Consider the following 64,862-nt stretch of genomic DNA (forward strand, 5'->3'; position numbering starts at 1 on the left):
AGGCTCTTTAATCCTACCTTTGGGACTGTTGGCGGGGGGGGGGGGGCAGGAAGCAGAGGATAAGTGTGACTCTTCCACAGTGAGGGAACGGCACTCTGCACAAGCTCAGAGAGTGTTCTTTTTAATTGCCTTGAATATTGGGGAAGACTAATCAGCCCCGAGGTTGAAAATAGATTCTGGGCATGAAGTGGGAGGTTATAATAGCTCTTGAGCATGGGCCCTGCGGTGTGTGTGTGTGTGTGTGTGGAGAGACAGCAAAGTTTCCACACTTAAATGCAGAATGTTTCAATCTGCTGGAGGGTTCTGTATAGCTCAGACACATTTTGCCGGTCCCCTCTTTTCAAAGCCGGGCATCCCATCCTAGAAAATGGAAGTAAAGCCTAGGAAAGGAGGGCCCCTGAGAACGTGCAGAATATGATACCACTCACCACTGAACAGCTGAAGTCTGCCTGTGCAAATTGGAGGGTTGGAGATGCTGATTTGTGGCTCACCAGCTGTGCCTTCTAGGTCGGTTTGAATCCCAAGATCTTTTTCTCCCTCTTAAAATTAAGAACTCATTTATTTATTTATTTATTACATTTTTATTCCGCCCAATAGCCGAAGCTCTCTGGGCGGTTCACAAAAATTAAAACCATAATAAAACAACCAACAGGTTAAAAGCACAAATACAAAATACAGTATAAAAAGCACAACCAGGATGAAGCCACGCAGCGAAATTGATGTAAGATTAAAATACAGAGTTAAAACAGTAAAATTTAAATTTAAGTTAAAATTAAGTGTTAAAATACTGAGAGAATAAAAAGGTCTTCAGCTGGCGACGAAAGGAGTACAGTGTAGGCGCCAGGCGGACCTCTCTGGGGAGCTCATTCCACAACCGGGGTGCCACAGCGGAGAAGGCCCTCCTCCTAGGTAACTCGTTCTTTATCTAGGCTGTCCCCAAACGCTTACTCTAAGCCACAATATTTTAAAATATTACAGCCATGTTAGAGTGGAGGTCGGCAACTTGTAGGCCAAAACATCTGGAACTGCCACAATTCACATAATCTCTCAGCATTGGTTATGCTAGCGAAGGCTGATGGGAGTTGTAGTCCATCTGGCGGGAGGGGGGACATTGCTCACCCACGTGCTAGGGGAACCAGAAAAACCAGAGCCTAAGATAAACCTATGCAGAAGTGCAGAGGAAACCATTAGATTAGAACCTATGGCCTTGATTGGCATCCATCAGGAGAAGAGGCTTTGGTGTGGTGGCCCCTTCTCTGTGGGACTCCCTGCCCCTGGAGGTCAGACAGGTGTCCACACTAGGCTGCTTCCAGCATCTCCTGAAAACAACTCTATTCCGAGAAGCCGTCCCCAACTGACTAGCCACTGTTTTTTCTGGTCCTTTTATTTTAAACTGTACAATTTTAATTTGCTTTTTTAATCTTCTTCCTTTTTACTTTTTATACCTATGTTCACCACTCTGGAATCTATTTTAAATATTGAGTGGTAGTGTAAATAAATAAGTTATAAAGTCACTTAAAATGCTATAGAACCAGATGGTCTACCCAGTCATGAGATCTCAGAGGGCCTGGTCTCCCTTTCTGGCATGTAAGTGAAAATTGGCAGTTTACTCCTCGGTGTAAATGCAAAGTTCTGCACTTGGGGACACTGCCGTCGTGAAAAACCGTGTCTTGTGTAGTGCTTTGCTACGGGCAGAGCTCACAGGAATGCGTGCAAGGTATAACCCGTCCTTCCACACATACACGCATGGCCTGGTCCCTTTTACTTCTTACAGCAAATCAAGAGCACACTGTTGTACAGCTCTGTGTACTTTTACTTTTGCGGCTATTTGCTGACGCTTGCCAAGGCTTTGAATCATGTGTTTTCTGTGCACGCAGCTAACGTTACGTGGGGTAAACGTGGGCGTGTTTTATCGGGATGGACGTGGCCTGTGAAGGGACATGAAGGCTTCCCAGTTAACCCTGAATGCTTTATCTGGAAGCCTAGAAAGGTCGATAGCATTTTCAAATGTAGAAGACACCTACCTTAGCAGAAATCAGAACAATTAACGCTATTTTCTAGGCGCCTTTTGCATTTTCTGCTGTTGTTTTGTGCATGGCACAAGAGTAGGGAATTGGTTTTGTACTACCACTCCCATCTGCCTCAGCCAGCACAGCTGATGGGTAGTCTGGGATAATGGGAACTGTAGTCTAAAAGGTCTGGAGGGCACCCTACTGCCATGCATTTTGTGAGCATGGGCGCCATCTATAAATGTGGACATTGATACATTTGTGCATCATGCCGCATCCCTTCGTGTGCACACACCCCTTTCTATATGGTCCTGTGGGGCTTTGCACTATGAGTGTGCCCCATGGCGTTACGTGATTCTCTGCCTCCCTTTGCGTTTATGGTGCTACACCAGTGTCTCAGTTGTAGGATTTCAGGCTATTGGGGCGGGGGGGGGTTGCTTAATTGAGTGTTCCTTACTGCTAGATTTCTATATGCAGGGAATCCTTGAGTCCCCACCCTGAAGCCAAAGATTACCATCTCAATGAGACTGATGTCTGTCTCCTGCAGTTATGAAGCTCAGGACCAGAATCTCTCCACAGGACTCCCGTCTCCCAATTGAACCTCCCCCCCTTCAACCTTTCCCCCCCCCCCCTTCCACCGTCAGGCTGTCTGGAAAGGAAAGTCCTTTCTGAGTATGTACAGAATGTCTTTCCTATACTGCTGCACGACCACAGATGCCCCCCACCCCGGCACATCTCAGATTAGGGTCCCCAGCCTCCAGGACGTTTTGGAGCGCTTGCCTGAACGCAGTGGCTCTGCTGGTTGGGGGAGTATGGAGTTGTAGTCCAGAGGGCCCCAGCTGGGGGAAAGGCTGGTGTACACTGCTGTATGTTGTGTGCCATGCTCTGTAAAACCTTGTCTCCGCACATGGGCACGGCCGTGTTTTTGCGTGTGCACATGAGGAACTGCTTGTGACCTCGCTAGACCTTTGCTCACCCCCCCTCCCGCCCCAACCTTGGTTCTATTTTCCAAGAAGGAATGCCAAACCTCTCTCTCTCTCTGTGTGTGTGTGTGTGTGTGTGTGTGTGTGTGTCTGCAAGATCCCTTTCAAGGGTGCGAGTACATCATTTGCATGGACACCAGCCTCCTGCTCCCTTCCCCCCCTATAATTGAATTTTCTTCCCCTGCTCCTGGTAAAGACATCAGTCTCCTGCAGACCTGGCATTTGATTTCAGATCAAATGGCAGCCTTGGGCCTAATTAGCAACACAAAGGGGGCATCAAGTACCTGCGGAGAAAGGTGGGGAGAAAGGTTTGCCCACAGAGCCAGGGGCCCTTGTCTGGGGAGCGTCTCTCACATTCCCCACTTTCTGTCTCACGCTGTGCTTTTCTCCCTCCCCCCTAGATGTGAGCTGAGTCCAGGAGAGAAAAAGGAAGACCAGCTGCAGACTGTAGCCCAGGAGAGAGACCTAAAGAGGAGCTCCCATCTCCGTTAGGAACCTTCCGGACCATCCCCCGAAGCAAGACCTTGTTGGAAACTGCAGGGTTCCTTCTGCCTTTTGGCTTTGTTTCGTTTCTTTGGGGAAGGCGCCCTTATCTTGGCCCTTCAGGCCTGGAAATAACTCCTTTCCGTGGCTGGGTCGTGGTTTAGGGCCCAGCCTGTGCCTACAGACATGTACCCGAGTTTACCCATGTCGGCCAACCACGGTGCATCGGGGTACGAAGGGGCCAGCGGTTTTCTACCCGGGGCGACCGGCGGTTCCCCCGTCTACATTCCCACCACGAGGGTCCCCACCATGAACTTGACCTACCTCCAAGGGAGCAGCTCATCCCAACAAGGCAGCCCCATCTCAAGCCACTCCATCTGGACTCAACCCGGGGCCGAGAGCATGGCGTACAACCCGGGGACCGCTCACCCGTCGGTGTCCCCGAGGTTTTCCTTCGCAACCGCCAGCCCCATCCCGGCCACCACCTCCAGAGAGGTGGCCGCGTACAGCAGCTCTCTCAGCATTTCGGCCAATGGCAGGGAACAGTATGCCCGGGGGTTTAACGGGTCCTATTCTGGCCCCTACCCGGCGACCTATATGAGCCCAGAGTTGGGCACGTCCTGGGCTTCGGCTCCCTTCGACAGCTCCATGCTCCACAATCTCCCAAATCGAGGAAACACCGGAGTTGCAAGACACAGCAACCTAGGTAAGGAGATCTGGTTTATCTGTTGAGTTTAAGCCTGTTTAGAAAAAGGTGCATTCTAAGTAGGGCTGGGGCTCCCTCCTTTGCATAACTTGATAAAGAAAAGTCCGACAACTCCCAGCATTCTCTAGCTACACTGGAATGCTGGGAGTTGTAGGACTTCTTTTCTGTCCCAACATGCATAGGATTATATTCTAAATGGATTACATTTTAACTGGCCGACTGCCTGGCGTCTAACCAATCAATGATGAATCAATTGAAGTTGAACTAAACCAACGAAGAGTCCAAATTAACCTTAAAACTACCTGGCATAAGCTTTCGTGGACACTGTCCATTTCACTGGGGGCTGTCCATTTCATTAGGTCATGGACAGTGTCCATGGAAAGTTTATGCCAAAATGAAGGTGTTTGTCTCTTGGTTGTCTTCACCGCAACAGTCTAACTAACGCTGTTTCCCTTCTGGAAATTGAAATAAATGTATCAATCGCTTTGAGCTAGCTTCAGTGAATGTGCCCTTTGGAGGATAGTTTCGAAAGTAAGACAACATAGGTTACAGTTTTGTTCCTTGCTTGAGTTATTTTAACGTTTAAGAATAAGCTAAGGTGGTCACTGGCTGCCATTCAAGGAAAAGCCATTTCTGTGGTTTTCTTTCACATCTGATTTGGTAGCCTGGGACACTGAACATAAACAGAGTTTTAAAAATAAATAAACACGTTCAAGAACCATCAGTATTCCAGCATCCGAGGCAGTAAGCCTGGGTGCACCAGTTGCTGGGGAACATGGGTGAGAGGGTGCTGTTGCACTGTGTCCTGCTTGTGGGTCCCTGGTTGAAAGCTGGTCAGCCACTGTGAGAACTGAGTGCTGCACTAGATGGACCCTGGGTCTGCTCCAGCAGCAGAGCGCGTCTTATGCTCTTATTTGAAGAATCTGCATTTTAAAAAAGCACAACTGATGCTGATTTCAGGAGAATGCTGTATCTTTTGGTTCCATGTGGTTCTTATATTGTTAGAAGAAATGTGATCATAGGGGCTTCTTTATTTGTTTTATTATTAACATTTATATACCACTTAATTTGCTAAAAAGGCAAAATTTATGTTTCAGCACTGGTGTTGGAGGTACCCTTCCTCGGCATCATCCTGCAACAGTGTTGTAAAATGTAGGCAAACTTTCTGCTAAGCTTGAGTTACGGCCGAGAGAGTAAAGCCAAGATTAAGTTTATTATTTCATAAAGCTTGATGCAGGATAGAAGTTGATGGCATATGATCGAAGCCTTTATATTATTAGGCAATTTATAATCTACTACCAAAAGTGTGTTTGTTTATTTATTGCATTTTTATACTGTCCAATAGCCAAAGCTCTCTGGGCGGTTCACAAAAAATAGTTGTTGTTGTTTTAATCTTTAAAGTTTTAGTTGACATGAGATACCGCTCATGGTTCAAATTCCCAAATATTTTTGTTAGTGCTATATGTATCCCAGAAAAAATATTTTATTATTCACTTAATTCTTGATTAAGAACATTTCGATACCATGTTTCATTTTTACAACACATTCCAGTGTGGATTTTTGGGATCTGCTTAGGAACCCGTCACATATAGAAGAATAAGCATCGCCCCCAGGTTGCATGACAGGGATCTCACAAATTAAGATTTGATTAGTTAGCTGCTGTCTGGCTTTTAGGGTGTAATCCTATACAAGTTTAGACAGAAAAGAACTCCTGGAACTCCCAGCATTCCTGGCTCAGGAACACTGGGATTTGTAGGACTTCCCCCCCCATCTGCATAGGATTGTGCTCTAAACAATTTAACCTACCAGCTAAGGAGTAAAACATAGCCATTATGTAGTGCTTTATATATTTTCTCTGTAATCTCTTTTTAAAACTCCCAACCCTTGTAAGATTGGGCTGAATTATGCCGATTTAAGCACAGCGCGTATGATCCGTGAGATAACAGATGTTGACAATATGGTGGTTCCAAATTTTCCCAATCTGGAGAATTAGTTTAGATTTTGAATGTTCCAGTTTGTTACCTTTGGCAAGGTTAGATATGCACGCAGCTTGTCAGCACATTTGCTTGGGGGTGCCCTCCCTAGAATGAATGTGCCCCATGGAAAAAGCACTACCATAGTGAGCTAACCAGAGACACAGTTTTCTTGAGAAACAGGCCTGGTTTTGTTTTTACAACCTGTCCCACGAAAATGGCTCTCTCCTGGTATCCAAATGGTTGGCTCTCCCGTGATCTAGGCACGAGGTGAATCAGTTTGCAAGTTGAGGCTGAGATCTGCACATTCAAATGGCGGTGGTGGTGGGGAATCTGATTGGAAAAAAGCAATAGTAGAGCTCATCCCTGAAAGGTTTTAGATTCAGTCCTCGTTCAGCTGTGGTGTCTGGTTATTCCTGTTTGGTTTCAGTTCAAGCCGTGAGAGGTTCGGTAACCCATTTAAGCACAGCATTCCAACTGGTTTGATTCCGGTTTCTCGGGCAGAAGAAAAAATCCGGGTCAGAAACAAGTCAGCCCACACATACTTTAAAACATGCATAACGTATAAGGATAGCTAGAGTTCTTAAATAGTACATTGGTAACATATTGTGGTTTATTTCTTTTATCTTTCATCTTTCACCACTCTAGAAGGTGAGATGTGGATCCATATATAAATGTTGTAAACAGACAAACAAGCAGCCTGCTGTAGTCTCACACATACACATTTAATAACAAAATAATAAAATAAACCTGCCTTCTGTTTGCATTGTTTAATTAAAGAGAGTGACAGCCATACCTTTTGGGCCTGGCTTTGGGTTGCTGCTTTGCTTTGCAAGGACAGAAACCTAGGTAAATTTGTAAAACAGAATACAAATAAAATCTTCTCGGAAGGATGTTTGTTTTTCACGCTTGTAATTCATGTTCATTGGAGGCCAATGAATGACTGTCATTTTTTAAAAAAATTGACCCAATAATCTGAATTTATTTTAGGATCCAGCTGTGTGGTTCCACAGGGGCCCAAAACTAGCTGTGATGATAAGAACATCGATGTTTGCTTGTCCATGTGTGTCTGTCCTGTTCATGTGTCAACCTGAGGGAGATTGAGATGTTAACATCCTTATGGGCTTAAATTTATTTAAGCCAGACTCCCGGAATATGGGTCCCTCCAGAAGTTTTGGACTTCAGCTCCCATCAGCCCCAGCTAACACAGTGGTCAGGAATGCTGGGGGTTGTAGTCCAAAACATCTGAATGGCCCCAAGTTGGGGAAGGCTGATTTAGGCAGCAATCCTCCTCTACACTCTTACTTAGGAGTAAGCCCCATTGAACTCAGTGGGATTTACTTCTGACTAGACAGGCCTAGGCTTGGGTTGTCGGTTTGATTTGTCTCCTGCCCTTCCTCTGAGGAGTTCAAGATGGCGAACATGGTGTTTGCCCTGCCTTCTATCACTACAACAACCCTGCAAGGTAGTTTATGCTGAGGGAGGGAGAGGGGCAATTGGTCGGTCACCCAATGAGCTTCATGAGGGAATGGGGCTCTGGACTTCAGTCTCCTCAGTCCAGCTCTTATCACTAGACCACACTGCCATTCTCCATTGCTCCAGGCATTTTCTCCCATGGCAGCCAGATTGAGAGGGGCGGCAGAGAAAACGTTTGCTGATGGACTGCAAGAGATACTGAAGAGGAAGGGGGGTGAAGGATGCAGGCTCTTATCCCATGGGCTGTTTTTGATGTTAAAAAAGGACCACTGCCCCCCATCCCCTGCTTTTTACATAAATAAACAACACTCAAACCCATTTCTTTTATTTATTTACTGAAAATATTTTTAGTTCCGTTTGCCCTGCTAAGTTTCAGAAAAACACATCAGGGCAGATGGAAGTTAAGTTAGTTGTGACTTGCTCGACCTGCTGATTACAATGGGCTTACTCGAAACATGACTAAGGCCTGGATCCAGCCCATGGAATTTTACAAGGGATCCAGGAACTCCGAACCCTTGCATTTGTAAACTTCTTGCATTTGCCACCACCCGGGGTGGGGTGGGGTGGGGGAAAATGTGCTATAGATGTGCAATGCTTTTTGACAGGGGGTGCTAGGAGCCCTCTGTTGGGAGACACCCCCAAATAAATTCAGAATACATTGCATCCCAGTTGGTTAAAACTACTTTACTCCCGACATGCTGAAATACCTGGCTAAATTTTATTTTATTTTATTTATTTATTAAAACATTTATATCCCGCCCTATTATCACTGGGATCTCAGGGGAGTGTACAGGTAAAATCAGAACAATATAAACTTAAATAATTTACACAGCTGGGTACCTAACTGACATCACAGCTGGCACCAGGTGAACTGCTGTGTGTGTGTGTGTGTGTGTGTGTGTGTGAGAGAGAGAGAGAGAGAGAGAGAGAGAGAGAGTCATAGCTAGACCTAAGGTTTATCCCAGGATCGTCTCAGGTTCGTCCCTGCCTGAGCACTGGATGCCCTGTGTGGCACTTAGTTGAACAGGTTTGACCCCAGGACAATCCTGGGATAAACCTTAGATCTAGCTACGGCCCTAGAAGAGCTTCTCTCCAATCACTGCCCCCCACCCAGGTAATGGGGTTGGAACCTCTGATTAAGCATACAACGTTCAGAGAGGCCCTTAGGTACTCCAGTGGTTAGTGGTTAGATTGTTGAATTGGGTAGACCTGGGTTCTTGTCCCCACTCAGCCATGGAAGGTCAGCCTGGCCTACCTCACAGGGTGGTTGTTGTGAGGATAAAATGAAGAGGAAGAAAAGCATGGGAGCCGCATGGGTTCCTTGCCAGCAGGTGAAAAAAGTGGGATATAAATGTTGTCGTTATTGTCAAATAATAATAGGAATAATAATAAAAAGAAGAGGAAAAGAGAGAAAAATATACACCACTGGGCATGGAAGTTAAAGAACTATGGCAACAGGAAACTGTCCCAATTATTCTGTTAATCGCATCACGTCAAAAAGCTATACAGAAAACCTTCAGAAACTGCGCCTACCGAAATGCATCCACGCCAACGTCCAGAAAGCAGTCATACTTAAGACATGCTCAATGGTTAGGGAATTCCCGAATCCGTAAAAGTCAAGGTGACCTGGCAAAGCACGTCATGCCCGTCTAGAAAAACCGCCATGAGCGACAAAAGAGGATAATAATAATAATAATAATAATAATAATAATAATAATATCATAGAATTGTGGAGTTGAAAAGGACCATAAGGATTATCTAGTCCAACCCTCTGCAGTGTGCAGGGAAACCCGTTAAACCAGACTTCCTCAACCTGGGGCGCTCCAGATGTGTTAGACTGCATCTCCCAGAATGCCCCAGCCAGCTGGCTGGGGCATTCTGGGAGTTGTAGTCCAACACATCTGAAGCGCCCCAGGTTGAGGAAGGCTGCATTAAACCATCTATGAGAATTGGCTGTCCGGCCTCTTCTTAAAAACCTCCAGAAATGAAGAACCCACAATCTCTGCAGACTGACTGTTCCACTGTTGTACAGATCTTACTGTCAGGAAGTTTTTTCCTTAAATTGAATCGAAATCTAGGTAGCTGTAACTTATACCCATTATTAGTTCGGCTCCTAATATTACGCCCAGTAGAAATGAACGATGAGCCAGAATTTAGCCCAGAGACATTTAAGTAAGATTTTGTTTCTGTTCCCCTACTGATGGGTGTGTGTGTGTGTGTGTGGGTTTAAAATCAATTGGCTTTAACAGGAATTGCTTTTCTCCACCCACCCTGCAATTCCTGTAGCTTTTATGTTGCTGCTGCTTCCTGCCTCTGCTCTTGTCAGTAGGGAATACCTGTGACATTGCACTTTGCTGTCTGACCTGATAGTTCAAACTTTCCAGTCACACCCAGCAGGTCCACTTGCGCGCGTATGTATACCCACCCACACCCACGCACATTGTTCCGTCCTTGGTGTGACATGGGATAGCTTGATGGCTTTCGTTGCAAAGCGCCCATTAGGTTAAACCTTGCCAATGTCACAGGCTTCTGTTTGCTTTTGCAAGCTGAGCAGAAGAAGACCCCCCCCCCCCCCGCTGCTTTCTTCCATAATTAATTTTACATATTTAAATAAAAGCATTGGGAGCCCCTGGGCGATAAGATGGAGGTGTTGATTGCAAGACAATCTTCTTCTTTACCAAAAGGCAAAAAAGGCAGCCCAGTTGACCAAAAGTCTTCTTTAAAGGACTTGAAGGGGATGGGGTGAAAAAAGCTTCTTCTTTTTTGGTTTGGGTTTTTAATTGGGAAGCCACTGATGAAACACAAGGGCCCAGTGTCGTGGTCTGCTTTGAACCAACATGCTATTTTATTTAGAGAGTGTTGCTACCATTCCACAAGTTTTCCACGGGTGTGGATTCTTCACATTTCCAGAGATGTGTCCGACATAACGAGAGAACTTAATTTGGATAAGGCTTGATCATTTTTTTTCCTTTTCTTGAAGGCGGAATTATATGGCTTCATAAACTGGAAATTATCACGTCTTTGGTTTTGAAAAATGTGCATTTCGAGGAGGTAGGGGGAACCTTCTGGAAGAGCAAGAAAAGAAACTAAAATTTAAGCCTTTTGAGATGATTAATCATCTCCTTTTTTGCCTATTTGATCGCTCAATTAATTAAATGTAAATATATTTGCATAGTGCCAAAACATCGTTATAAGGGTATTTTACATTTATTGGAAGTCCTACTGGATAAGTTGCAATTTAATAATTTTATTCTTCTCATTCCATAATGCACCAGATTCCAAGGAGATTTTATTTTTATTTATTTATTACATTTATATACCTCCCCCATAGCTAGAGCTCTCTGGGCGGTTTACAGAAATGCTAAAATTGACTTAAAAATGAGTATACAATATTTAAAATTCTAAAACACAGAACATACATACATAAAGCATTAAAAACCGTTAAAAATAAATGTGTTTTTAACTCTCAGCCACCTCCATTAAAATGGGCTCCCACCAAATAAAATTCTGGTTGATTAAAATATTGAGTACCATATTAAACCCTGCGGTGCTAATTAGAAATTGAAATTGAAATTGCCGTATTGAATACCTAGGGGCTATCATGATCATTGGGAATGGGTAAAATGTTTTACAGCTTCATATTAAGAAATTAGAATAACTACAGCAGCACTTTAATCCTATAACACAGCCAGAAATAAACTCCATTGAATTCAATGGGACTTACCTCTGAGGAGACTCACATAGGATTGCACTGCAAAAGGTGGAAATTATAAATACTGACAAACAGTGACGGACTTGATTCTTAAACTTTCTTAAATGTAGAAGAGTGTCTGAGATCTCCCGGTTTGCTTTCTATAAGAACTCAAAAGTGGAGTAAGTCACCGTTGACGCCCAATGGTTTAGGATTTGTGGCCTTAGTGCTAAATAGTTAACAAATTTAATTTAACGATTTAGGTCGCCTAGTTCTACAACTTCGAATGAACTAGAATTTTAGGATGAAGCTGATAATAATACCATGATCCGAAAACACAACAAATTTTGTGGAATGTTCCCCTGCAGCCGCAGTCTTGATCATAGTGGCTTTTGGGGGCGGGTGTAGTCTTGAACGTGGCTACAATCTTGAACGATTTCAGCTTACCCCTTCATTTCTCTCCCTGAAGCTGTCCTTGTGTACTTGATCACATGGAAAAAATAATGTTGAACCTCCATGGATAGGAGTTTGGTTTATTTTGTTTGTTTTTGCTGGGGATAATTACAAGATGGGATGAATTCCTTGAAGTGAAAAGGAGCTGGGATTTGAACTTGCAAAGCTTGATCCGGTGTATGGGGCTGACTTATCCTTAGGAGGTGCACTCTGCAGCTGCTCAGAGGCACAATCAGTGTTTTTTGTTCTCCTGTTCCTGGCATTCTAAAATAGGTTCAAATAGGGCCTGCTCAAATGAAGTATAACGCATATTTCAGATGAATAATAATAATAATAACAATAACAACAACAACAACAACAAATTATTTCTTACCCACTTCTCCGACTGGATCGAGGCGAGGAACAACAGCAAGCATAAAATACATAAAATACTGATTAAAAACATAGTATACCCTGTTAAAAACATCCTAAAAGCATACTAAAAGTATCCTAAAATTCTACTGAAATGCCTATCCAGATCAATGTAAAATCAAGAATTTTTAAGATGTATTGATTCCTGTTCTAATGTTGTTTCCCGCCTTGATCCAAAGGGAGAGGCAGGTAAGAAATTATAATAATAATAATAATAATAATAATAATAATAATAATAATAATAATAATAATAGGATACCTTAATTTATGTGTATGTGTTAGGAGAGGAAGGACTGTATAGGTTCATCATAATAATAATAATAATAATAATAATAATAATAATAATAATTTTTAAATTGTTGCTAACGCTCACAAAGTTAGAATTAAACTCAGGAGTATATCATTTATTTATGTATTTGTTTGAGTAGTACTCTTGAAATATTTTCAGCTTAAGTTAGAATTGTCTCTGCTTCTTACAAGTATTTCTTTGCCAATTCTGGGTCTTTCTAAATTAGGAAGTGATACCAATGTTCACCCAATAAAAGTGAGTGTGTGAGTGTCCTATCGAAATAAACAGGACTTGTGCAGGAGGCTGATGGTAATCAATACAAAAACAAAACGAAAAATCACTCTAAAAAAACACACACACAATGAAAAACTGCTGATAAAAACAAGAATAAAAGCCGCTGGCTGGTAAGAAGCGTGATAATTCAGTAGGGGAAAACCATAAAGCAATGAAACGTTCATGAGATCCGGATGGGTTTTGTTTTTTTTTGCTAGGCAAGACATTTAAAAGATCGTAATGGCTCTGGAGTTGGGAGTTTATTCCATGGTTTGGGTGGCACTGGAAGGAAAAAAGGGCACCCAGAGAATGACATCCAAAGGAAATCTTAAATCACTGAGCAGGTTAATGCAGGAGGAAGTTGTGAGGCTTCCATCCTTAAAAATAATTTTGAATGAAGGAACGAAATAAAGTTGTGCTGGTGGCAATCACAGTGCACGGGGCAGAGGGATGGAAAAGCTGCCGCAAGCTGAAGTCCCAATGCCCATGCTCTGTTTCTCTGGGCATGCCTTTTCTCCCAATCTGGCTCCGATAGGGAAAGTGAAAGTGAGACGGGCAGCCAGGGAAGTGCCTGAAGCAATGGAGATTGGGAAGGGGAGGTCCCCCCATCTGTGTACCCCTTTCCCCAATCAAATAACACCCCACATACTCGATTTGAGAATGGCGGAGCAGCAGACACATGATGAAAGTTAGTTAAAGTCGGATGCCCTACCACATCTAGTCTGGCTCTTGATGCAGTGGTGGACCTGTATCTGGACTGTACCACTCCAGAAGGGAGGTGTGTGTGTGTGTGTGTGTGTGTGTGTGAGTGAGTGTGAGTGTGTGTGTGTGTGCTCGCTCACATTGCGGAATGCTATTCCATCTTTCTAAAGCTCCATTTTCCTGCGCCTATAAATGCGAGCGTGTTAAAGAAAGGGGTTTGATCCTAGATTTCAGCCGGACATCCTACTCACAGGGAATTATTATTATTTCCTTAAGAGATCATTCAACCAGTTCACTGGATACAAAAAAACTAGCATCTCGAGGTGAAGGGGTGAATCTAGCCATCTCCCTGAAAATTCTGCAGACACCCCGATCTACTAACCAGGAGGGTTTGTAGTTTGTTTTTTAAATTGAGTATGTGCTTAAAAGATGTGGAAGGAAACCAGATCAGGTCAAACATTTTAAGCCATGTCACCTGTGCTCTAATGCATATCTCATCTTTTATAGTTATTACACGTATGCTACAGTGAAGATCCAGAATCTGGATATGGAAAGGTTCCACATTTATAATATGAAAGACGTTATAAAGACGCTCAGAACGTGCTTGCTCATGGGTGTATTCATGGTGTTCGTGGACTTCCACATAATAATAATGGTTTTATATTGCATTATCAATGCACATGCTGCTATACAGAAGACAAAGTCACTGCCCCAAGAAGCTTACAGTCCAAAATTAATTATTCTGATCCAATTTATTTAGAAATACATTATTTGACTGTGAATTTTGGATTTCTTTGAATGACCCTCCTTACATTTGAGATGGATTGCTGCCAAATGTGCTCTGATTTTTTTTTAAAAAAAATCCTGGTGCAGTGATGATATTTTTTATTATTAATTTATTTAAAATATTTCTAGGCCACCTTTAAGGTGATTTATATGATTAAAAATGATTGATACGTGTTGGGGATGGTGTTTGACTGTTTTTTTTTATTAGATGTTTTGATTATTTACATCAAAATGGGAGGGCAGGTAATGAGTAGCAGCACAATCCCAAGTACGTTGACTCCGGAGTAAGTTGCATTGTGTTCAATAGGGCTTCCTCCCTATTATGGAGTTCAGCCTAAATCAGGGGTGTCGGGGCAGACTATAGGTCCAGATGGAACAGTAGAGTGTCTGTGGAGTGTGTGGCCATAGCTAGACCTAAGGTTTATCCCTGGATCATCCAGGGGTCAAACCTGTTCATCTAGGTGACACACAGGGGATCCAGTGCTCAGGCAGGGGTGAACCCTGGATGATCCCAGGATAAACCTTAGGTCTAGCTGTGGCCTGTGTTTAACGCTGGCGGTTCTGCTGGACATCTGGAGTAAAAATCTGGAGGGGTGGGTTTGTTACGGATTTTTTGTTTTTTTGCAAGAGAGCAGAGAAGGAGAAGCGCTCTCTCTCTCTCTCTCTCTCTCTCTCTCTCTCTCTCTCTCTCTCTGGTTGTGTTCGGACAACACAATAGTCAATGTTGGGTTAATAGTCAACTCCACGGTTGATTTTCGAGGGGATACTCTCCACACAACATGATTAGTATCTACCATGGAGTGGATTAAGACCAGTGTCGGGTTGACTATTACTTAGCGGTGTGTTTGATTGACACATTCCCTCCCTCTCAGTCCTCCCGCTGGTATCCCATCAGCCATTGCAAGTTCTGCCGTCTGGACTACAGCACTGGCTGTCGCTTTGGCTACTCTTGTCAGGGGACTTAGGCCGTAGCTAGACCTAAGGATTATCCCAGGATCATCCCGGGTTCGCCCCTGCCTGAGCACTGGATGCCCTGTGTGGCACTTAGATGAACAGGTTTGACCCCAGGACAACCCTGGGATAAACCTTAGGTCTAGCTACGGCCTTAGTAGTCGCCGAAAATAACCAACTGTGTGTGAGAAAATAGTCAACGGTGCCCAACACACGACACAATCACCAATGGTTCTTCAAATAACCAACTCTGCACAGTGTTGGTTATTTGCGTTGGTTATTTTGGCCGAATAACCAACTGTGGTGTGAAAAAGTCCTGACAGATGACACAATAATGCAACATTGATTATTTCACCCACCGTTGACTATTTAACCCACTGTTGGTTAACGTGTTGTCCGAACCCAGCCTCTCTGACTCTTCCCCCTCTCTCCATCCATCCAGGACTGGCATCAAGGGGAGGAATAGTCGGGTACGTCCATGGCCTGCACCCCAGTAGGACCCACTGAAAAGAGCCCCCTGGAGTTGCTTCTCCTCCTACCTTCCATTCTGGCCCAGACAAGGGGGATGAAGCAGCAGATAGAATCATAGAATCATAGAATAGCAGAGTTGGAAGGGGCCTACAAGGCCATCGAGTCCAACCCCCTGCTCAATGCAGGGATCCACCCTAAAGCATCCCTGACAGATGGTTGTCCAGCTGCCTCTTGAAGGCCTCTAGTGTGAGAGAGCCCACCACCTCCCTAGGTCACTGATTCCATTGTCGTACTGCTCTAACAGTCAGGAAGTTTTTCCTGATGTCCAGCTGGAATCTGGCTTCCTTTAACTTGAGCCCGTTATTCCGTGTCCTGCACTCTGGGAGGATCGAGAAGAGATCCTGGCCCTCCTCTCCTTGATCCTCCCAGAGGGCAGGACACGGAATAACGGGCTCAAGTTAAAGGAAGTCAGATTCCAGCTGGATATCAGGAAAAACTTCCTCACTGTTAGAGCAGTACGACAATGGAATCAGTTGCCTGGTGAGCATGCCATGGTCAGCATGGCCTCCTTGCTGAGTGGCTCTCTGGCTGCCATGCAAGCAGGTTGTAGCACTGATGGGAAAAACAGGATCATAGAATCCTAGAAGCATAGAATAGTAGAGTTGGAAGGGGGCCTATAATGCCATTGAGGAGCAAGAGCACTGGGTAAAGGTAGAACTTGCTGAAGGAGGGGCCCCATGGGAGGCGTGTTGCTCAACGGACCTGAGAAACCCAATGGTTTAACAACAGCAACAACAAAAGTGTCTCCCCACCCACCCACCCCTTTTAAATTAGTCTGCTAAAATCAAGAAAACTTCAGGGGGAAATCGGAATAGATTTCTAGAATTCTAGTTCTGGTTCTGGAAGCAAATTCCTAGGCTGGGCACGTGGTTCAGAGGCGCCTTGTTCCACACGCAGTTCCAGGACTAGCTTCTTGGGCTACAGTTTTGCACTTGGGGTCCCGGTGACAAACAAAACAGATCCATGTGTCAGACCCCTGCCCCGGGTTTCTAGAAGTGAAATATAAAAGTGGGGTGGGTGGGTGGACGTTTACTAAGGCCACAGCTAGACCTAAGGTTTATCCTGGGATCATCCAGGGTTCGTCCCTGCCTGAGCACTGGATCCCCTGTGTGTCACCTAGATGAACAGGTTTGACCCCTGGATGATCCAGGGATAAACCTTAGGTCTAGCTATGGCCTAACACAGCCAACTTCCAAAGCTAGCAAAATAATACAGCCCAAAGGAAGTGGAGATGAACCTTCAGCTATGTTTGCAGCGGTTGGGGAGCCGTCTAGGGTCAGTACTTTAATTATGAAAAATGTTGGAGTGTATACAATTCCCAGCTCAAGCCCTGGAAGGATGGGCCATTTAAAAAATGAATCCAGACATTCCTTCCAAAATGGAGAATAACCCATCTCTTGAAACATTAGAATGTCCTTAAGTAATACTTAGGTACTATTTAAATGGCTTTATTTCATTTAGTCATTTCTATTTATTTTATTTACATGTTGTTGTTGTTTTTAAATCTGCTTTGGGATTGGAATCGTAGACGCACCAATGTATCAAGATATTTTAACCGGTGTTGTTTCACCAGGGCGGCCACATCCCCAACCCAGCGCTCTCCAGATGGTTTGGACTACACCTCCCATCAGTCCCAGCCAACATGGGTGATGGGAGTTGTAGTCCAAGCATCTGGAAGGCACCAGGTTGGGGAAGGCTGTTCCAGGGCAGCGATCATATGTCCTTCAGTAATGTTGCCTTGAGGCGTGGCGTTCCGTACGCTTGAAACGGTTACAAGCATCGCTGCAATTTTTGACCCGAAGGAGTTCTATGAATTGACTCTCCAGGTGTTGGAATGAAACAACCCCCCGCCCCGCAAATAAAAGGTGGACGGAAGGGCTAACAATCAGAGAGAGAGAGAGAGAGAGAGAGGGAGGGAGGGAGGGAGGGACAGCTGTTAGGAATGAAGGGTGCCAAAAAATGCTTTCAGAGCACAGGAAACATATGGAGTTTTATGCTTTTCAGTCCTCCTGAGACATTGGGCTGAAGGCATCGATCCATTTGCCAGCGCAAGTGATGGATTTATCGATAGCATATTTAAAAAGGATGCCCAGTAGCTCATTTCTAAATGCACAACATAGGCTGATGTTGTGTATGCTTCCATTCACAGAAAGACAGTTGTGTTCATTGAAGGACCCCCTGTGTAACCATGAATGCTGTGGGAAGGAATGGTACAATTTGCTTCCTTCCTTCCCCATTCCTTTATTCTTTGCTCAGCCTTCTCCAACCCAGGACCCTCTAGGTGCCTTGGACTACATATCCCATCATGCTGGATGTGGCTGATAGGAGTTGTAGTCCAACACATACCTGGCGAGAGCCCCAGGCTGGGAAAGGCAGTTTTAAACTACAAGCGATTATTATGCAAATTCAACAACTTTGCATGCTTGGGTAGAAAATACACTACTAATAACGTTATACTTCTCTTCGGTGTGCTCTGCCATTGGGGGTGGGGTGGGGTGTCTCTGTGTGTGATGGCCTTCTCTGCTGTGGCACCCAGCGCGTTGAACTCATTGCTCCAGGAGGTTCACTTACCTGCCAGCAATTGGAATTTCTTCTTTTTCAACAAGCTTTGGACTTACCTGCTGTTTAGCAATTATCGGCTCTTTCTTAAACTGCTGCTTCTGGTGAATTTATTTTTTTTAAAAAAAATACTGACTATTTTAATTTTTATTGGGGGGTATCCCCCCAAAAGACATGATATAATAATTGGAAAATAATTAATGAATAATACTTCAAATGTATAGAATGCTAAATTGCGTCACTTAAACTAGCTCAATAATCCTGAGACAACCTGGCGAGGTAGGCCAGTGGTATTAGACGAGAGCAAAGGATTGTGAGACAGGAAGATTGACTAAGGCATGGGTTTGGGAATATTTTCCAGCTGTATTCCAGTTTCAGGAAGCTCTCCAGCCCTGCATTTCAGGTACAGGACCAGAAGAAGTGGGGGAAGTCCAAAATGCTCAATTCTAGGGTTACCTCTTCAGAAGTAAGCCCCACACATCACCACTGAGCAGAGCTAAATAGTTTTGAAAATGCAAGCCGGTGAAAAAGTTTGCTGAGGTCTCCAGATCACGACCTGCCTTTTCCCCACATGTTCCGGCTGGCTCCAAAGTTATCCGTAAGTGCAGGAGGTCACGCGAGGACAGGAGCAAGCAGGAATGCAGGGTGGAAGATCAAGTCACCGTCCAGCCCAAAATGAGAAGTGGATGAATGGACGAATGCAAGAAATGGAGATCAAAGCCCCGAAACAGGGAAATGGGCACCGCAATGGAAATGGGGCAGGCCTGACCCAGAAGTCTTCACTGGCCAAGTTGGGGAGGCCCACAGATTGGTTTAGGCCTGCAGGCCAGAGTTTCCCCATACGTGGTATAAGAGACAGTGGAAGCCCATGGCTCCAACGTCAGTGGGGTGGCGAATCCGCTCCGGGTTACAACCAGAACTCTAAAGGAGCGATCCAACCTTGGAGAGCTCCTTTACAGTTCTGACCGGTTCTAACTGAAACCCGGAGCGGATTCCCTGCCCCACTGACATCAAAGCCACCAGCCTCCACTGGTTACAGCCCATCCTGTATTTCTAAACAGGAAATGATAGAAAGCTAGAAATGGGCTAACGAAATCTTCAAAGATTTCTGAAATCGTATTTTTGCTCGTATTTCTCACCGTTTCTAAGCAACGGCCCAAATTTGTTTGTACACCACTGTCCCTTTTTTCCAACGTTCTTGTTGCACTACAGACTTGGGGTGACGCTGCAGGCAGATTTTAAACTGCCTTAAACCAGCAGGTCTTGGAACGGATTTTGCACACACACACACACCCCGTGTTCATTAGGAGCTCTGGCTGGCCAAGTGTTAATGAGCGGTTTGTTGAACCAGGGCGGGTATTTGGGATCAAGGTGCCAGTCGAATTTAATTCCCTGCCGCCAACTGTTTTTTTGACCCCGGTCCTCATCAGCATGACTCAGTGTGGGAGTCCTCAATGTAAACCGCTAATGGGTGCGGATTCAGGGCCAAAACGCAGACATTACTCTAAATCTGTGTCCCATGTTTACTCTAGAGCAGTGGATCACTCACGGCCACCCCATAGTAGCGTTACTGTGGGCGACAGAGCGGTGCCTACAGAGCGCCGTGAAGACAGGGTTATGCGCAGACCTCTGTCTTTGTAAATACACCAGTGGGGGTTGGTGGCTCCGATGTCAGTGGGGCGGAGAATCCGCTCCGGGTTTCAGCGAGAACCAGTCAGAACTCGAAAGGAACTCTCCAAGGTGTGGATAGCTGGGGCATGCTGAGAGTTGTCGGACTTTTCTTTGTCTAAACACACATAGGATTGCACCCTAAGATGATGGGCCATTTTAAGTAGCTTCCCTTAGAGGAGGGAGATAAAGGGGTCATACCCAAGGATGCAGGTTAGTGCATTGATGCAGGTTAGTGCATTGGTTCAGAAAGGAGTTCAGCAGTTAAGCATGGATAGGAGGGCAGCCAGATTTGTAGATGACGAAAGCAAGTTACTTGGGGTGGTGGTGGTGACCCGGGATGGGCCAAAAGCTCTCAAGGGGAGGTTCTATCAGAACCGGGTGAAGGGGCAAGAAAATGGCAAATGAAGTTCAATGCCACTTCACCTGTATCTTGACGGTGTCTGAAATGGCAGTGATTAGCCAGGAAATCAGGGCCGGGGGTGGGGAATAGAGAGCTCAAGTTTTCTCTCTCTCTCTCTCTCTCCTTCGTGCTACTCTCCTGATGTTGCTTTGTTTTTTGGCATTGTTGTATTTGCAAACAAAAAAATACCTTTACACACACACACACACACACATTTGTCAATTCAGCCTGTGGCAGCTGTGAAAACCCCAAACCTTGGGTCAACCAAGAAGGCACAGTCCGAATTATCCCCAGCTCTGGGGATCATCAAACAAGTCAATATTGAGAGGCAGTGTGGTGTAGTGGTTAGGGTGTTGGACTGGGACTTGGGAGATCCAGGTTCTGTTGACTTGGCCATGAAACTCACTGGGCGACTTTGAGCCAGTCACTGACTCTCAGCATAACCTACCTCACAGGGTTGTTGTGAGGATAAGATGGAGAGGAGGAGGACCTTGTGAGCCGACTTGGGTTCCTTAAGGAGGAAAAAAGGCGGGATATAAATGTAATGAATAAATAAAAATAAATAAATCACCCTCCCCCTTCTGTAAGCCTCCTTGGGTTCCTTTCAAGAGGGGAAAATGAGGGTAGAAGATGATGATGATGATTATATGGCTATTCATTGTTATGGAATGCCTTGCAGAACATGCAAAGCAACCTTCAAGGGGGGGAAATATTACCATCCCTGAAAGCCTGGATCTTGGCCATGGACAGGGACACAATGGAACAATGTTAAAAGCCATCTGTGAAGCATTCTTCTAAGCAGCATTCTCATTCAAAATGGGCTTTGTGCTTGGTTCATGTTGACCAACAGAATTCCTGTTGGTCAACATGGTTGAACCGCCCAGAGAGCTCCGGCTATTGGGCGGTATAGAAATGTAATAAATAAATAAATAATAAATAAATCCTATAAAGCAGGAACTGATTTTCCAACACATTGAATCTTGGTTGGAGAAGAGAAGATTGAGAGGAGACATAAGAACGTAAGAAGTGCCCTGATGCTGGATCAGACCAAGGGTCCATCTAGTCCAGCACTGTGTTTTCCTACAGTGGCCAACCAGCCATCGGCCAGGAATGAACAAGCAGGACATGGTGCAACAGCACCCTCCCACCCATGTTCCTCAGCAACTGGTGCACACAGGCTTATTGCCTTGAATACAGGAGATAACACACAACCATCAGGGCTAGTAGCTGTTGATAGCCTTCACCTCCAGGAATTTATCCAACCCCCTTTTAAAGCCATCCACATTGGTGGCCATCACTACATCTTGTGATTGTGAATTCCATCATTTAACTCTGTGCTGTGTGAAGAAGTCCTTCCTTTTATTTGTCCTGGATCTCCCACCGATCAGCTTCACGGGATGACCACATCGGGTTCTAGTATTTTGAGAGAGGGAGAAAAATGTCTCCCTCTCCACCTTCTCCACACCATGCATAATTTTGTACACCTCTATCGTGTCTCCCTTTAGCCTCCTTTTTCCCCAAGCTAAACACTTGAAAAGTTGCCACTCAGAGGAGGGTCGGGATCTCTTCTCTATCATCCCAGAGTGCAACTCTACTATTCTATGATTCTACACCACGGGTTAGTGTGATGTGTGAACCCAGCCAGAATTCTGAAACAACTAAACATCTCTTCAGCTGTGTTCTTCAGGTTATATCAGAGCATAAATAAGAAGAGCCATGATGGACCTGACCAAAGGCCTGTCTAGCACAGCTTTCCGTTCACACAGTGGTCAATCAGCTGCCCATGAGAAGCCCACAAGCAGGACACAGGTGCAACAGCACACATCCGCTTGCTTTCCCCTGCAGTTGGTATACAGAAGCGCCGATACTGGAAACAAGACACCGCTATCATGACTAGCGCGTGACCCCTGATGATCCTCGTTATTATTATTTATTGCATTTGTATACCACCCCACAGCTCTCTGGGTGGTTTATATTGTTGCCCTCCTCGGAGCACGCTCCATCCTTCTTGACGTGCGGTTCCCAAAATTGACACTTTATCTGCTAAGTCATCCCTATTGGTCAATATCAAGTCAGGGATAGCCGATCCTCTAGTTCCTTCCTCCGGATTGTCTGATGGGAGCACAGTAGGTTGCTTGCATAACTACCTACCCAGCGTAGCTTGCCAAAACATTGCCAGTGTTTCAGGGAAGTGTGATGTAGTAGTGATGGGGGACGTCAATTACCCCGATATCTGTTGGGAGACAGATACTGCCAAAAGTGGCCTTCCCAAGAAATTCCTGACGTGTGGGTGATAACTTTCTCTAGTTCCTTCCTCTACTTTCTGTAGGACAAAGTCTCTGGAATTATCCTGCTCTCTCTCTCTCAATCTCTCTGTGTGTGTCTAAAGTGAATATCTCCATATTTGGAAAATGCTGAGTGGGGTGAGGGGTAGTTTTTATATTAACTTATGTGGCTAACAGGAATAGTCACAGCGCTGTCCCTGACTGTGATCTCCTCCAATCACAGTGTTCAGGGAAGTGGGAAACACGAACTGGCGGCTGATTCTGGCCGTGGGGTGGGGGGAGGGCGAGAGGGAGCCTGTTTCTGTTCGGACTCATAGAAGTCAATCAACCACATTTCCACAGTGTGAAAGTGCTGCTGGGCTGGCTGGTGAGTGAGAAAGCTTCTACACCTGAACCAGGCACAGGCAGGCTCTTTATTTCAGTGGCTGGGTGTGGGCGGCGGCAGAGGGGGCTCTATCCAATAGATCTGGAGGGCACCAGGTTGAAGAAGGCTAGAGTGGGGATTTAAAAAAGAATCCTAAAAAAAATCAAGGCATGAATGGATTTGAGTCAAACTTGGCATAGCTAAAGCCCTCCTTAAGAGCTACCATGTTGCCATGTTCATCTCTTTATCTGTAAACATTATGCAGATGTTGGCATTTTTGTTAATTTTAAAATTCCTAAAAAATCAAAGCATGAATCGATCTGATTCAAAGATGGCAAGGCTAAAGACTTCCTTAAGAGCTATCAGTGTGCCAAGTTTTATCTCTTTATCTTTAAAAATGATGTAGATGTAAGCATTTCTGTTAATACCGGTTACCTGAATACTGAACGGTTCTTTGACGGGAAATTTGACAAGGTGGAAAGAGGGGAGCAGCTCTGAAATCGAGGCAGAGAATCACCTCTATGGAGCTCCAGATCAAATTTCGAGGCAGAGAGGACCCACTTTGCACACTCCTACTGAGAACTATATCACAAAATTCAGGGAAGCGTGAAATTTGAAGGATAAATGCATCCAACTTCACTAATTAGTCTAGCAAGAAGGGCTGTGCAGCGCATCGGACAAATGCCCGAATCTGAGGCGAGGCGCGCTGATTCAGCCCGCCTCGCTTCAGTTCCGAGGCGGTTCTGGTTCAGCCTGAGGTGCCCTGAAGCCAATCAGCTCCGAAGCTTCAGAGTGCCTCGAGCCACCTCGGAGTGGCACTGGGCCACTTACCTGCTGCCGCATCTGAGAAGAACCAAGCTACGATTTTAAGTTTAGTACCTCTATGGCCACTGTAGTTTGCCTGGTTCTTCTTGGCATCGATGGAGGCAGGAGTGAGGCGGCAGCAATGGCAGCACGTAAGCAGGGAGAGCGGGGAAAGGGGCGTTTCTGGGTATTGGCTGCACAGCCGGCACCCAGAAAAGGCCAAGTCGCCTCGGAGGGCCCGCATCTCACCTCAGCTTTGGCACCGAGGTGAGGTGGGCAAAATTTAGGAAATAGAAACCAAAGGCAGTTACAAGATGGGGGATACTTGGCTCAGCAATACTACAAACGAGAAGGATCTTGGAATTGTTGTAGATTGCAAGCTGAATATGAGCCAACAGTGCGATATGGCTGCAAGAAAGGCAAATGCTATTTTGGGCTGCATTAATAGAAGTATAGCTTCCAAATCACGTGAGGTCCTGGTTCCTCTCTATTCGGCCTTGGTTAGGCCTCATCTAGAGTATTGCGTCCAGTTCTGGGCTCCACAATTCAAGAAGGACGCAGACAAGCTGGAGCGTGTTCAGAGGAGGGCAACCAGGATGATCAGGGGTCTGGAAACAAAGCCCTATGAAGAGAGACTGAAAGAACTGGGCATGTTTAGCCTGGAGAAGAGAAGATTGAGGGGAGACATGATAGCACTCTTCAAATACTTAAAAGGTTGTCACACAGAGGAGGGCCAGGATCTCTTCTCGATCCTCCCAGAGTGCAGGACACGGAATAACGGGCTCAAGTTAAAGGAAGCCCGATTCCAGCTGGACATCAGGAAAAACTTCCTGACTGTTAGAGCAGTGCGTCAATGGAATCTGTTACCTAGGGAGGTGGTGGGCTCTCCCACCCTAGAGGCCTTCAAGAGGCAGCTGGACAACCCTCTGTCAGGGATGCTTTAGGGTGGATTCCTGCATTGAGCAGGGGGTTGGACTCGATGGCCTTGTAGGCCCCTTCCAACTCTGCTATTCTATGATTCTATGAAATCCTCAAGCATCTCTCCCTGCTTCCTGCCTCTTGATGCCCCTGGTTGTTGTTTCTCCCCTTTGCCCTCCTACATGCCCGGCTACGCAGCCAATGGCAGCCAGAGACCCTCTTGTCAGCTTCTCTGTGACCTCCGCCAAGCGCTAACAGAGACAGCAGTGCCAGTCGCCATGCCAGTTCGCCACCCTCCCCTGCCAGATGTTCATTTCGCTGCTGTTTGGTACTTTAACTCCAAGAAAGTGGTTTTCCATCCTTTGCTATCTTTCTCCATCTCTACTCGCATCGCCTCCATTTCTCTTTCCACCAAAGCATCCATTCAAACTTTGCCACTTGATCGATCGGGGACTGGTGTACCAAGTTAATCATAATCACAAAATAAACTCTGAAGTTTCAAAGTTCACTTGACTTTAGCTGTGATTTGGGTTCCCCCCCTCCCCTGCCAGCAGCTTCAAGACCCCCCTCTCCACCACCCCAGCCATGCCAATGACCAGCTCAAGGGCGGATGCAGGAGTTTGAACTTCTCCTCCCAGGCCCCCAATCTGATCTGGATTGAAGACTGCTTTGGTTCCCTTCCTTATCTGAAGCCTTTTGCCTATCGTATAATGTCTGTTATTTTAGATAAAAAGCCCAATCAATTGAGTCAGAAAAGCTGCAAGTTCGATTTCCCTCTGATAACCGTGGTCCCTGTTAGTTTATCTGGTAGGTCAGTGTTGTGTGTGTGTGTGTGTGCCGCATTTGGAATTGATCTCTGCAGATAATTTATCAGCTGGTTGTTGCTTTTTAAATCCCTGTAGATGAGGAGAAGGAATATTTATGCAGGTCGTCACAAATAATGCTTCACCAAGCCGAAGACTTTACAAATAGCTATTGTCAAATTACCCGTCAAAGAACCATTCAGTATTCGGGTAACCGGTATTAATAGAAATAGCATAGTTGGAAGGGGGCTATAAGGCCATCGAGTCCAACCCCCTGCTTAATGCAGGAATCCACCTTAAAGCATACCTGACAGATGGCTGTCCAGCTGCATCCTGAATGCCTCTAGTGTGGGGGAGCCCAGGGCTTCCCTGGGTCCTTGGTGCCATTGTCATACCGCTCTAATTGTCAGGATGTTTTTCCTGCTGTTCAGGTGGAATCTGGCTTCCTGTAACTTGAGCCCATTATACCGTGTCCTGGGAGGATCGAGAAGAGATCTTGGCCCTCCTCTGTGTGACAACCTTTCAAGTCCTTGAAGTGCTATCATGACTCCCCTCAGCCTTCTCTTCTCCAGGCTAAACATGCCCAGTTCTTTCAGTCTCTCTTCATAGGGCTTTGTTTCCAGACCTCTGGTCATCCTTGTTGTCATTGTCTGAACCCCCTCCAGCTTGTCTGCATCCTTCTTGAAGTGTGGTGCCCAGAACTGGATGCAGGCAATGAACACACTGGAAAGTTCCTCTTTAAACTTGGTTTATTCAAAGGAAGAGGATAAATACAAGGAAAGAAAACAGATACATAAATTCACATCCCTTCTGATGCTGATGAACACCTGAATCAGCACAGACATCACTCCTAAAACAGCATGCCACGGTACATTTCACAATCCCAGCCCACAGTGAGGTTTACCTTGGAAGGAATCTTTTAGGTTATATTCCCTCCACGAGTGACTGCCATTTAAATTGCCGAATTCATCATATAGGTATTTTGGTCTTACTAGTGATGTGCTGTTGACATTGTGCAGCTCATTGTTTCACAATCACAAGCTGAATATGAGCCAACAGTGTGATGTAGCTGCAAAAAAAGCAAATGCTATTTTGGGCTACATTAATAGAAGTATAGCTTCCAAAACATGTGAGGTACTTGTTCCACTCTATTCAGCCCTGGTTAGGCCTCATCTAGAGTATTGTGTCCAGTTCTGGGCTCCAAACTTCAAGAAGGATGCAGACAAGCAGGCGCGTGTTCAGAGGAGGGCAATGAAGATGATAAGGGTTCTGGGAATAAAGTCCTATGAAGAGAGACTGAAAGAACTGGGCATGTTTAGTCTGGAGAAGAGAGGGTTGAGGGGAGACATGATAGCACTCTTCAAAGACTTGAAAGGTTGTCACACAGAGGAAGGCCAGGATCTCTTCTTGATCATCCCACAGTGCAGGATGGAATGAAGGGCTCAAGTTACAGGAAGCCCGATTCCAGCTGGACATCAGGAAAAACTTCCTGACTGTTAGACCAGTATGACAATGGAACCAATGATCTAGGGAGGACCTGGGCTCTCCCACACTAGGGGCATTCAAGAGGCAGCTGGACAGCCATCTGTCAGTGATGCTTTAGGGTGGAGTCCTGCATTGATCAGGGGGTTGGACTCGATGGCCTTGTAGGCCGCTTCCAACTCTACTATTCTATGACTCTGTGATTCTAGCCCAAAACTCCTGTTCCTGGGTACATCAAAGACTTAAGACATAGAGAAGAATCATAGAATCATATCATAGAATCATAGAATAGCAGAGTTGGAAGGGTCCTACAAGGCCATCCAGTCCAACCCCCTGCTCAATGAAGGAATCCACCCTAAAGCATCCCTGACAGATGGTTGTCCAGCTGCCTCTTGAAGGCCTCTAGTGTGGGAGAGCTCACAACCTCCCTAGGTCATAGGTCCCATTGTCGTACTGCTCTAACAGTCAGGAAGTTTTTCCTGATGTCCAGCTGGAATCTGGCTTCCTTTAACTTGAGCCCGTTATTCCGTGTCCTGCACTCTGGGAGGATCGAGAAGAGGATGCATCAAATCCTAATCTCTTCGCTACACAGTGGGTCCCACTACAGGCTCTTATCATTGGGCCCCCTGGTGGAGTGTGGGCCCTCAGCAAATGCCCAATTGTGCTGACCCTCGATGCGGGCCATGCAATACCGCCTCTTACTTTTATCGTCTTTTCCATGTCCTGCTGAGGAAATGCTCCAGCAATGGTGTCAAAGTTCACGGCCAGACGTGAGAGGGGATTTCCTTGGAAATGTTTTTTCCTGCAATCCTGGGAAGTCAACAGGATGTACTCTTAATTGCCCTGATCCTTAAGGGACTGGCTCCCTAGGACATGAGTTGGAAGAACAAGTCCACAGGGGGGGTCATTGGACAGCTCCCCAAGTAAATACACACCTTTGATATTGACCAATGTTGGTCTAATACTTGGAACAGATGGAGATGTTTGCATGAAACTGTTTGTCTCTGTACCACCACAAAGGGGAGGGGCACTTAAACGTATCATCTGAAAAAGAGGACCGAAGAGGACATAGATTTGCATAGAAATTGCCTATGGCCTAGGGTGACCATACGAAAAGAAGGACAGGGCTCTGTATCTTTAACAGTTGTATAGAGAAGGGAATTTCAGCAGGTGTCATTTGTATGCATGCAGCACCTGGTGAAAGCCCCTCTACATCACAACAGTTAAAGCTGCAGGAGCCCTGCCCTCTTTTGTACCTGGTCACTCTAGTATAGCTCCTGCAGCTTTTACTGTCAGACTTACTTCCAAGTAAAGGAAGGAAAGGAACCTCTCTAAGTCATTACTGACTCTTGGAGGGACGCCAGCTTTCACTGTTTTCTTGGCAGGCCTTATAGTGGGGTGGTTTGCCATTGCCTTCCCCGGCCGTGATTACCTTTCCCCCAGCTAGCTGGGTACTCATTTTACCGAACTCGGGAGGATGGAAGGCTGAGTCGACCTGAGCCGGCTGCCTGAAACCAGCTTCCGCTGGGATCGAACTCAGGTCATGGGGAGAGTTTCAGCTGCAGAAACTGCTGCTTTACTGCTCTGTGCCACACGAGGCTCTTACTTCCAAGTAAACACACCTAGAATTGTGCTGTTAATTCAAAAGATGCTCTCAATTATTCCAGCAGCATTTTTAAAAAGAGAAGATTTAAATGCAAGTACTTTCAAGCTACGGGTGGCAAGCCACTGTTCCCTTGTCCAAAGAGTAACTCTCCTTTCTCGCTCCAAAGGGGATGCCACAATTAAAACAATGTCAGGCTCGCTACGCTGCAAGCACCCATCCTCTCAAAAGACAAAACAAACAAATAAACAAACAAACACGCACAAACACACATGCTTCTTGCTGCAGAACAATTGGTCTGACCCATTGGTTCGATTAGTAGGTGACTCAACTAAAAAAAAGGTCTCACCCATGAGTAATCTAAGATTTCCTTAATCAGGTGATGCCTCGGACGCCAAGCTTGTGATGTCAACTTAGCTGTTGCGTTATGCCAAAAAGGCAGACTGTGCAGTGGTGCGACAGGTATAGACTATCTCAAGAGGTGATGGATCATAGAATCGTAGAAGGCCATCGAGTCCAACCCCCTGCTCAATGCAAGAATCCACCTTAAAGCATCCCTGGCAGATGGCTGTCCAGCTGCCTCTTGAAGGCCTCTAATGTGGGTGAGCCCGTGACCTCCCTGGGTAATTGGTTCCAATATTGTACTGCTCTAACAGTCAGGAAGTTTTTCCTGCTGTTCAGATGGAATCTGGCTTCCTGTAACAAGCCCATTATTCCGTGTCCTGCACCCTGGGAGGATCAAGAAGAGATCCTGGCCCTCCTCTGTGTGACAGTCTTTCAAGTATTTGAAGAGTGCCATCATGTCTCCCTTCAGTCTTCTCTTCTCTAGGCTAAACATGCCCAGTTCTTTCAGTCTCTCTTCATAGGGCTTTGTTTCCCCTGATCATCCTGGTTGCCCTCCTCTGAACATGCTCCAGCTTGTCTGCATCCTTCTTAAAGTGTGGTGCCCAGAACTGGACGCAATACTCATGAGGAAGCCTATCCAGTGCCGAATAGAGAGGAACCCGTACCTTGCGCAGTTTGGAAGCTATACTTCTATTTACGCAGCCCAGAATGGCATTTGCTTTTTGGGGGGGACCGTATTCCGCTTGTGATCTACAACAATTCCAAGATCCTTCTCGCTTGTAGTATTGCTGAGCCAAGTATCCCCCATCTTGTAACTGTGCATTTGGTTTCTATTCCCTAAATGTAGAACTTGGCATTTATCCCTATTAAATTTCATTCTGTTGTTTTCAGCCCAGCGCTCCAGCCTGTTTGTTTCTATCTTCTAGGGTATTAGCAATCCCACCCAATTTTGTGTCGTCTGCAAATTTGATAAGCGTTCCCTGCACCTCCTCGTCCAAATCATTAATAATGGGGGTCTCCTCTGCAGGAGTTATTTAAGCAGGGGCGGCCCACCTGTCAGGGATGTTGTAGTTGCGAGCAGGGGGATGGACTGGATAAACTCCAAGGTCCCTCCCGACTCTAAAATTCTATGATTCTATGGATGGAATACCCAACCTGCACAGGTCCCTGGGTATGTTACAGGCAGGCCTACATATGTTAACTATTCCTGATAAGACTCATCAAAGACAGATCCGGCTACAAGTAATTCTATTTGTTTTCCATACAAAGGCTAGAGATTCTTCAAGAAGGATTGCTATCAAAGAGCTCTGGTTTGGAGCCCTGCCCACACACTCATCACGGGTCCTAGGCCTGTGACACAGTCTTGCAGAGGGCGTCGCATCAGGTACTCTTAGTTAAATTTCAACCACTTAAGCCCCCAGACCACAGCCCTGCCGCCCTCCCCCAGCCCTATAGATTTGCAAAGATCTCGCCAAGGAGCTTTGCAGAAGCCTATAAGCAATTGATTTGGATCAAGGGCTCCTCAATGAAAATGCTGCCGTGCAACATTTTCAGACTTTGGTCTCTTGCTCAACGGTCGTCCTGCCCCCACACCCCCACTCCAGCCCTTCAAATGCTATGATTACGTGATTGAATCTCAGCTTTCATCTATAACCCACCCACCCCGCCAACCCCAATCTGTGGGATTGAAGAACAAAGCTTTAAAGGGTGGCTTAAGTGAAACCTATTGACTTAGAAACTTAAAAGCATTCTTAAAACGCACACACACAAACAAATCTCATGATTTTAAAGCCAGGCTCAGGATTTTTGAACGCCCAAGAATATGTCAGTAATGCAGTGTTTCTATGTGCTACTGCCCTCTGTGGGATGAACCCCGAACTGCTAATATTTTAGGGTTTAGATTAGAACTAAGGCAAGAGTTGTAAAGTCTTGCAAACTCAGGCAGAAGTTTGGAGGTTCTTGACAGGTGGGAGGAGATTAGGGGGCTGGTGAAGCACGTGTGTTGACCATTAACACTACAAGTTACATTATTGCACTGATTTTGAACATGCATTTCTTTTTATTCAAATGCATTTATGTTGCATTTCTTCTAGTATAAACCCCAAATATTTTATAAAGAGTATTCAAACATTAAAACAAGGACATGGTATAACTAGGGTGACCATATGAAAAGGAGGACAGGGCTCCTGTATCGTTTAACAGTTGTATTGAAAAGGAAATTTCAGCAGCTGTCATTTGTATATAAGAAGAGCTTGGTGAAATTCCCTCTTCATCACTACAGTTAAAGCTGCAGGTGCCCTGCCCTCTTTTAAATCTGGTAACTCTAGTATAGCTCCTGCACATTTAACTGTTGTGATGAAGAGGGAATTTCACCAGGTTCTCCGTATATACAAATGACACCTGCCTGCTGAAATTCCCTTTTCTATGCAACTGTTAAAGATACAGGAGCCCTGTCCTCCTTTTCATATGGTCACCCTAAGTATAACTCATAATCATTTTTAGGGTGACCCTATGGAAAGAAGGACAGGGCTCCTGTATCTTGTACAGTTGTATAGAAAAAGGGAATTTTGGCAGGTGTCCTTTGTAGGCAGGCAGCCCCTGGTGAAATCCCCTTTTCATCACAACAATTAAAGCTGTAGGAGCCCTGCCCTCTTTCGTATCTTTTTGGCAGCTTTATCTGTTGTGATGAAGAGGGGATTTCACCAGGTGCTGCCTGCATACAAAGGACACCTGCTGAAATTCCCTTTTCTATGCAACTGTTAAAGATACAGGAGCCCTGTCCTCCTTTTCGTATGTTCATCCTAGTTTTGCAATGCTGTGTGTGTGTGTGTGTGTAATAAATTAAAAACCCATAATAAGCTTTTTTGGCAAGATTAAGTTAAGTAGGCAACTGTGACAGTTCCCCGTCCTCCTTACTGCCACCATTGTTCATGGAGGCCATGGGGGTTAGGTGGTAATGATGAAGAGGAGAAAGTGGAGGCTCATGACAAGAGTCCCCAATCTGGGCATAGGCCTTGTCACGTGCCCAAATATGCCGACCGCTGACACCAGTCATATGAATGGCCAACAAGTAGTATTTCAAGAAATTGTTACCTGTTGATGTCACTTCCTATTTTTTTAAAAAAACGAGTAAAGTTGCCTCGGATTGTAGACATTTGGGTCTTTGTGAAATGTTGGAAGTGTGATATGTTCAATGTCCAGCTATGCGTTACTAAAACCTGCAATGGCGTGCCTAAAGGGATGATTAAAACCCATACCAGATTTTTAATGTCAAAACCAGACCACGGCCTGAATAGTTTGAAAAGGAAACCTGTAGGCTCCTTTCCCCACCTCTCAAGCAGACCAAATTAATCACGTGCCGGAGACTGGTTTTGACATATTTCCAAACACAAGCGTGTCGAACGAAGAAAGCTGGATTTTCCACAGCAGGTGTTCGCACTTAATTCTGCAGAACAGTAAAGGTGAAATTTTATTCCCATTAATATATGAGGTGCAGGCTGAGCATCTGGGACCATCCTGAGAGTAAGAACATACAAACTTCCTTGCCGTGTTGAATTCAGATTCAAGTTCTTCAAGGGGTGGTCAACTTGTGGCCCTCCAGATGTTTTGGCCCATAACTCCCATCAGCCTTAACTAGCATAGCCAGTGGTGAGGGATCATGGGAGTTGTAGGCCAAAACATCTCGAGACTAGCATTAATTTTTGTGGACCTCTCGGGGAGCTTCGGCTATTGGGCAGCATAAAAATGCAATAAATAAATAAATATGTATCCAGTGGTGGGCAGCCAGTTGGTCTCATAGGCAAGGCATATAAGGTGATGTCTGACCCTGTTATCCTTCCCATCATCTGTTCCTCAGAAGCATACTGCCTCTGAGCATGGAAAGGTCTCTGAGAATTATCCTTTTCAGTGTGGCAGGCAGGTTTAAAGGTAGGCCTTAGTGGTTGCTACAGGAGTTTCTGGCAGTTGCTAAGGAAACCCCTAATGGTTGCTAGGGGATGTTCTGACAATTGCTATGGGAGGCCTTGATGGTTAATAAAGGTAGGGTGACCATATGGAAAGGAGGACAGGGCTCCTGTATCTTTAACAGTTGTATTGAAAAGGGAATTTCAGCAGGTGTCATTTGTATGCATGTAGCCCCTGGTGAAATTCCCTCTTCATCCCAACAGTTAAAGCTGCAGGAACCCTGCCCTCTTTTGTATCTAGTCACTCTAGTATAGCTCCTGCAGCTTTAACCTTTGTGATGAAGAGGGGATTTCACCAGGTGCTGCTGAAAATCCCTTTTCTCTGCAACTGTTAAAGCTACAGGAGCCCTGTCCTCCTTTCCATAGGGTCACCCTGCTAAAGGACGCCCTGATGGTTGTTAATGAAGCCCCTGATGGTTGCTAGGGGAGGCCTGAATGGTTGCTAAGGAAGGCCCTGAGCTTTGCTAGGGGAGGTCCTCGTGTTTGTTATGGGAGGTTCTGATGATTGCTAAGGGAAGCCCTGATGGTTGCTAGAGGAGGCCCAATTCGATCACAGGCCACCAGGGAGGGCTTCTTCAATTCATAGACCAGCCTTCCCCCAACCCGGCATCCTCCAGCATCCCCCAGCTAGTTGTAGTTTGACTACAACTGGCTGGGGGATGCTGGGAGTTGTAGTCCAAGACATCTTGAGGATGCCTAGTTGAGGAAGGCTGCCATAGACAAAGAGGAGGATAAGCTAGGTTGGCCATGTGTCTCAGGGGACAGTCCTCTTTTTTGAAGGGCTGTCAGGGAACAGTCCTTTATTTCAAGGCATCTTCTATTTGAAGGACCGTCTAGTAGTCCATGTCCGGTTTAAAGATAAAGAGCCAGAAGAAGGGGGAGCAGAGCAGGGGACCTGAGGTTGCCCATCCAGAATTAGCAGTACCTGGACAACAGGCTGAGCAAGGCCCATGGGTCACCTGTTCAGTCTTCCTCACTCTGGTGAGAAGTACTGTATTTCTATTTAAATTATGTAGTTCATCCACATGAATCGATTAGTACACGTGAACGGCTTGCAAAATGGAGTCCTCATTTGGCCTCTCCTTGCCCTCTTTTTTGACAATGCATCCGTGGCCACCCTAGATGGTAAAATTGTAGCATCTCCTTCAACATTTCACGCACGAAAATAAGGACACGCTTCGAATCATAGAATCATAGAATAGCAGAGTTGGAAGGGGGCCTACAAGGCCATGGAGTCCAACCCCCTGCTCAATGCAGGAATCCACCCTGAAGCATCCCTGACAGAGGGTTGTCCAGCTGCCTCTTGAAGGTCTCTAGTGTGGGAGAGGCCACAACCTCACCAGGCAACTGATTCCATTGTCGTACTGCTCTAACAGTCAGGAAGTTTTTCCTGATGTCCAGCTGGAATCTGGCTTCCTTTAACTGGAGCCTGTTATTCCGTGTCCTGCACTCTGGGAGGATCGAGAAGAGATCCTGGCCCTCCTCTGTGTGACAACCTTTTAAGTATTTGAAGAGTGCTCTCATGTCTCCCCTCAGTTTTCTCTTCTCCAGGCTAAACATGCCCAGTTCTTTCAGTCTCTCTTCATAGGGCTTTGTTTCCAGACCCCTGATCATCCTGGTTGCCCTCCTCTGAACACTTGCAGCCTCCCTCTTCTTATGCCAAGGATCATGGCCCAAGGCTCTCCACCACCACCAGCACCGCACTTTGCTGAACCCTCTTCTCTGTTTACTTTGGCCTGTAGTCATTTATTTTGGCTCCATTCAGAAGACACTTTAAACCACGGCTTTAACCACAGTGGTTAAGCCAGAAAGCCGGGCTGTGTTCAGAAGACACCTTAAACTATGGCTTTAACCATGGTGGTTACACCTGAAAGCCTTATTCACTGTGGTTAAAGCTATGGTTTAAGATGTCTTCTGAACACAGCCTGGCTTTCTGACTTAACCACCATGGTTAAAGCCGTGGTTTAAGGTGTCTTCTGAACGGGGCCTTTAAATCTGTCGCTCACAGATTTAAAAACTAACGGGATATTTATCTTTGGATTAAAATAACACTGTAAAAACACAATTGTTCTATCATGTATTGCTTATGTTTTCAGGGAACAAAAAGGGCCCATAAAAAACCATACTGAAGCATAATAAAGAGGTGGGCCATCTAACCTCCATAGGGAGGGAGCTCCAAAATCAGGGCCCTGCCAGAAAGAAGGCCCTGTCTTGTGTTCCTGCCCCCACTTAACCTATCTTGGAGGTGGGACGCTTGACTGATCTTTAAAACTAAAGGAAGGCTTGTATGGGAGGAGGCGGTCCCAAATTGTTTGGACTTTGTAGGTAAGTGCCCGTACCTTGAATTGTGCCCAGAAACAGATTGGAAGCCAATGCAGTTGGTATAAGATTATTGTAATATGATTAGAAAAGCACACATCAAAAAATGATCTATTCACTAGGGTGACCGTATGAAAAGGAGGACAGGGCTCCCGTATCTTTAACAGTTGCATAGAAAAGGGAATTTCAGCAGGTGTCATTTGTATATATGGAGAACCTGGTGAAATTGCCTCTTCATCACAGCAGTTAAAGCTGCAGGAGCTATACTAGAGTGACCAGATTTAAAAGAGGGCAGGGCACCTGCAGCTTTCACTGTGGTGATGAAGAGGGAATTTCAATAGGGTGACTCCTTTTCATAGGGTCACCCTATTGTTGAAGGCTGAGATCGAGAAATGAGCCAGACCGGGATATTCCCTGGTGGACGTTCCTCCCTTTCCACCTTTTCTTTTCGCCTTCACAGTCAGACGTGCTCAACATTCGTCTTTGCAGAATTTCACAGGGTTGGTTTCTGTGCGCGTGCTGATTTATCAAGGCCGTCCCTTATCATAACAAATTGTTCTAGGAAACCCAGTTCCTCGGAGAGAAACACACACACACACACCCTCCAAGTGCCTCCCCGGAGTTTGAAGCACGGTTTCTCCTTTGCAGAGGTGCTCTGCCCATCTGACAAGGTGCTTTTCAAACCTTCAGAATGTTGATATTAAATTTCCCTCTGTCTGTCTGGAGAAGAGGCTAGAGATGAAAGGAGCTGGAGTGATAAAAGGAAAACAGGCAGTGATAGGAAGATGGAGACCCGACTGGCAGATTGTGCCAGGGTGGGAGGGGGCACCTCGAAGCACCCCCCCCCCCTCTAGCGGCTGGCCTCCGGATCTTTTGTACTTCTGCCAAGGTTTCTTGCTGGTACATTCCTCTTGTGCTTCAGACGTGTTACTTTGACTACATAAAATTGCATCCTCGGATAATGAGTTCACTATCCGTATATAACAACAATGATACAGTGACCATGTGAAAAAGAGGACAGGACCCCTGTATCTTTAACAGTTGTATAGAAAAGGGAATTTCAGCAGGTGTCCTTTGTATGCATGCAGCACCTGGTGAATCCCCTCTTCATCACGACAGTTAAAGCTGCAGGACCCCTGCCCTCTTTTGTATCTGGTCACTCTAGTGTACCTCATGCAGCTTTATCTGTTGCTATGAAGAGGGAATTTCACCAGGTGCTGCATGCATACAAATGACACCTGCTGAAATTCCCTTTTCAATACAACTGTTAAAGATACAGGAGCCCTGTCCTCCTTTCCATATGGTCACCCTAAACAACGACAAACCTTGAGGGGCAGTTTTCTTGGCAGAAAGGTAGAGTGCAGAGCAAATCAATTAATCAACAAACAACAAAAAATACTAATAACAATAATAATGTATATGATTATATCATTTCTACAGCCAAGTGTCCCATAATACTACGACTTAGAGGTGCATTTATATGGGAGCTTTTAAGATGTGATCCATTCCACACTTACCTGGGTGTGGAACTAACTTCTGAGTAGCCATGCATAGGATGTCTGCTCAGAAGTAAGCCCCATTGAGTTCAGTGGGCTTACTCCTTTGTAGGTTTGTACAGGAATGCTGTTTTAGAGTGTTTAACAGTGGAAGCCCAGGTATGTCTAGTCAGAAGCCCACCTAATTGAGGTTAATTGAACTTACTCCCAGGTAAGTGTGGATAAGATTGCTGCGTAAAGCCTTTCATTATCTCAGTGATCTTTGCTACAGCATTCTTGAGTCATTAATTTTAGAATTTTTAACCTGCTTTGTAACCCAATGAATTCTCAAATGCGGAGCTCAAAACCAGTAAAGAATGAAAACATGCAAGAAATAATACAAACTAAGTCAACAGCGTTATCTTAGCGGCAGAAGGAGGAAAACAAACCAAACTCCCATCACACTTAAAAAGGTTTAAAAAGGAAAGGAACCCCCCCCCCTTTCATAATATACCTTTTAAACTGGCCAAGGTATCAAATTGTGATATTTTATTTTTATTTGAAAGCTTTATTTATATCTTGCTTTTCCAACTCATCAGCTTATCAAAGCATCTTATTCCAGGCAAGCATTTTAAACAATCAGAAGCAATTATCTTAAAGCAATTAGTAAATGGTGCATCAAAAACATATTCATTTAACCCATTGTGGGTTAACTGTGTCATCTGAACCCAGTCTGTATAAGGCTTTTTTTTGGGGTGGCAGAGGAGGGCGGGGAATGGGACATCCTGAGTTGTCTTTGTTTTTCAAACTGCCAGGCATTTAAAAGCATGTAGCTTGGTTGGGAAAGACCTGTGATCATGGTATCAAGCTAAATGCTAGAGGTGCCTGTGATGTGCAGGGTGCAGGGGATGGATTGTACTTGCTGGTGTGCAAGACAAATAAAGTAGGGTGACCCTATGAAAAGGAGGACAGGGCTCCTGTATCTTTCACTGTTGCATAGAAAAAGGAATGTCAGCAGGTGTCCTTTGTGTGCATGCAGCACCTGGTGAAATTCGCTCTTCATCACAACAGTTAAAGCTGCAGGAGCCCTGCCCTCTTTTGTATCTGGTCGCTCTTGCCATACAACTGGTTTTGGGTTTTTTGTTACCATTTTTTTATTGTTTCGCAAACATACATAACATAAAAGCATTACATAAAGACATTACATCCAAGAAAAAGGGGGGAAAGGAAAAAGGGAAGAAACACACACACACACAAAGGTTAAGTTGTATTTTCAGCTGTCTACATATCACAAATGTGAATTATATTCTCTCGTTTAATTACATTTAAAACAATAATCAAATTCCTTTCTTTCTTCTAAATTAACTATATCTCATACACTGAATCCACAGACAAATACATCATTTTTCTCTGTGTCTTGCAAAAATTCTATCAGAGGTTTCCATTCAGATATGAATGTGGCTGTTGATTTATCTCTTGTTATCGCTGTTAAAGATAATAGAATCATAGAATTATAGAATAGCAGAGTTGGAAGGGGCCTACAAGGCCATCTAGTCCAACCCCCTGCTCAATGCAGGAATCCACCCTAAAGCATCCCTGACAGCAGGCTGTCCAGCTGCCTCTTGAAGGCCTCTAGTGTGGGAGAGCCCACAACCTCCCTAGGTCACTGGTTCCATTGTCATACTGCTGTTAAAGATACAGGATACTGTTAAAGATACAGGAGCCCTGTCCTCCTTTCCATATGGTCACCCTAAATAAAGGGGAGCACTTTTTCACAGCTTCAGGGAGCTGAGTTCTAGAAAACCGTGCCGTTTGGACAATATTGGTGCTTTCTGGAATGAAACCTGGACAAATATGCTTTCACATCAACCCCCTTTTCTTATATTCTCATGAGGACTAGCATTTTAATGAGGGAAAATGATCCAGATATTGAATAAGGCAAAAATGGATTTAACCTGTTAAAAGGCTGCCAGAGAGCAGGAGCTGGGGAAGTCTGGGAGCCCAAACGTCTCTTGCCAAATCAGCACAGACAATACTGAGCGGAATGGACCAGTGGTCTGATTCAGTATAAGGCAGCACCCTGCGAAGAACTGCAACAGCTGCTGTGCAGGAGCCCTGTCAACGAGTGGCAAAATTCTCTCTCTGGCACGCTTGTGGCTGGCTCAGCCTAATTTGGCGTGAGAGTGAACATCCCCTGGCAGAAAGGGAAATTTTCAAAGCCCTATCAGAGAGGCATAAATCGTTCCTGAATGGGACGTGGTTGCCTGTTGAAGCCTATTGTTCTGACTCCGGCCAGGAGTTGTTCAGACCTTTTGAATGCCTGAATAAGCATTTCCTTTCCAAGTTGCTAGGGCACACACAGGAAAGGGTCGGTGTCAAGAGGCCCCATAATGGCTGGATTTAGAGCTGTTACTGGAGTCTGAAAGCTATAAATCTTCAGGTGGCAGCCGGGGCATGGCGGGCGTTTGCACACTTATGCTTGGTGCTCTAGCTGTGCCCCTTCCTGAATCGGCCTGATTTGACAATAGTTATTTATTTATTTATTTATTTATTTATTACATTTCTATACCGCCCAATAGCCGGAGCTCTCTGGGTGGTTCACAAAAATTAAAAACATTCAAAGTATAAAACAACAGTATAAAACCATACTATAAAATACAATATAAAAGCTCAACAAGATAAAAACAGCAGCAATGCAAAATTACATATTTAAAGGGAAAGGAAAGGAACCTCTCGTGCAAGCACTGAGTCATTACTGACTCTTGGAGGGACGCCAGCTTTCGCTGACGTTTTCTTGGCAGGCCTTATAGCGGGGTGGTTTGCCGTTGCCTTCCCCGGCCGTGATTACCTTTCCCCCAGCTAGCTGGGTACTCATTTTACCGACCTCGGGAGGATGGAAGGCTGAGTCGACCCGAGCCGGCTGCCTGAAACCAGCTTCCGCTGGGATCGAACTCAGGTCATGGGGAGAGTTTCAGCTGCAGAAACTGCTGCTTTACCGCTCTGCGCCACACGAGGTACCAAGGTAAACACCAAGGTAAAATTTATTTATAGACTGTTAAAATGCTGGGAGAATAAAAAGGTCTTCACCTGGTGTCTAAAAGCATATAATGTAGGTGCCAAGCGAACCTCCTTAGTTAGCCATGCCTTGGTTATTACATCACACTTAGACTACTGCAATGTGCTTTACTTGGGGCTACCCCTGAAGAGTGTTCCGGAAGCTGTTGCTAACTGATACACAGTATCGGGACCGTATTACATCTGTCTTGAAAGACCTGCCCAATGGCTTTCTGGGCTCAATTCGAAATGTTGGTTTTAAACTTTGACACCCTGACCGGCTCTCTAAGGGACTACCTGTCCCATGAACCTTTATTAAGATCTTCCGAGGTCCGTTTGTCAGCCGCACATAAAAGGGTTTTCTCCTGTATTTCTTCCAAACTCTGGAAAGTGCTCGCACACTCTCTTGGTCTTTAGCAAGGAGCGAACACCCATGTTTCTAAAATTCAGCCTTTTAAATGATGTTGTTTTAACGCTTTACCGTTTTTAATATTCTTGTTTTAAGATTTTATTGTTTTAAAGTGTTGTGTGCCACCTTGGTGGCTTTTTAGCAAATACAGCAGCATAGAAATGCTAGTAAGATATAAACAAAATCACAGCAGGGAGCAGAGTTAACGAGTTTTGAATTGCCTCTGCAAAACCGTTCCTTTAACAGCAGTTTCATACTCAGAACCGAGCCAGTGATTATGCAGGGTGTGGAGAATGTGGAGAGGGAGATATTTTTCTCCCTCTCCCATCATGCTAGGACCTGGGGTCATCCCATGAAGCTGAGGTGGGAGATTCTGGACAGATAAAAGGAAGGACTTCTTCACACAGCACATGTATGGAAATCGCTGCCACAAGTGATGGCCACCAATTCGGATGGCTTTGAAAGGGCGTTGGATAAAGACCTGGAGGAGAAGGCATGGCTACTAACTCTGAAGGTTATCTGCTACCTCCAGTATTTGAGGCAATAAGCCTGTGTGCACCAGTTGCTGGGGAACATGGGTGGGAGGGTGCTGTTGCACCATGTCCTGCTTTGTGGATCACTGGCCGATGGCTGGTTGGCCACTGTCAGAACAGAGTGCTGGACAAGATGGACCCTTGGTCTGATCCAGCATCAGGGCTCTTCTTATGTGTTCGGTGCTGTGTCATGAAAGAGTTGACCAAGCTCTGTGTGTGTGTGTGTGTGTTTCCTGACCAGTTGGCAACCCTAATGGGGCGCCATCTTCAGACAGTGGCTCCTTCATCATAGCCTGCATTTTCTGGCCAAGAGTTGCCAATTTTTGACATGAAAATGCTCATATCTAAGTGGTGCTTTGGGTGTGGAGTTCAAGAGTTGGATATAGGGGAGGGCCAAACTATGTATGGAGGAAGGGGGAGACCCCCGTGTAGCCTGGCCATTTGTACAGACGGTAGACGAGAGGCAGCTGGACAAGCCTCTGTCAGGGATGCTTTAGGGTGGATTCTTGCATTGAGCAGGGGGTTGGACTCGATGGCCTTGTAGGCCCCTTCCAACTCTGCTATTCTATGATTCTATGATTAAGGCACAGAAGCCACTTCCTGGCTATACCGAGATCTTGGCCTTTGGGCCGCTAAGCAGGATATTGTGCTATGAAAGCAGTATGAAAGCACATATAAAAGGCAGGAGCCACACTACTGCTTAATAGCAGTACTGAAGTGCCCTGACAACTGTTGGGGCCCATTGACACATACCATATACCTCTTTGCAATATCCTGCTTGGTGTAGATTCGGCCTTGGAGAGGGTGCAAAGAAGACACATGTTTGAGTCTGCACCTTCCTCTATATGAAAGAAATTCCAGTATTTCCAAAGAACGCTTTATTCATTATCTCCATCTGTTCCCCCCTTCAACTTACCCTTTTAAAATACGTATTATTAAATTATTGCGTTTCTATACCATCCAATAGCCGAAGTTTTTAGGTGGTCTTTTTTTACTGTTCCTGTTTTTATTGTTGCAAGATTTTATTGTTTTATATTGTTGTGCACCGCCTTATGGCTTTTTAGCAGATACAACTAAAAAAAAGTCTGTTTCAATTGTAGGCGTGAGTTCTAAATTTGCATGGATGCACATAAATGAGCCTGTGCATGCTTTTACAAAACAAAACAAAAAACTCTCCACTTTGGTCCTCTCTCTTGGTAAATTGTTGTGCAGTGCTTTGATAGCTTTTTAGCAGATAAGGCAAAAAAACACAACCAAACCCCCCCCCCCAACCTATTTTAATTATAGCAATGATTTCTGCATTTTCATTTATACATGTAAATGAGCCTGTGCATATTTTTATTTTATTTTATTTTAAAAAACCTCTTTTGTCTTCTCTCTTGGTGATGAATAAGTGGTCACTCTGAACCACCCGGAGAGCTTCGGCTATTGGGCGGTATAGAAAAGCAATAAATAAATAAATAAATAAATAAGATTACGTTTGTTTTATTTATTTATTTTAAAAATGATGGTGGTGGAGGGAATTAGGACATGAAGCTGCTTAAGCTACGAGACCACCTGTGATGACCACCCCATTTTGAAAGGCAGCAAGCTTAACCAACCTATTAACGTTTACGCTCAGGTCTGCACTTTTCGCGACCTGCCAATCACGATTCCCACCAGCTCCGGATTGTGGCCTGCAAAGTGCTTAGAAAAATGCCCTTGTATGCGGTTCCAGGCATGCAGGCCCGGTGCTGCCATAGAGGCAACTCAGGCGGCCGCCTAGAGTGCCAAGCAAACGAGGGCGCCAAACAGCGTACCCGGAAGCTGCTCTCCTAGAGCGGCTTCTAGGTGTGCTGTTCCAAAGCCACCGCCCCAGCCTCCGCCCAACCCCGCTTTGAAGCCAGGATGCTGGGGTTGGAGGCGGAGGCTTCAGTACGGCGCGCCAGGAAGCCACTTCCAGGCGCGCCACTTCAAAGCCTCTGCCCCGCCCCCCAACCCCAGCATCCTGGCTTCAAAGCCGGGAGCGGGAGGGAGCGGACGGTGAGTGGGCGAGCAAGGGGGGAGCCGTAGCGGTGAGTGAGCGAGCGAGTGGGGGGGGGCGGGCGAGCAATGGGGGGAGCTAGAGCGTGTGAGCAAGGGGGGAGCCGGAGCGGCGAGCAGGCGGGAGCGGCGGGTGAGCGGACAGGGGAGTGAGGGGGCGGTGAGTGAGCGAGTGGGGGGGTTTCAGAACGCGCCTGCCTAGGGCGCAATATAGTCTGGCGCCGGCCCTGCAGGCATGCCAAAACACACACACACACACACACACACCCTGAGCCACTGACTGGTGGGCAGTTTCCATTTTGGAGGCTCACCAAATGTTCAGGCCAGGTTTACCCCAAACTCGGGGAAAAAAGAAGTAGCTGATTCCATCATACTTGTCGAGGCAAGGTTTGATTTATTGGAGTTTCCCAGAGCCAAGATCTGTATTATTATTTTTTAATCCTCCATTCTTCAGCTAGTTTTCTTAGTGTCTGCTTTGCAAGCTATTCCAGCTTCTGTCTGGCATGGCCGAGGCTGAATCGCTTCCAAAAAAAAAATTCCAAAGCTTATCAACCCGGCCCTGGACATTATATAAATTCTGTCTCCGTATTCCAGTACGCGGCACAAACAGCCCCTCTGTTCCCACATGATAAGTTCCAGGTGGCTCCAGCGTGTGCTGCATATAAATCCAGAACAAAGCAGGCGGCAAGGACACCCCGTTTTCCTCCCCTCCGCTTTCTCTGCCACACGCCAGCTTTCATTTAGCATGAGTTCCCCTCCACGAGTCCTTGCTTTTTACGGATTGTTCATATTTCATGATCTGTGCCCATAATGAGCAGAAAACTATTATGGGGCAGAGTTCTTCCTGGGCAGGATCTACACTACTGCTTTAAAATGGTTTATATAGGGTGACCCTATGAAAAGGAGGACAGGGTTCCTGTATCTTTAACAGTTGCATAGAAGAGGGAATTTCAGCAGGTGTCATTTCTATATATATGGAGAACCTGGTGAAATTCCCTCTCTTCATCACCACAGTTAAAGGAGCAGGAGCTATACTAGAGTGACGAGATTTAAAAGAGGGCAGGCTACCTGCACCTTTAACTGTTGTGATGAAGAGGAAATTTCACCAGGTTCCCCATATATACAAATGACACCTGCTGAAATTCCCTTTTCAATACAACTGTTAAAGATTCAGGACCTCTGTCCTCCTTTCCATATGGTCACCCTATATTTGTATATATGGGGAAGCTGGTGAAATTCCCTCTTCATCACACCAGTTAAAGATGCAGGTGCCCTGCCCTCTTTTAAATCTGGTCACTCTAGTATAGCTCCTGCACTTTAACTGTGGTGATGAAGAGCAGGTGCTGCATGCATACAAATGACCCCTGCTGAAATTCCCTTTTCTATACAACTGTTAAAAGATACAGGAGCCTTCTCCTCCTTTCCACATGGAAAGTTTATAACAGTAGTGACAACTGTTGGGACCCAGGACACACTCCATATAGTTTTCAAAACGTTTTCAAAGTGTCATATCCTGTTTGGTGTAGATCGGGCCCTGGTGTGTGTGTGTGTGTGTCAGAGAGAGAGAGAGAGAGAGAGAGAGAGAGAGAGACCGACCCGTTGCTGGGAAATGCATTTTTCTTTGCCGAATGGAGTTCCACAGTGTGCCTCAGTTTGTCTCTGAGCTGTGGGTTTTCCCCAAAAGTCCAGGAATTTTTTGTGTTTGTTTTGTGTGTGTGTGTGTGTGAGGCCATTATTTGTGCCAGTAGAGATTTGCACAAATTGTGATCAGAATTTACAAAAAATTGCTCAAAATTCAGATGTAATTTGCACAACTTAAAAATTACAGAAAATCTGTGAACTGGCCCTGACTTGATGTAGATCAAGCCAAGCTCCGCAGCAGAAAGCAGACTGAAGTCTGGAGTGTGTGTGTGTGTGTGTGTGTGTGTGTGTGTGTGTGAAATAAAGAAAGCTCATCTGAACCTATTTCAATCAATGCTGCCTTTGTGAGCTTTCCTGTTTTGCTTGTCACATGGTTGTTATCACCTACTCTTGCCGTCTACTTATTTGTATGATCCTTTCCCACAAAACTGCCCAAAGCAGCTCACAACATAGTAAATCATAGAATCATAGAATAGCAGATTTGGAAGGGGCCTACAAGGTCATCGAGTCCAACCCCATTATTCCGTGTCCTGCACTCTGGGAGGATTAAGAAGAGTTCCTGGCCCTCCTCCGTGTGACAACCTTTCAAGTATTGGAAGAGTGCTGTCATGTCTCCCCTCAATCTTCTCTTCTCCAGGCTAAACATGCCCAGTTCTTTCAGTCTCTCTTCATAGGACTTTGTTTCCAGACCCCTGATCATCCTGGTTGCCCTCCTCTGAACACGCTCCAGCTTGTCTGCGTCCTTCTTGAATTATGGAGCCCAGAACTGGACACAATGCTCTAGATGAGGCCTAACCAGGGCCGAATAGAGAGGAACCAGTGCCTCACGTGATTTGGAAGCTATACTTCTATTAGAAAGGAAAGGAACCTCTCGTGCAAGCACTGAGTCATTACTGACTCTTGGAGGGATGCTAGCTTTTGCTGACGTTTTCTTGGCAGGCCTTATAGCGGGGTGGTTTGCCGTTGCCTTCCCCGGCCGTGATTACCTTTCCCCCAGCTAAGTGGGTACTCATTTTACCAACCTCGGAAGGATGGAAGGCTGAGTCGACCCAAGCCGGCTGCCTGAAACCAGCTTCCGCTGGGATCGAACTCAGGCCGTGGGGAGAGTTTCAGCTGCAGAAACTGCTGCTTTACCGCTCTGCGCCACACGAGGCTAATATACTTCTATTAATGCAGCCCAAAATAGCATTTGCCTTCCTTGCAGCCATATCGCACAGCAGTAAATATAATCTACAACAACATACCAAAATGAACCACGGTAAATGTAACAGCAGTGTTCCAGAAATTCGAGAGGAATAATTACGAGCAGTCATAGTGGTGCTTGGTAGATAAATACATACTTAAAATATCAGTAAATACAATACCAAATAGAACCGTGCAAATCACCGAACCTAATCCAACAGTCTAGTACTTGAATAGGAGAGAGAATAATAAAGCACAACACAGAACTATGAAAAGCACACTCTGCAAAGATAAATAAAATCTCCCTTCACAAAGGAAGCACAGGTTGCTCCACCATGTTTGTTATTTGCCTTGTCCTCCCTAGCTAGGAGGATTTTCAGTGGCAACAGTGTTATAGAGAGGAAGGAAAACATGGAGAACTTAGACCACCTGGGAAATATTTGCTTTACTTAAAATATATACAAGCTATATTTGGAGGCAAATAGGCACCCCCACCACCACACCCCCAGCAAATCCGCTGATCACCTGAAGCTGTATCCTTTCATCCCCATGGCTGAAATTAGGGATAAAACCGATGTGATGTGAAAATTCGGGATCAGTTTTCCCAGTGTTTTTCTTTATCATTAAAGCAGATGGGGGTTTGGGGTGTGTGTGTGTGTCTAATTTTGAGTGTGTGTGTGTCAAGCGTGAGCATGGGAGAGAGGGAACCCTTTTTTCCACATGCACAATTTCCCCCGATTGAAATCGGTCTCCAAAGCGGCTCTTAGATGTTCTGCATAAAAAGGACAGGTGCATGTAATATACCTGTAGTTGTTTTTTGTTTTTCCCGGATGCAAATCTAACAGCGATTTTGGAGTGTGTGTGTGACATTTTATTTATTTGTTTGTTTATTTATTTAAAACATTTATTTCCCGCCCTATATCATTAAGATCTCAGAGCGGCGTACATACATGACACAAAATTGGGTGGGATAGCTAATACCCTGGAAGACAGAAACAAACTTCAAAGTGATCTTGATAGGCTGGAGTGCTGGGCTGAAAACAACAGAATGAAATTTAATAGGGATAAATGCCAAGTTCTACATTTAGGAAATAGAAACAAGATGTTACAAGATGGGGGATACTTGGCTCAGCAATACTACAAAAGAGAAGGATCTTGGAATTGTTGTAGATCGCAAGCTGAATATGAGCCAACAGTGCGATATGGCTGCAAGAAAGGCAAATGCTATTTTGGGCTGCATTAACCCTCTCCCACGCTAGAGGCCTTCAAGAGGCAGCTGGACAACCATCTGTCAGGGATGCTTTAGGGTGGATTCCTGCATTGAGCAGGAGGTTGGACTCGATGGCCTTGTAGGCCCCTTCCAACTCTGCTATTCTATGATTCTAGTATTCTCAAATACTAGAACCTGGGGTCATCCCATGGAGCTTGTTGGTGGGAGATTCTGGGCAGATAAAAGGAAGGGCTTCTTCACACAGCGCAGTGTTAAATTATGGTATTCGCTACCACAACATGTGGCGATGGCCACCCGTTTGGATGGCTTTAAAAGGGGGTTGGATAAATTCCTGGAGGAGAAGGCTATCCATGGCTTCTAGTCCTGATGGCTGTGCCACCTCCAGTATCAGAGGCAGTAAGCCTGTGTGCCACAGTTGCCGGGGAACATGGGTGGGAGGGTGCTGTTGCAATATGTCCTGCTTTGTGGATCCCTGGCCAACAGCTGGTTGGCCACTGTGAGAACAGAGTGCTGGACTATGTGGTCCTTTGGTTTGATCCAGCAGGGCTCTTCTGATGTTCTTAGCAGAACCAATGGCAGGGGAAAGAATGAAAAACCTCTCCCTCCGAGACCATTGCTCTGATCAAAATCAGAGACACTGTCTGTGATAGTTCTGATAGATTCTGTTAATTTGCATCAAGATCCTTGCTTCTTTTAAGAGTCCCAGGACGCCCAAATAAGACAATATCTGGAGCAGCCGCTTTAAAGCAGTATTGCTTAGTGGTTAGAGGGTTGGATTGGGACTCGGGAGATCCGGGTTCTAGTCACTGCTCGGCCATGAAGCCTGCGGGGTGACTTTCGGTCAGTCACTGACTCTTAGCCTAAGCGACCTCTCAGGGTTGTTGTGAGGATAGAATAGAAAGGAGGACCCACATGTAAGCTGTCATGGGTTCCTTGGAGGGAAAAGGGCGGGATAGAAATAAATAGTGATATAGTTGGCAGACCCAACCACAGCTCTTGCTTAAATTAGATCCACAGGTCCCAAAGTTGCATATTCCTCGACTCTCTTGTGCTCTCCCTCAATCTAATTTCAACTTGCCAAATGGTTCCCCCTCTCGTGTAGGGATCCCTCTCCTAGACTGCTCATTCAGAGCATTTGAAACCCTCGAGAGCCATTAAGTCCTTTAGGAGGCAATCCTAGATATGGTTAGACCAAAGGGAAAAAAGAAAAGGCCTACAACTCCCAGAGTTATAAGACTTTTTCCTGCCTAATCATGCATAGATTTATGCTTTAGTCAAGTTCCTGCTGGCTAGGGTGACCCTATGGAAAGGAGGACAGGGCTCCTATATATTTAACAGTTGTGAAGAAGAGGGAATTTCAGCAGAGGTTATTTGTACGCATGCAGCACTTGGTGAAATTCCCTCTTCATCACAACAGTTAAAGATACAGGAGCCCTGTCCTCTTTTCCATATGGTCACCCTACTGCTGGCAAAATTGCATTTCACCGATTGCCATGCAGAAGAACGACCTGTTTCCCTATTCTGCATTTAACCATTAGAAAAATATGCCTAGACAGCCATAACTGAGCAGGGGAAGGCTTGGGTTCAAATCTCACACCCACCTCCGTTGCTAACTCTCCACTTGGGATTTACTGGGCTAAATAGGACAGACCTGTGTCATTTTTCCAGCATAGACTGGGGTGAGGCCTCCCTCTAGTGGTCACATCCAGGAACTAACGTGAATCCTTCCTGTAGCCGAAATGGTTTTGGCCATTTCCCATGGAGGGAACCCCAAAATCTGCAGAATAGAACAAATCGTTTGCAGAGTCTCATATTTTTGTAAGCTGCCTTGAGAGCCTTTTTGGCTAAAGGGCAGAATAAAAGCACTATAATAAATAAATTAATAAAGTGAGGGAACCCTGAACGGTTCAGTGAGGCCTGCAAGTCCAGAGTGAGCATGGACTAGGACGTGGCACATGGGTGGCAAAGAAAACTGGGGAGGGAATAGAGTCTCATGGCTAGCTGGCCGGCCATAACGCTGAGCAGGAGCATTCCATACTGCAACTTTTTATTGCAGGTCTCACATGTGACAACTCCAAATGCACTCCTATGCTGGAGTTATTCACACATATATAGGGTTGGTATTGTAGCTTGCCCTGGCAAAAACCTGGGTGTCGGGTGCTGAATGAAACTGTCTGCTGTATTCTGAGTCAGACCACTGAGACATGATAGCACTCTTCAAATACTTGAAAGGTTGTCACACAGAGGAGGGCCAGGATCTCTTCTCGATCCTCCCAGAATGCAGGACACGGAATAATGGGCTCAAGTGACAGGAAGCCAGATTCCAGCTGGACACCAGGAAAAACTTCCTGACTGTTAGAGCAGTACAACAGTCATAGAATCATAGAATAGCAGAGTTGGAAGGGGCCTACAAGGCCATCGAGTCCAACCCCCTGCTCAATGCAGGAATCCACCCTAAAGCATCCCTGACAGATGGTTGTCCAGCTGCCTCTTGAAGGCCTCTAGTGTGGAACCAGTTACCTACGGAAATCGTGGGCACTCCCACACTAGAGGTGTTCAAGAGGCAGCTGGACAAGCATTGTCAGGTATGCTTTAAGGTGGATTCCTGCATTGAGCAGGGGTTGGACTCGATGGCCTTAGAGGCCCCTTCCAATTCTACTGTTCTATGATCCTATTCCATTTGTCTTGGGAATGCTTGCAGCTCAGGCCCACAGAGGCCTTTCTCAGCTCCGATAGCAGAGATCCTTTGGCCTCCGTAAGCCAGCGATTGAAACTGGGAGATTCTTCAAAGCATGTGTTTACTCTGACTACTATGCTGGTCTATTACGACCCATTTTCAAACAAGTGTTTGATTTCCTTTTCTCTTTGTCTGCAGAGTTCTTTGACGACTACACTGAAGGCCGGGAATGTGTCAACTGCGGGGCCATGTCTACCCCGCTGTGGCGGAGAGACGGCACCGGTCACTACCTGTGCAATGCCTGCGGGCTCTACCACAAGATGAACGGCATCAACCGCCCACTCATCAAGCCCCAGAGGAGGCTGGTAAGGAAACACGAGGGTCCGCTGGGTCTCCGCTTAGCAATCGGCTACATCCCACCTCCCCATAAGTAACCCTGACCCAAGGCCAGCTGAACAAGTTATGCAGAAAAAGCACATCTGTACATATCTGTGCCACGTATTTTTATTTTTTAAAAAAAATTCCTGGAGTATACCCCCCAGTTTGCAGGTCTTCTTTAGTGTCCTGTGGTGTTCTCAAACATCAAGCAGCCAGATGAAATCCAGATTCCATATCCAGAAATCCCAAATGCACGTTTTGTTTTGTTGACTTACCGTTAACAGTTTTGTTAACACGGACAGCGCATAGAGAAAGCCTGGTGCAATGATCTCTTGTTTTGTTAGCACAGAGTCCAAGAGGGCAGGTCTCTGCCCCACGGAGACCATAATCTAAAATTCAGCACAACAAGGAAGGAAGGGCAGGGAAGGAGAGCATGAAAGGGGCGAACGGGAGAAAAATAAGCAATTATTTCAGTTCCATGTACTGAATGAAAGGGCAGCATCATTTGAAAAAGCAAAAGACCTTTCAGTGGATGCAGAGGGTGGAGTTGACTTTTAACTCATGTAATTTATTCTGTCTTCAAGCCGCCAAATGATTTGAAACTAGGGCTATGCACCACCTCGGGCCGAGGCACCGAATCCGAACCGATCTGATTTGGCCTGGCTCGGTTCCGAGGCAGTTCCGGCTCAGCCCGAGGCGCCCTGAAGCCAATTGGCTCTGAAGCTTCAGGTTGCCTCAGGCCGATTCAGAGCACCAGCGGGTGGGCCTTACTTACCGCCTCCTCACTTCTGCCGGCTTCTGTCGCTGGCGACGCAGGTAAAAATAACCACGCCTCGCTTTATTTTTACCTGCGTTGCCGGTGATGGAGGCTGGCAGAAGTGAGGTGGCGGAAAGGGAGGCTTTTCTGGGTACTGGCTGCGCAGCTGGCACCTAGAAATGTCTGAGTCGCTTCCGAGGTTCCAAATCTCGCCTTGGTTTCTGTGCCGAGTTGAGTCAGGCAATCCCTGAAGCAGCCCCGAGGCAGATCGGGGCTGCTTTGGGGGCTCCGAACCGGCCTCCAAGGCAGATTGGGGTCCCCCCGCACAGCCCTACTTGAAACATTAGGGCAATGATTTGGGAGACGGATAGAAGCGTGTCAGGGATAGTTAAGACACTGGTGTAGGGTCTTTTTAGCTAAGATTTAATTAGAAGTGGTCTTCAAGGCTTTTATAGAATAGTAGAGTTGGAAGGGGCCTACAAGGCCATTGAGTCCAACCCCCCTGCTCAATGCAGAAATCGGAGGACACGATCGGAGGACTATTCCGTGCAGGACACGGAATAACGGGCTCAAGTTAAAGGAAGCCAGATTCCAGCTGGACATCAGGAAAAACTTCCTGACTGTTAGAGCAGTACAACAATGGAATAGTTCCCTAGGGAGGTTGTGGGCTCTCCCACACTAGAGGCCTTCAAGAGGCAGCTGGACAACCATCTGTCAGGGATGATTTAGGGTGGATTCCTGCATTGAGCAGGGGGTTGGACTCGATGGTCTTGTAGGCTCCTTCCAACTCTGCCATTCTATGATTCTTCCCTAAAGCCTCCCTGACAGATGGTTGTCCAGCTGCCTCTTGAAGGCCTCTAGGGTGGGAGAGCCCACCACCTCCTTAAGTAAACTGTTCCATTGTCGTACTGTTCTAACAGTCGAGAAGTTTTTCCTGATGTCCAGCCGGAATCTGGCTTCCTGTCACTTGAGCCCTGTCACTTGTCCTGCACTCTGGGAGGATCGAGAAGAGATCCTGGCTTTGGGCCTGTTCAGCCTCTGGAATGTTACAATCGGTGTCCAAGCAGGACGGCACTGCTGAGCCCACCAAGATGATGCTTCAGTCTGGGCGATCCTTCTGCAAACCCTAACCCTTTCTCTATCAACTCCTCACAGACAGCTTCTCTGCCAAGGCCAAGGCAAACAGGAGGCTTGCTGGGAGTGGAGGCACTCCTCCATCTCAGCTCTGAGAACGCTGACAGAGATCAACTCACACAGCTAAAAAGGCCCCCACAGCAGTGCCTTAACTATCCCTGACAAAGTGACAAGAATATGGCGGGTGGGAGAGATGGGTTATAGTGGCAGAATCCTAGTCAGGGAAGCCCTGGAGAAATGACCTGGGTCTTGACAGAGACCTGAAGCCCCCAACCTTTTACTACTGGCAATATTTATTTATTTATTATTATTTATTTATTTATTTTATTACATTTATGTACCGCCCCACAGCCGAAGCTCTCTGGGCAGTTTACAACAATTAAAAATGGTAAATATTAAAAGTATACAAAATTTAAAAACCATTAAAAACCATATAAAAACAACAGTATCCATTTAAAAACCACAATTCTGGGGTCCATTAAAAACAAACTTAACGTTGTTAAATGCTGTTAAAATGCCTGGGAGAAAAGTCTTGACCTGGCGCCGAAAAGTTAACAAAGTTGGCACCAGGCGAGCCTCATTGGGGAGATCATTCCACAGTCGGGGGGCCACCACCGAAAAGGCCCTCTCCCTTGTTGCCATCCTCCGAGCTTCCCTTGGAGTAGGCACTCGGAGGAGGACCTTAGATGTTGAGCGCAGTGTACGGGTAGGTTCATGTCGGGAGAGGCGTTCCGTCAGGTATTGCGGTCCCAAGCCATGTAGGGCTTTATAGGTTAAAACCAGCACCTTGAATTGGGCTCGGAAACGTATAGGCAGCCAATGCAAGCGGGCCAGAATCGTTGTTATATGCTCAAACCTCCCTGTTCCAGCTATCAATCTGGCCGCCGCATTCTGCACAAGCTGCAGCTTCCGAACCGTCTTCAAAGGCTGCCCCATGTAGAGGGCATTGCAGTAATCTAATTTGGAAGTTACCAAAGTATGGACAACTGAAGCTAGGTTATCCCTGTCCAGATAGGGTCGTAGCCGGGCCACCAAACGGAGTTGGTAGAAAGCACTCCATGCCACCGAGGCCACCTGAGCCTCAAGTGACAGAGATGGTTCTAGGAGAACCCCCAAGCTAACAATCCTGCTTGGTCACCCCCACATCGGGGATTGCACCAGGCTTTCTCCGCGTGCTCTCATCTTTCTCTCTGTAACCACATGGACTAGAAACCTGTTCGTTAAAAGAAAGGAAGAAAGCCGAGGGGTTCAGATGCTGGTAACGAGATCCTACGTTGGCAGCTTCACGGAATGCACGCGGCCCTGAGACTCGTTGGCATTTTACAGCTAAGGAACGGCACCGGTTTGCCCGGGGCCACCGGTCACAGTGAGCTGTTCTCACGTTGGACTCTTGTTCCCACAGTCGGCTACCCGTCGGATCGGCCTCTCGTGCGCCAACTGCCAAACTTCTACGACAACACTGTGGCGCAGGAATGCCGAAGGCGAGCCGGTCTGCAACGCCTGCGGTTTATACATGAAGCTCCACAGGGTAAGAGCAGCAACACAAGGCCGTTGGCAGTCTCTCTGTAACATGGGGGACAGAGTCCCTGTGGCATCAGGCGACTGCTCTCTCTTGTTGAGGGCTGAAGGACATGGAGGAAGGAGCCCTGATGGTTGTGTGCTACCTCCAGTATCCAAGGCAGTAAGCCTGTGTGCACCAGTTGCTGGGGAACATGGGTGGGAGGGTGCTGTTGCACCATGTCCTGCTTTGTGGGTCCCTGGCCGATGGCTGGTGGCCACTGTGTGAACAGAGTACTGGACTAGATGGACCCTTGGTCTGATCCAGCAGGGCTCTTATGTTCTTATGTTTATTTTGGAAAAAAGGAGACTAAGGCCATAGCTAGACCTAAGGTTTATCCCTGGATCGTCCAGGGGTCAAACCTGTTCATCTAGGTGACACACAGGGGATCCAGTGCTCAGGCAGGGGCGAACCCTGGATGATCCCAGGAGAAACCTTAGGTCTAGCTGTGGCCTAAGGGAAGTCATGATAGAGGTATACAAAATCATGCATGGGTGTGGAGAACGTGGATAATACTAGAACCCAGTGGGGTCATCCTATGAAGCTGATTGGTGGGAGATTCAGGACAGATAAAAGGAAGGACTTCTTCACACCGCGCAGAGTTAAGCTATGGAATTCACTACTACAAGATGTAGTGATGGCCACCAATTGGGATGGCTTTAAAAGGGGGTTGGATAAATTCCTAGAGGAGAAGGCTGTCAATGGCTCCTAGCCCTGATGGTTATGTGCTATCTCCAGTATCCGAGGCAGTAAGCCTGTGTGCACCAGTTGCCGGGGAACATGGGTGGGAGGGTGCTGTCGCACCATGTCCTGCTTGTTGGTCCCTGGCTGATGGTTGTTTGGCCACTGTGTGAACGGAGTGCTGGACTAGATGGACCCTTGGTCTGATCCAGCATCAGGACACTTCTTAGGTCCTTATCAGAGAGGAGAGAGTTGTTGATTCCATACCCTGCTCCACATGCATCTTATTTGCAAGGCTGGGGCAATGACAAGAGGAATGACCCGGATCTTTGCTGGTCAGTGAAACCCTGATGTCTGTGGTCATCCAAAGGTGGGCATAAATTGTCATCAATATAGCACCGGATCCCCCTTCAGGGTGATCCACCTCACACAATGAACGGTTGTCATGAAGGTCATACCAGGACCATACCTGCCGCCCACCCCCCACCGCCACAGGCCTCGATGCCTGTCGTCCACATCTTGTGGAAGGTCTACGCAGTCCGGTTTCCAGATCAGGGAATGGGCAATCCGTAACATTTTTAGGAAAAGGGCAGCTAAAGCGACCGAGGGGCTGGAGCAACTCCCCTACGAAGAAAGGTTACAACCTCTGGGACTGTTGAGCTTAGAAAAGAGATGAGTGAGAGGAGACATGACAGAGGTGTGCAAAATTATGCATGGTGTGGAGAATGTGGACGGGGAGACATTTTTCTCCCTCTCTCACTATCTGTCTGCCTGCCTGCCTGCCTATCTATCATTGTGTATAGCCATAGGCCTTTACCATGTTTAAAAGTGTTAAAAAGAAAGAGACCTCTCCTGATACAAAACTTTGATTTAAATACAAATTATTAAAAAATTCATCGCAGCTGTTAAGAACAAACCATGTTCACCATCTGCGAAGAAGGCTGACCACTCAAATCTAAAAAGATAGGGAGGCCGTAGGGAGACCACAGCTTCTTAGCTGCCAGTACTGGGGTCATCCCCGGAAGCTGAGTGGGAGATTCTAGACAGATAAAAGGAAGGACTTCTCCACACAGTGCATAGTTAAGTTGTGGAACTCGCTACCACAAGATGTCATGACGGCCACCAGTTTGGATGGTTTTAAAAGGGGGGTTGGATAAATTCCTGGAAGAGGTGGCTATCAGTGGCCACTAGTCCTGATGGCTGTGTGCTACCTCCAGTATGTGCATGTCATAGCAAAACTGGTCTGCATCTTCCTAGGTCCCGAGGCCCTTAGCAATGAGAAAAGAAGGGATCCAAACCAGGAAGCGTAAGCCAAAGATCTTAAACAAATCCAAGTTTCTTGCAGGTGAGTACTATTTGAAAATAAATAAATCATACTCGCACATCTATCTGGTTACAACTTAAATCGTGGCAGTAAAACAAGGCACATTTCAATGCCTAAATCCAGTTTGAATGAAGTTCTGCTTTTTAACTGGGATATTCTTTTACCAAAACCCCCTAAGAGGGTTGATGATGATTATCCAGAGTCGGTGATGATTATATGTAGAGGATTGATATTATTATGTAGATCACCCTTCCATAACCTGGTGTACTTTGGAGTACAACTCCCCATCGTCCCCAACCATTTCCCATGCTGACTTGGGCTGATGGGAATTGTAGTCCACAACACCCCCTCAGCTGGGGGAGGCTGTCTTTGCAAAACCACCGATCTCACACCTGCGTCCACGAAGGGCCATCAACCTCCCAACTAGATCTGACCAGGCTATCTGACCTGCCTCAACGGCTCTCCCCTCTGTGCCATCGTGACGACCGATCGCGTGGGGAGCCCCAGAAACGGGGCCTTCTTGGTCGTGGCACCACGGCTCCGAAACGCCCTCCCAAGGAAGATCCGTCAGGGTTCGTCTTTGCTGCCTCTTAGATAAAGTCTGAGCGCTTCTTGGTTTCGATGGCAAGAGCACCCCACACGGCTGTTTTCTGACCAATTGTTAGGAAAGGTTCAATGGTGTTTCCTTTTTCTCCTTCCCACCCCACACCCAGGATCAGCCAGTAACGGAAGCCTTACCTCAGCCATTAGCTCGGCCACCACCAGCACCACCACCAGCAGCAACGGCAGCAGCAGCACTGCTGCCCCCGGTGAAATGCGCCCCATCAAGACAGAACCGGAGAGCTCATCTCAGTACGGGCACCTGAGCCCTGTTCCTCAGGTGAGGAAGAGGCTGTCAGAGGAAAGATATAAACAAGCCTCAATTGAGTAATGACCGGAGCTCAACTGCTGACCAAGGCTGCCTTTTTAGATGTTTAATTTTTTAATTTTTATTTTATTTATACCGCCCAATAGCCGAAGCTTTCTGGGCGGTTCACAGCTCTCTGGGCGGTTCACTACCACAAGTTTCACTACCACAAGTTCACTATCACAAATGTTTCTGATCAATTCATCTGATCAACAGAACATTGCAGCCCTTTTGGGGGAAAAACACCTTTAAGTGGAGAACGTGGACAGGGAGACATTTTTCTCCCTCTCCCCATAATACTAGAACCCAATGGGGTCACCCCATGAAACTGATTGGTGGGACATTAAGGACAGATAAAGGGAAGGACTTCTTCCTGCAGCGCATGGTTAAACTATGGAACTCACTACCACAAGATGTAGTGATGGCCACCCATTTGGATGGCTTTCAAAAGGGGTTGGATAAATTCCTGGAGGAGGAGGCTATCCATGGCTACTAGCCCTGAAGTTTATGTGCTACCTCCCGTATCTGAGGCAGTTGCTGGGGAACATGGGTGGCAGGGTGCTGTTGCACCGTGGATCCCTGGTGGACGGCTGGTTGGCCATTTTGGGAACAGAGTGCTGGATGAGATGGACCCTCAGTCTGATCCAGCATCAGGGCTCTTCTTATGTTGTTGTTGTTGTAGTAGTAATAATAATAATAATAATAATAATAATAATAATAATAATAATAATAATATCTTACCTTCCTCTCCCTCTGGATCGAGGCAGGGAACATTAAATACAAATACCATAAAATACATAAAACTGATTAAAATATATAAAACTAATTCAATATTAAAATAACAGTCAAATATATTAAAAATTTGACTGGGTAGGCCTGCCGGAAGAGATAAGTCGTTATAGCCGTCCTAAACTCGGAGAGAGCGTTAAGTTGACGAATCTCCTCCGGCAGGCCTTTCCACAGTCTGGGAGCGGCAGAAGAAAAGGTCCTCTGGGTAACAGTTGTCAGCCTAAATTTGGCTGACTGTAGTAAGTTCTTCCCAGAGGACCTAAGTGTGCGGGTTGGGATGTACAGGAAATGCAATCCCACAGGTAACCTGGACTCAAACCAAGGTAATAACCATCACTTTATACTTCGTCCGGAAACTAATTGGCAGCCAGTGAAGTGATCTTCGAGTTTATTTATTTATTTATTTATTTTATTTAATTACATTTATATACCGCCCCACAGCCGAAGCTCTCTGGGCGGTTTACAACATTTAAAAATAGTAAACATTAAAAGTATACAATTTAAAACCACACACACACACACACACACACATAAAAACAGTATAAAAACAACAGTATCCATTTAAAAACAACAATTGTGGGGTCCATTAAAAACAAACTTAACGTTGTTAAATGCTGTTAAAATGCTGTTAAAAATGCCTGGGAGAAGAGAAAAGTCTTGACCTGGCGCCGAAAAGATAACAATGTTGGCGCCAGGCGAGCCTCATCGGGGCGATCATTCCACAGTCGGGGGGCCACCACTGAAAAGGCCCTCTCCCTTGTTGCCATCCTCCGAGCTTCCCTCGGAGTAGGCACTCGGAGGAGGACCTTAGATGTTGAGCGCAGTGTACGGGTAGGTTCATGTCGGGAGAGGCGTTCCATCAGGTATTGTGGTCCCAAGCCATGTAGGGCTTTATAGGTTAAGACTAGCACCTTGAATTGGGCTCGGAAACATATAGGCAGCCAATGCAAGCGGGCCAGAATCGGTGTTACATGCTCAAACCTCCCTGTTCCAGCTATCAATCTGGCCGCCGCATTTTGCACAAGCTGCAGCTTCCGGACCGTCTTCAAAGGCTGCCCCATGTAGAGGGCATTGCAGTAATCTAATTTGGAAGTTACCAGAGTATGGACAACTGAAGCTAGGTTATCCCTGTCCAGATAGGGGCGTAGCTGGGCCACCAACCGAAGTTGGTAGAAAGCACTCCGTGCCACCGAGGCCACCTGAGCCTCAAGTGACAAAGATGGTTCTAGGAGAACCATCTTTGGTGTGCCTTGCACTCCCCCTCCGCCCTACAAGACCAAGCGGCAGAAGTGACTGCCCACTCATGGAGAAGGCTGCTCGAAATCCTTGGCGCCACCGCCAAAAAGGCCCTGCGCTATCCGTAATGGCAAACAAGTTTTCCTTTGGGAAAGTCCTTCATAGTCTGGCAGCTTGCGTGCGGCTTGGTTCTGCCCAACGGAATGAGCGAAAAGGTTTGCTTTCTCACCACCTAACCATTCTCTGATCCCATTGTCCACCCACCTCCCCCACTAGCTGCAACAATCAGAGCTCTGTGCCCCCCCCACAGAAAGTGTGGGGAGACGGGGAAGGCAGCAGGCAAGCTTACTTGCCCGCCATAACAGGTCTTCTCCTAGTGGAATGCCAATAAGTTTCTGAGGAACTCTAGGGCTGCCTTCCCTAGGAGCCCTTTCTAGGAGCCCTCCCAAAACCTGGAGCCCTCCAATTTTGTTGGGACTACAACACCCAGGCTATGCTGGGCGATTCTGGGAGTCGTACTCCAACATATCTAGAGTACAGCATCTCGACTGCCCCAGAGAGTCAATGAAATTCAGAGACCTACTTCACCAGTCCTCCCCACTGTGTTGGAGTACAATGCCTATCATCCTCACTGGGGATGATGGGACCAGTAGTCCAACACATCTGCAGGGTGTCAGATTGGCGAAGGCTGCGTCACACCATCATGGGTGTGCCCACTGCTTATGGGACGGCAGGTTCTATAGACAAAATGAAATCCTCATGGAAGCCATCTTCTATTGTCTGATCATCTGTTTTCTTCTGTCTTCTCCTGCCCGACAGGCATTCTCAATCGCCGCGATGGCTGGGCACACACCTACTCTTCACTCCGCCATGTCGGCCATGAAAATTTCCCCGCAGGCTTACCCGTCAACCATCAGCCAGTCTCCCCAGTCTGGCTCCAGGCAAGAGCACTGGAACGGCATGGTGTTGGGGGAAAGCAACGGAGATATCATATCATAAACGTCTTCCACCCTCCGCGAGGCTCGTTGGGCCCAGGATACAAAGACAGCTTGCCACAATCCCAACGAAGCCAGGTGGTTCCCCTGGGTTTTCTTTTTGCTTATTTCTCCGCCTTCTTTCTTGACGGCGTCGATGCCGGTCGTAGCAGAACCATTCTAAATCGAGCTTTGGAGGTCGCTTTTCTGAAGGCAACACTGTCCAACACCTCTGGATCCACCTCCGGGAAGCCTCCGCCAAGCTGGGCACAACCCTACACATGTTGAGATTTTTTTTTAAAAAAAGGCCTGCAACTCCCAGCATTGACTGGTAATGCTGGGAATCGTAGGCCTTTTTTTCTATCTCAACATATGTAGGATTCTGCCCTGACTCTTTTTAAAAGGAGCGGCCGAAAAACCTTGACTTTGATTGCCTGGACAACAACGTTACACCACTATTCTTGACTTTTGCCATCCATTCGGTTTCCTGGTCCATTCGAAGAGGATGGGAGGATGAGAGAGAGAGAGAGAGAGAGAGAGAGAGAGAGAGAGAGCGCAAGAGACGGCCATGAACAGATGTAACACCTCCAGTGAAACTTCCATCACGCCCAACATCACCGGCACACAATAGGACTTCTCACCTGTTCAGCCATGACTCACCAAGAGTTGAAAAACAGTAATGAAGTGATGGATAGATGTCTTGAACCAGCCCATTAAATATGGGTTGCGGTCCAAAAAAATAAAGGCAGCTGATAAGACACGGACCAGCACCCCACCCAAGTTGGCAAATAGCAGCCTGTTTAAAAATCCGGCTCTCTGGGTGGCGATACCTAGTTGCTAATCCCAGAGGCAAAGGAGGGATACAGATGCACAGCATTGATGGCAATGGGTCTAGGCAGCAGGCTGGTTGCTGAAGCGGATCGGGGCCCTCGCTCTCTCTTCCCCATTCGATTGCCAAACGGCCTCTCGCACAAACTAGCGACTGGCTGAGATTCTATGACAAGCGGCCCGTCACGCGTCCTACTTCCTTCCTGGTGACTGTTCTCTTTCTTCTTTTCAAACCAAGTACTGTGTTTTCATAATAAGCTAAGGTTGAAAAAATATATAAAAACAACAACAACAAAACACCCAGTTGTTGTTGTTTTGGTTTTTTTTTTAAAAAAAGGGGGGGGGGTTGAGGTTAAAATAATAATAAAAAAATTAAAAAAAAATTAAAAAGGGGCTAAGGTTAAAAAAAAAAAGAAAAAAAAAAGGTGTGTAGCAATAAACCCTGAGTCTGAAGACATCAGGAAAAGCATCTGGGAGAGACTTGAGAACTTTTAGAAAGCTCTGGAACAGAAGCGTGAGGTTCCAGCTTCAGACATAGCTGTGTTCACGGCTGGTGGATTCCACTACTGCACAGGAATCGTGTGGATCCGGACATTTTACGGCTGCCTGCAGCATGCCAGTGTTAATTTAATCGCATTCCCATCACTGATTATCCACACACCCCACCCAATTCCTAACAACAAATGTTATTTTTTCCTTCTTTTTTTCGAAGCAACCGTTCTACAATTCTTCACCTATCATGGAGCTGAAAGACGGCCTTTCTACCGCCCTAAAATGTTTTGATTTTGGCCAAGCAGAATTTGAAGAGGAGCCACCATGAAGTGGGTGGGTGAGGGCGGGGGGACACCCTATGGATCATTAGAGATGTCCTCTCCAGCAGGGTTCACAGGCAAGCAAAGGAATACATCAGGCTTATGATGCTTGCGATCCTGCGAGCTGAAACACATCCCGTCGTTGGGGTTGCCAACGTTTTTACTGGCTCTTGCTCCTGTGCTTGGAATAGCCTCGTTGTCTGCCGCTATTAGCAGGGTGATCATGCTGAGATCTCCATCCGTGCTTAGAAAAGCTGCACTCGCCAGTTCCGACAGACCAAGCCGCTAGTACAGGCACAAGAGCAAGACAGGCCTTTTTCTCCTGGTCAGCTGGCGATTCCATCCCATCGGCCACGTATGGTGGCCTGCCAAGTGTTTGAGGGACCGTAGATCAGTGGTAAAATGCCCGCTTTGCATGAGCCAGGTTCCGTCTCTGGCATCTCAGGCAAAAAGAGAACAGTCCGTGATGGGAGTATCCAGTGGTACTCCTACACTGAGTAGACCTATTGAAATGAACAGGCTTAATCTAAGCAGAAAAAAGAGGAACAAAGATGTAATTCTTTATTTTTATTCTTAAATCAGTTCTTCAATGTACTTGACGAGTTTCGGACATTGTCCTTCGTCAGGAGCTGAAGAAGGAATGGAGGAGAATAAACACTAGACCAGTGGTTCCCAAACGTTTTCAGGTCTCCACCCCCTTGGTTCCACAAACTCATGCCCAGTGCCCCCTACCCTACCCTATAAAAATCTTTATTCAGAATAGCGGTTTTCAAAGACCCACTAGGGAAGATAATAACAATAAAATTCAAAACAGTAACAATTAATTGAATATTTATTCAAAATCTGAAGCATCCACCGCAGGCTTGCTGAGGGAGGGAGAGAACGCCTCTGTTTTGCAGCCAGCGTGGCGGGGCACACCAAGCAGGGTATGTCTCTTCATTAGCGTTTTGGTGCTTTCAAAACATTTCAATTCACCATTAAAAGGACTCCTCTTAAATGGTATTAATACATGTGTGGATTCTTCCCCTCTATGGCTTGGGACCAAACTACTTTCTCCCATAAAAATGTCCCTGGGTTTTAAGACCTTCTGGAGAGGTGCTTCTCAGAAAAGACCACCTCGAGCGCGCCTTTGCCTCTTAGCGCCCCCTACCACCCCCTTGCCTCTTAACGCCCCCCCTATGCAATCCCACTGACCCCAAGGGGGCAGTATCGCCCACTTTGGGAACCACTGCACTAGACTGTAGTTTCACAAGGCCAAGTAAAATAGTCCAAACAATGATAATACCTAATTCTAAAACTCTTTTAAACCAAGCATCTGTCGCTTCTTGAAAAATCTCCTCCTCCTGCTCGTGTTGAGTATGTGGAAGAACTGATTTAAGAATAAAAAAAAGCTTTATAGCACCAGAGCTTTTGCACCTTAATCTAAGTGGGACTATCACTGGATACTGCCCCCTGTCTGAGAACGTGAAGCGCTGCAGCCAATCAGAATAGTCGGACCCGGTTGCAAAGCCCTTGAGCAGGTCTGGACAAAAACAAACCAAGTCTCGCCTCTCCGGAGGTAGAGCAGAATAGCCAACAGCATAAATCGAGGTGAACCCTCAAAAGCTTTTTGTGCATTTTACCCTTGACCTTCTCCCCAATCGTGGATGAGAAGAGGATTCAGCCCACTTTTGCAAATCAATTAATTGGGGAAGTTGGTTAGCTAAACTTCAGGAGTGCTTTTGGGCTGAAGAGCAGGATAAAAATACTTTATGGCTGAGGAGCAGGATAAAAACCTTATGCATATTTCGATTGAAAAAAGTCCTGCAACTCCCAGCATTCCAGTATTTTTTCCGGTCTAAACATGCACAAGACTGCATCCTAAATAAATAAGAAATCAAAGCACTGCGTCGTGGAGGGTGTGCTTTATATCCACAAGGTGACCCGGCTTCAGATTCCGTTACAAAGATCCAGAAGCAAGTGATGGCAAAGACATCTGTCTGAGACCTGAAAGAACCGCTGGGCTAAGCTGGACAATTCAATCTATCATAGACTGCAAACCCACAGCTGTTTTAACGTTTTGCTCTCACGGAAGGGCATCTCGTCCGGCTCACGTTTTTCTCGTGTGTCGTCGGAGGTTTCGCTCAGCCAAATGGGAGGACAGCGGGGACTCCATGAACCTCCGATCCAGATGGACGCAGCATTTGAACTCGTGACTCACGGACTGGATCCGTTGGGATGAGGGAGGCTTGGACCACTTTACCTTTCACAACAGCCCCCTTAGCGATGGTATTTTTAAAGAAAGCTACGGATGCCATTCTACAAGTGCCAGTGGATCCAAGATTTGATCTCTTTTTTGCTTCCAAATGATCAGTGACAATTAAACCCCCAAGCTGCCTTCATAAAATCTAGCAGAAAAACTGTCCGGGTTGAGCTGCTTTTCTTAATGCCACCGCCTGCACCTGCTTCTCCGGCTAACGGTGTCTTCGTCTGTACATGTAGTTTGCATGCTGAAATCTGTGGAAGCCGGGTTTGTATGCACGGTGGATTCCGCAACGCGCAGGACTGGGTTTTAGGCGCTCGTTACCTGAATTAATAAGAAACCGAGGCTTAAAAATGTGTATGCATGGTGGGAAGCCAAATGACGGGTGCCAACTTTCTCTCTTGGCCCTGCTCCTGTGCCTTTAACAGGTTGTAAGAGCTTGTAAATGTAACCGATTGGGAAACTGACTTTTCCTATCATTTTGATCTCCATGCCAAGAAATGATTGGCCAGTTAAATTTCTGAGTTTTTTTTTTTAATATATATATATATATATTAAATATTTTTTTAAAGTAACTGAATTTGGATATGTCCTGGGCTCCCCTCTTTGGGCTGGTTCTCACTGAGGAGGCAAACCTGTGTTTCTGGACTCTATCACTTCAGATAGTAGATGGTAGCTCCTTTGTTAAAAATAAATAAATAAATAAATCCCCGCAAATGGAAAACTAGCTCCACATGGCTAGAGGGAACGCTGGTCCCTGGCACGCTTGTTTTCTCAGTGCGGGCAATATGGCGCATGATGTTATGTGAGCTTCACTGCTTGTCTGCAGTGGTACAGCTCAGACGCAGGTTGACACGTCAGTGAGATGGGACGTAATTCAGCCTACTTGGAGACCCTAGATTTGTAGCTGGCGTTAGTGGCCTTTTGCACCGTCGCCCATAAAAAAAAACTAGGCAGCCATAAATGGCATTCATATCCAAAGGATTTGTTTCTGCTTTTTAATCTTATCCGTGAACTTTTCGCGTGATACGTTTACATGCAAAGCTGCCCTAACTGCCTAGTGAGATGCCATTCAAACAGAGGCTGACTTATATGGGGGAAGTTTAAAATTATTTAAAGTTATAATATATATGTGTGTGTATGTATGTATATATACAGTATATATATATATATTATGAAGCAATATCGCTACCAATTTACATACTGACTTCACCCGTTAGAATGAACGGAAATAAAATAATAGACATTCCTTTCCAAATAAAGAAATGGTTCGTTTTTCTTTCTTTCGCTCCTAAGGCCTAATCTACACCTCCTTTTGCAGCGGAGGAGGCATGATGGCGATGGTTCCTAGCTTTTGTGATCGGCGCTTATGGGGACACACGCCACCATTTTCCTGCAATTAAAGGAGAGCCGTTGCAGGAGCCAGTATGCCATTATAGCATTTCCGAATGTGCATCAGCAGAAGTGGGTGCAACTAGACAGATGGCTACGGGGCACGGATTTAAAAAAAATAACTTCTGAGAGATGCGCGCCAGCGCAGACACGCAGCAACACAGTTGGGGGGGGGATAGGTACTGTGTCGCAAATGTGCTCCTGTGCAGAGATCTGTGTTTTTTTAAAAAGCACTCTGCAACATACACACTCCCCTGACAGTAGGTTGGCTGTTCGCAGAGCTAGGAGCTCACACAAAACAGCAACAGCTTCGTGAAGGGGGGGGAGGCACACCAGCTGCGGACTTTGGGATTGTAGTCAGAGAGCCGAAAAACAATCAGCGAAATTCCTGAAT

At 46.1% G+C, this 64,862-nt stretch overlaps 1 protein-coding gene across 1 annotated transcript; it reads left to right on the forward strand.

Annotated features, from left to right (window-relative positions):
• The first annotated feature begins 3,450 nt into the window (after window positions 1-3,450).
• GATA4 (GATA binding protein 4) lies at window positions 3,451-59,495 on the forward strand. The gene is made up of 6 exons (XM_063123760.1): window positions 3,451-4,181; window positions 49,655-49,821; window positions 53,128-53,253; window positions 55,222-55,309; window positions 56,002-56,168; window positions 59,040-59,495. The coding sequence occupies exons 1-6, from the start codon at window positions 3,662-3,664 to the stop codon at window positions 59,217-59,219; spliced, it is 1,248 nt and encodes a 415-aa protein (XP_062979830.1). The 5' UTR covers window positions 3,451-3,661; the 3' UTR covers window positions 59,220-59,495.
• Window positions 59,496-64,862: the final 5,367 nt, after the last annotated feature.

Source organism: Elgaria multicarinata, chromosome 4 (assembly GCF_023053635.1).
Source record: "Elgaria multicarinata webbii isolate HBS135686 ecotype San Diego chromosome 4, rElgMul1.1.pri, whole genome shotgun sequence".
Classification (NCBI taxonomy): Eukaryota; Metazoa; Chordata; class Lepidosauria; order Squamata; family Anguidae; genus Elgaria; species Elgaria multicarinata.

Coding starts and splice junctions, on each gene's coding strand:
- GATA4 (XM_063123760.1), top strand. CDS start 3,662: ATGTACCCGAGTTTACCCATGTCGGCCAACCACGGTGCATCGGGGTAC. Junction 49,822..53,127: donor TCAAGCCCCAGAGGAGGCTG/GTAAGGAAACAC, acceptor TTGTTCCCACAG/TCGGCTACCCGTCGGATCGG. Junction 53,254..55,221: donor TATACATGAAGCTCCACAGG/GTAAGAGCAGCA, acceptor GCATCTTCCTAG/GTCCCGAGGCCCTTAGCAAT.